The sequence below is a fragment of the Eleginops maclovinus genome, chromosome 11, assembly GCF_036324505.1.
Source record: "Eleginops maclovinus isolate JMC-PN-2008 ecotype Puerto Natales chromosome 11, JC_Emac_rtc_rv5, whole genome shotgun sequence".
NCBI classification, from domain to species: Eukaryota; Metazoa; Chordata; class Actinopteri; order Perciformes; family Eleginopidae; genus Eleginops; species Eleginops maclovinus.
The window spans coordinates 25,796,200-25,857,147 of record NC_086359.1 but is presented as its reverse complement, the minus strand read 5'-3'; the positions used below and the strand labels follow the sequence as shown (position 1 = coordinate 25,857,147).

The window sequence follows — 60,948 nt, the reverse complement described above, 5'->3', positions numbered from 1 at the left end:
AGCAGTTAGCTGTCTACCAGCAGCTTGGAGGAAAGGGCCTTGATCTTCTGTTAATATCACCCATTTCAACTCTGGTCCTTCCGGTCTCGTCTTCTCTCATTGGTTGGCGGCGGAGGCCAGATACTATTGGACCCTTATCGGCACATGGGTGTATCCCCGTCTCATCTTTAGTCTTCTTCCATTGGCTGACGTTGACGGAGGCGGGTCAAGGGCGCATTCTGCTTCGCCCTCTTATGACGCTTCAATTCTTCTGAGGTTTATTGGTTATTCAACACGTAATAGTATTATTTCAGCGTCAATGAGTGAGAGTTAGAGGCGGTGTGTTTAGTATGTAACTCCACGCGTCATTCTCCCTCTACTCATACAGTATATACAATATAATATCAGCTACATGCTAACTGAGGCTAAAAACAATAACATCCGGTGCGACCGGAAGAATAAAGTCCGGTCTGTCCGGAAACACTGAATTATGTCATTTAATGTTTTGTTTCAAGATATTGATTATTCTTACAGACAATAACAGGCTACAGATGCGACCAGGCTCCGGTATGATTTGGCTGAGGGTGGATATATTTTTCATAACATGAAATGAACGGATTTAACCATGGAATATCCTGTAGGCTTCCTAACAATGGGGCAAAAAAGTATTTAGTCAGCCACCAATTGTGCAAGTTCTCCCATATAAAAAGATGAAAGATGCCTGTAATTTTCATCATAGGTACACTTCAACTATGAGAGACAAAATGGGGGAAATAATCCAGGAAATCACATTGTAGGATTTTTAATGAATTAATTGGTAAATTCCTCGGTAAAATAAGTATTTGTTCACCTACAAACAAGCAAGATTTCTGGCTCTCACAGACCTGTAACTTCTTCTTTAAGAGGCTCCTCTGTCCTCCACTCGTTACCTGTATTAATGGCACCTTTTTGAACTTGTTATCAGTATAAAAGACACCTGTCCACAACCTCAAACAGTCATACTCTAAACTCCACTATGGCCAAGACCAAATGGCTGTCAAAGGAGACCAGAGACACAATTGTAGGCCTGCACCAGGCTGGGAAAACTGAATCTGCAATAGGTAAGCAGCTTAGTGTGAAGAAATCAACTGTGGGAGAAATTATTAGAAAATGGAAGACATACAAGACCACTGCTAATCTCCCTCGATCTGGGGCTCCACGCAAGATCTCACCCCGTGGGGTCAAAATGATCACAAGAACGGTGAGCAAAAATCCCAGAACCACACGGGGGGACCTAGTGAATGACCTGCAGAGAGCTGGGACCAATGTAACAGAGGCTACCATCAGTAACACACTACGCCGCCAGGGACTTCAATCCTGCAGTTCCAAACGTGTCCCCCTGCTTAAGCCAGTACATGTCCAGGCCCGTCTGAAGTTTGCTAGAGGGCATTTGGATGATCCAGAAGAGGATTGGGAGAATGTCATATGGTCAGATGAAACCAAAATAGAACTTTTTGGTAAAAACTCAACTCGTCGTGTTTGGAGGAGAAAGAATGCAAAGTTGCATCCAAAGAACACCATACCTACTGTGAAGCATGGGGGTGGAAACATCATGCTTTGGGGCTGTTTTTCTGCAAAGGGACCAGGACGACTGATCCGTGTAAAGGAAAGAATGAATGGGGCCATGTATCGTGAGATTTTGAGTGAAAACCTCCTTCCATCAGCAAGGGCACTGAAGATGAAGCGTGGCTGGGTCTTTCAGAATGACAATGATCCCAAATACACCGCCAGGGCAACGAAGGAGTGGCTTCGTAAGAAGCATTTCAAGGTCCTGGAGTGGCCTAGCCAGTCTCCAGATCTCAACCCCATAGAAAATCTTTGGAGGGAGTTGAAAGTCCGTGTTGCCAGCGACAGCCCCAAAACATCACTGCTTTAGAGGAGATCTGCATGGAGGAATGGGCCAAAATACCAGCAACAGTGTGTGAAAACCTTGTGAAGACTTACAGAAAACGTTTGACCTCTGTCATTGCCAACAAAGGGTATATAACAAAGTATTGAGATGAACTTTTGTTATTGACCAAATATTTATTTTCCACAATCATTGGAAAATAAATTTTTAAAAATCCTACAATGTGATTTTCTGGATTTCTTTTTCTCATTTTGTCTCATAGTTGAGGTATACCTATGATAAAAATTACAGGCCTCTCTCATCTTTTTAAATGGGAGAACGTGCACAATTGGTGGCTGACTAAATACTTTTTTGCCCAACTGTATATAAAGCGGGTAAAATAAATATTGAACATGTCACCATTTTTCTCAGTAAATATATTTCTAAAGGCGCTATTGACATGACATTTTCATCAAAGAAAATCAAACCATAGATGTCCATAAATTAAGTTATGTGTATTAAAATGGAATGACACAGGGAAAAAATATTGAACACGCTTACTGACATTTATTTAATTCTTCGTAAAAAAGCCTTTGTTGGTACTGACAACTTCAAGACGCGTCCTGTATGGAGAAACCAGTCTCATGCTCAGGTGTGATTTTGGCCCATTCTTCCACACAAACAGTCTTCAAGTCTTGAAGGTTCCGTGGGCCTCTTCTATGAACTCTGATCTTTAGTTCTTTCCATAGATTTTCTATTGGATTCAAGTCAGATAGGCTGGGCTATTCTAGCAACTTTTTTTTTTTTTTCTCTGAAACCAATTGAGAGTTTCCTTGGCTGTGTGTTTGGGACCATTGTCTTGCTGAAATCTTGTTTCATCTTCATCATCCTGGTAGATGGCAGCAGATTTTTTATCAATAATGTCTCTGTACATTTTTCCATTCATCCTTCCTTCAATTATATGAAGTTTGCCAGTGCCGTTTGCTGAGAAACAGCCCCACACCCTGATGTTCCCACCTCCAGACTTCACTGTTGGTATCGTGTTTCTGGGGTGATGTGCAGTGCCATTTGACCTCCAAACATGGTGTGTATTATGGCATCCAAAGAGTTCAATTTTGGAATCATCTGACTGAGAATCTATATTCTCCCAGTATTTCACAGGCTTGTATAAATGTTGTGCAGCAAACTTTCAACAAGCTTCAACATGCTTTTTCTTCAGCAATGGAGTCTTGCGTGGTGAGCGTGCATACAGGCCATAGCAGTTGAGTGCATTACTTATAGTTCTCTTTGAAACACATGTACCTGCTAATTCCAGGTCTTTCTGAAGGTCTCCACAAGTGGTCGTTGGCTCTTGGAAAACTCTTCTGATAATTATTTTCACTCCTCTGTCAGAAATCTTGCGAGGAGCACCTGGTCGTGGCTGGTTTATGGTGAAATTATGTTCTTTCCACTTCCGGATTAAGGCCCCAACAGTGCTCACTGGAACATTCAAAAGTTTAGAAATCCTTCTGTAACGCCATCCGTATGTTTTGCAACAATAAGGTTGCAAAGGTCTTGAGCGAGCTCTTTGCTTTTACCCATCATGAGATATTTCTTGTGTGACACCTTGGTAATGAGAGACCTTTTTATAGGCCATCAGTTGGGATGGACCAGCTGATATTAATTTGGATTGACAAGGGGCAGGATTGCTTTCTAATTACTGATAGATTTAAGCTGGTGTCTTGACTTTCCATCCCTTTTTGCACCTCTCTTTCTTCATGTGTTCAACACTTTTTCCCTGTGTCATTCCATTTTAATACACATAACTTAATTTATCGACATTTAAGGTTTGATTTCTTTGCATGAGTGGATTGCATGGGTTGTTACCGACATGTCAATAGCACCTTTAGAAATATATTTACTCAGAAACATTCTGACGTGGTCAATACTTATTTTTCCCGCTGTATATATATGCGATCTCAGGATCAAACAAGTATCAGAGCACCCTCATAATAATGTCACACTGTCAGAGAGTGGATATATTCCCTCTCCTCTGTCTGGTCGCTACAATGGAGAAATGCAATTACTGGCCAAAAGGTTTTATTTACAATTATTAAAAGGGGTAACCAGACCAACTGAGACCTGTCCTGTCTGTCCACTGCATCCACACACACACCCACACACACACACACACACACACACCTATGTGCATTTAGAGCAGGGGTGTCCAAACTATGGCCGGGGGCCAAATGCGGCCCGTTGTCCATTTCGAATCGGCCCTCAGCAATTTCCAAAAGTATAATGGAATATGGCCCAATCCTGGAGCTTGTGCTTTTCTTATATTGTATTTCTTAAATATATATGTTAACATATATTACACAGTATTCATGTGTTAATTATCCAACTTCTTCAATAAAGTATATCAATAAAGTTGAAACGTTATTTAACAAATCGGAGTAAATAAAGAAAATGTATTTAAAAAACCAGCCTGAATTATACCCTTCATATTTCCCCTTATTTTAAGCAATCTGAGGCTTTAGGGAATGAGCTGCAAACACTTAAAATAAATGTATAATTTATTAACTACATACACACATTTACCTACATTTGATGGATTTAGCTAAATTATAATTTAACTTACAAAGCAAAATACCTCTCCTCTAGTGAAGGGCCCAAGCCCTTTGTATGTTTTCCTGTATGTGGCCCTCAGTGAAAAAAGATTAGATAACCTTGGTTTAGAGAAATTAGATGTTCTTCAACATGTTGCGCTGAAATCGATTTCCAGGTCACTGCCGGAGGACAGAGGAGTCGATGAGGCGAACATTTAGGAACGGGAATGGCCTAATAACACAATCAGGCACGTCGGAAACTCAAGAAAGTAAGTGAAACTAAACATGACACAAGAAGGGAAAACATTTCAAAATAAAACAGGAAACTATTAACACAAAACAAGGATCAAGACAGGTGGGCTTTTATGCAGTGAATTATGACTGTTCAAATTAACAATTTGGTGTTGGAACAAGGCTCACATTTGTGAAAGCTGATGTTATCAAACCTTATAATAGAGAGGGTATCTTCCATATTAAGCACTAGAAAGCAGGTACTTGAGAATATATGGATGCCTTTTAGAAACCCAAAGCACAAACAATGTCAAAAGTCAGTAGGATTGTTTTGAATGCTTCACAATGAATACACTCCAGTGCACACACAATTACTATTTGTTATACAGCTGAAGCATGTTTGATTTTGTTTCTCTTTTTTTTAACCCTTTAACCCCCGTGGTCTATGTTTAGTTTTTGTGATTTAATACAGCAACCCTGTGTTGCCATATACAGCTCCGGTTGCCATTCCAGTGTCTGTTGAATTCCAACATAGAGAAATGTTGTCAGTAGTTTATAGAATACAATAAAAAAAATCATTTAACGCAAAGACATACGAATAAATAATAACACAACAGAAACTAATAATGCTGACGTGGTCTCTTAATTTTTTCCGGGGCTGTAAATATAAAATAAGAATCTAGTATGCTGTATTTTTAGGGTGTTGAAAATTCAAAAGGAAAATACTGTGGGAAAATGTTTTGGGACAATAAACCTACAATTGTTATCAGCATTGAAAATAATGTATTATTTGATAGCCATCTTAACTTACCAGAGCGAAAACATAATCCCAAAGGCCTGTAGTCAGAGCTACAGGCCTGTAGCTGAGAAGCTGTCACTGATGCAGGTGGATCACAGCTTGGTGGCCTGGATCACTGACCACCTCACTAGCAGACCTCAGTATGTCAGACTGCAGGGCAGCGTGTCTGATGCGCTGGTGAGCAACACTGGAGCCCCCCATGGAAATGTGCTGTCACCATTCCTGTTCACCCTCTATACCTCTGACTTCCTCTTCAACTCCGGCTCATGCCACCTACAGAAGTTCTCCGATTACGCCTCCATCGTCAGCTGCATCACAGATGACAACAAGGAGGAGTACAGGGCCCTGGTGGAGAACTTCGTAGGCTGGTGTGACTACAACCACCTCCAGCTCAACATCAGCAAGACTAAGGAGCTGGTGGTGGACTTCAGGCGGAGCACAAAGGGGTCTCTAACCCCCCATCACCATCAGGGGGGAGGAGGTGGAGGTGGTGAACAGCTACAAGTTCCTGGGAGTGCACTTGAACAAAAAACTGGACTGGAGTGACAACACTGATGCTCTCTTCAGGAAGGGACAGAGCAAGCAGTTCTTCCTGAGGAGGCTCAGCTCCTTCAACGTGTGCACGAGGCTGCTGCAGACGTTCTACCAGTCTTTGGGGGCCAGTGCGCTCTTCTTTGCCGTGGTGTGCTGAGGGGGAAACACCAACAAAAGGGATGCTGAAAGACTGAACAAGCTTGTGAGGAAGGCTAACTCTGTTGTTGGAGTTAAACTGGACAATCTGGAGGTGGCTGAGGGGGGGACGAGGAGGAAACTGGACAGTATCGGATAACCCCTCCCACCCCCTCCATGCAGAGCTAGTGAAGATGAGGAGTACGTTCAGCCACAGACTCATCCCACCTCGGCACAGCACTAAGCACCTGGGAAACTCCTTTGTGCCTGTAGCCATCAGGCTGCATAACAAGGGGTTAACCATGTGACTCACTGACAATAAACGGACTGCATATAAAGCCTGCATTCTTGCACATTTGCACAATAACTTTGACCTGTACTCTCTTTCTGCACACATACATGTGTATATTTTTAATAATAATCTCGTTACTTATCTGTACATTTTTTTCTTTAGTTTTTAGAATTTTTAATTTTTAATTTGTGTTTCACATGCTTGTGTGAACCTGTACTGTTTTTCTTCTCTGTGGCTGCTTAAACACTCAAATTTCCCCACAGAGATTAATAAAGGTACATCTTATCTTAATTGAAACTTAATAGAAAAAGAGTATATTGTGAGTGAATGTTTGAAAATTGTGGATCAATTAAACAAAATTTGTTTTGTTGATTTCTTTTCTGTTGTTTAACAAATTCATTAATCGGAGGATGAAACCCTCTTTATTAGTCACATACATGCACACAGCAGAGCACACACAGTGAAATTGGTCCTCTGCATTTAACCCATCCTAGTACTAGGAGCAGTGGGCAGCTATTGTGCAGCGCCCGGGGAGCAATGGGGAGGGGGGATTGGAGGTGTCCGGTGCCTTGCTCAAGGGCACCACAGCAGGGCCTAGGAGGTGAACTGGGACCTCTCCAAGTAGCAGTCCACCTTCCATATTTTCAAGTCTGTTCGGGGACTTGAACCGGCGACCTTACGATTCCCAGTCCAAGCCCCTACTGACTGAGCCACTGCTGGACACTGAGCCACTGCTGGACATCAGCTAATTATGCAATAGAAGAGATGACATGATTTCTTCCAATAATAAACTATACAGTGTTAGACCCTCCAGAAACACATATATCCATCAGCACTCCATTTCCAAACAAGTTCTTGGGCTAAGAGTAACAGTTAAGCTCAGTGCAGGTGATAATATCAAAAGATGGAATTTGTTGGTCATAATGGAATCTGTGCTAAAGCAGTGGCCTTGGTCCAACCTACAAAGACAGCACACAATGTCTTCCACACAGCTTTGGCTAAAACAGTATCTATGAATATTTAAATGTGATATTTATTATGTTTAAAAAAGGCTAAAGTCAAAGTAATACAAGAAAAAGAAGAACATGTATATGATACATCCATTTTCGTGGGAAAGAAAAAATCAGTTTGAGGTGAAACATACAAAATAAATAAAACATTCTTACAATATTGAATATTTCTTTTTAGAAAGTGGCAAAAGGCCCATGAGAAATAGTTTGCAGGCTATAGGATTGGCAGTGAATAACTTAAGTACAGAATAGAATATAAAAATAAGCCACCGGCGGAAAGCTGTAAGTGCACCTTATCGGACGTGGTAATAAAATGTGCAACTCAAGTGTACACTTCACTTTGCGGGATATAGAAAGTACTTCAAGACACACCTAATTTCTGAGATGAATATTGAACATGCATTCATACATCACAAACAAAACTGATCTCACTGAACAATATTATTGTTTTTTCAGTCACACACATCCATTTCACATAAATCAATTACATTGGGAAGCAGGAATGACTAATGTACCATTAACCATTTTTCAAACCATGCCGCTTTTTTCACTTTTTTAATGTAGCCTAATAATAGGGCCAATTACACAGCAGAAAGGTTTGCAATTGCATGGTAAAATCATTTCTAAATGCGGATGGAGATTGTAAATATCTATAGGGATCTGCAAATGTAGTTTATACATAAACAGGCATTTGTAAATGTGTAGACGAATCTGTAAATGTGTCAATAGATGAATGGTTGTTAAATGATAATGCTCCAAAAACTTGAAAGACAGAAAAGCCAAACTATGCGGAAGATAGTTAAGGAATAGTTAGTTAGTTATTATTAAAGAGTAGTCAACTGCAAGCTAGGATGATTAGTAAACTTCTTCTTCCTATAACCATTATTTGACAATTAAATCTCAAATTAGGCATATGCAACACAAATCTAAGTCTTTAGCGTCAGGTCTGAATTGAAAAATGTCTGGTAATGGGTCAGTTCTTTGTGCACTGCAGAAAAAACCGAAATCTCAAATGCAAAAGCTTGACTTTGAAAATGGCCAGCAATCATTTATAGTATGCATTATTAGTTAGTGTCTGAATATTTCAGGAAAAAACCCGGCATGATTCTTGAACAGTCACTTGAGACAAACCCTCCCCGCTTGTTGAGATTCCATACTTTTAGAATGTGTCAAATAGTATTTATGGCATAATGCATCGTCACACATTCAGGGGGTGATGGTAAAAGTAAGCCAGTCAAAAATAATATAGTTTCTCCTGAAAAACACCAACCACTACTAAACAGAGAAACTTGGACTTCCAGACATTGGCTTAACATGTTTACCAGTTGGCTTCATGTTAGAGGATTAATAAGTATAAAGAAATTCTATGTTTTTGGGAAGTGCAGCACTAAACATCTGTCAGCATACAGACTGTTTCCAGTGATTTTGCGACCATGATTTGAATTTTTGTAAGGTTATTATTTAGTTATTCACTTAGATTGTAGAGTAATGTGGTAACACAACTGTACCGTTACACTAACTGCACTATGTCAAATATAACAACTGAAGTGACTGTTGGTGTTGCGAAGGGGACTGCCACTTGTGCTCTTTGTGAGCATGCATGAATGTGTATGTGTGCATACACACACAAACAGTATATGCATTCACATACACACATAACATACACATAATTGTTATTGTGCAGTTCTTAATGTGTGTGTTTGAGTGTATCTGTCTAGGATCATCTAGCTAAAGATTGACAACCTCTGTTGACTTTTAGGAAAGTCAATTAAAGAGTAGGTTGGGATTTCCGAAGACAAATGTTTTGTAACTGGGTCCTTTAGCAGGTTCCTGGATACTGATGTCTGCTCTGTAGAGCAGAATGGTTTATTTAGGTCTGCCTTTAAACAACAGGTTTTATATTTATTATAAAGGATTCTATAAAGCCAACATTATTAGAAATTAGCCAAAAATATTAATATTGAGTAAAGCACAAAATCCTGTAATAAGGGACTGTAATAAGCACGTGTCTGAGAATTCTGCCTCGTGACCAATTTCATAAATACATTTCTTAAAATGTTGTCTAATGACTATAAAAGCAATCAATTATCTTAATCCATATTACAAATACAACAAATGTTCAAAAAATAGCAAAGTTGGCTTGGAAAATTAACCCTGGTTAATTTAACAAACCTTTGGTCTATCGGTCGGACCACCCGTCAGAGTAAGGAAGCATGGCCAGTATTTACACGATGTAAAGAAAAATAACCTCACCTCTCTCTGACACTCATGAGAATCAGTCCTTTAACTTTTGTACGCAAAGCACAGAAAAGGGTTATTTGGCTCCCCACCAACACATTTGTTTTAAATGAGGAAACATCATTTTAGTCTGTTTTATCTGAGATCCATGAGAACTGAAGGAACCTCCCCACAACCTGTGAGCGGAGTCTGTCTGACTGGAGGAGTTTTCAGTCAGTAACTAGTGAGCATGTGAAAAGGAAGGGACTGTAGGGACTTCCTCTTACAGCAGCTAACAGCTGGTGTGTAGATATGGTCCCACACTTCCCAAAATTGTGATAGTCAATATTTGGAAAGTTGAAGCTGAATATCATTAAGTGAAGTTGGTCAATCTTAGCCTGATTTGCAGTTGATTATGAGTCTTTCCTGTAAAGTTGAGATAAGTGATGCAAAAAAAACTTGTAAATGATCTAAAACAATGAGAAGATACAACTAAGCAATAATGTTGAATTTGAATCCCAATGTTTCCACTATTGACTCTGTATGTACAGTTTAAAGAGTCATACTATGCACACTCAGTGGCAGCTTTTTGGCAAGAAAAGCTTACAGTTACAGGGACAGCCCAGAGATTCAGAAACCTGCTGCCTGCTGAGGGCCATAGGGGGATAAGTGAGCGTCCTGTGTGCCAAATCATTACCCTGCAGCTCGCTGTACCTTCTGTGTCAACACCAGGGTCAAAGCTAAAAGAATTATCTGGTAAGGGCATGGTGGTGAATGGCTTCAGTTAACACCCAGGAGTGAATAAAGGTTATGGGAATGGTGAAAAAAAAGGGAATTACAAACATGGTTTAAGCAAAACGCAGAACCAACTGAGGCAGAAACAACTCTTTTGCCAGCCTTGACCTCCTTCAGACGAAGAGGGGGAGCAACAGCTATGGCAGCATTATGTTTGCCTCGGTTTCATTTTTTCTTTATAATCTCCTCATATTTGGGTGGAGGGTCGCTGTATGAAGGGGCTGTGGTCTCATCACCACTGCTTTCCTGGTGTCCTGTCACCTCCTCATAAGATGGAGGCGGTGTAGCACCAGACAGCCGGGACACCACTGACTGAGAGGAGTCCTGGACATAGAGGCCACACGTGTTCTGCTGGTGAAGGACATGGCAGTCTGACTGGGAACCTCCTCCCCTCTCAGCAACACTCACCACCACAGTGGGACGTGAACTGGATTCCTGGTGCAGGTTTTCGCAGGGCGCTTCCCGATGAACCAGAATTCGTGGAAGGCTGCGGGTGCTGCGATGGTTGGCCAAGTAGCGGTTCTGGGTGTAGGCGGGCCGTCGACGAGTGGCCTTCTGAAGCTGGCACCTCCAGAGTAGAAAAAGGCCGATGATGATGAGCAGGGCCACGCCCAGCAGAGGAACCACCATGTAGACTGTGTCCGCTCGCTCAGAGCGCCCCTCGCTGCTGCTCACTGTATAGACGCTGCGAGTTTTCCAAAACTCCATCTAGGAATCAAAAAGGAGATTACTTTGAGCGGCTTGCTCTATTCAAAGTCACGATAAACTAACTTTAAAGTCAGGGCAGGTGATAATTGTGATTACTGATCACGTATACATGAAATATACAATAAGATGGGTGTTAGAGAAAGGTTAGAGAAAGTCTGGGGCTGCCATATGACATCTACTACACATCTGTCTGTATTCTGGACGCTGGCGCACTTTGGCTGCCGCTCTGTTACTGTTGTTGAACAATCATATTACAGGATTAGCGTAGATTGGCAATCTTTACATACCACACATTTCAGCCTGCAACCTGCAGCCCGACCCTCCTCACCTGCTAGCATGACCTCACCTGCTAGCTTGACTCTCCAACGTCCTGCTACCGGTCTACCATTAGATTGAGCTGTCCTGCTACCGGTCTACCATCGGATTGAACACTCCTCTTCAGTAACATCACCAGCCACACTGAACCCAACTGAACAGATCCCGGTGTGGTCAGCTCTACCGGACCCCGTCTCCCAGGCTCCGTTTGGATTCCTCTGCTACCCACCACTGCAACAGGCGTCCCTCCATTCCTGGAGTCTAAGGTAAGGCTAACCCAGCCTGTAGCCTGTCAGTCTACCTCTGCTACTCGCTCGACTGTCTCTGTGTTTCCGTGGGCATGATGTGAATTAACACCTGGATACTCCTGGCGTGGACAACGCTTCTCCTTCACCGGACACTCTGCACTCGGTCACCTGCCGATACCAGCGCCGTGCTAACGCTACTCTACCTGACAATGCCGCCGCCGTACTCCGTGTCCAGTTCTTCCATTAGGCAAACCTCGGCAATTGCCTAGGGCCTCAACCAAATAGGGGCCCCCAAATCTGACCATCCCAGTCACAGTAAAGACACAAAAAACGAATGTTAATTTGTTACTTAAGTGAAGTAAAAAAACAAAACACATTTCTAATAAAAAAACAAGAAATATCAGCATAATACCGAATTAATGTCTAAATAATAATTGTCCAAGCACACATACCCCCCTCCATTACTGTGCATTGACTAGTCCATAATATGATGACGTAGCAATAATGACGTGCCTTCAAACCAAAGCAGCGGGAAGTAAACTGTATGCGACTCGGTAAAAATGAAGCGGAGCTACGAAAGTGGTTATTCTAAAAGAAAGAGAGCAAAAGAGAGCAAAAGAATTGCAGATACACTGCCAAAATTAACGTCCTTTGGCTTTTTTCCGCTGTAGTAGCTCCTGAACTTGCTAGTTCTACATGCTCAGCAGGTATTGATGAGGAACATGTTGAAGTGGAAGGAGAGGTGGCTATGGGTGCCGAAGGAGAAGAGGTGGCTATAGAAGCCGAAGCAGAGGAACAGGTGACTCTGGATGATGAAGACGAAGGTGATTTAGTGGTGAGTAGTGCTAGGCCATTTACCACCAGCAGTGGAGATAATTTAATAATAGGCGACGACCCTGCACATTGGCCAGAAAAGTTAACAGACAGAGAGCGTTGTTCAATAGTACAGAAAGGACCAGTGCAGATACGAGGAGATTTCCCCCAGAACACTCAGGGCAGACGATTCACAAACACGTACTACAACATGAACATGAAGAATGGCGAAAAAATCCAGAGGTCCTGGCTCGTGTACAGCATGATGAAAGACCGCGCTGTTTGCTTCTGTTGTCGGCTGTTTGGCAATTGCAACAAGCAGCGGTTCAGCTCCGATGGCACAAACGATTGGAAAAATTTAGCAGCCTTCTTAAAAGATCACGCGAGGTCTGCCGATCATCTTGATAATATGGCTGCTTGGCGAACACTTCATCAACGGCTTCAAACAGGTAAAGCCATAGATAATGTGAACCAAGAGCTGTTTGTAAATGAAGTTAACAAATGGAGAGAGATTCTGAAACGACTGATTGCCATTATTACACATCTGGCCGAGCGCAACTTAGCTTTTCGAGGCCATTCAGAGAAGCTGTATGAGCACGGCAATGGCAATTTCTTAGGCCAAGTTCAACTGATGGCTCAGTTTGACCCTGTACTGAGGGGCCACGTGAAGAGGGTAGCTGAGAAAGCAGTCTCTGAGAGTTACTTCAGTAAAGTAATTCAAAATGAATTGATTTGCTTGATCGGAAGCTGCGTGACGAAAACAATAGTGGAGAGGGTGAAGAAGTCCAAATACTTCAGTGTCATCATGGACTGCACCCCAGATGTCAGCCATGATGAGCAGCTGCCGTGGTGCTGAGGATTGTGGACTGTAAGCCTGGCGAAGGAGTGTCTATTCATGAGCACTTTGTTGGCTTTCTCGTGGCAGAGGACACAACTGGGAAAGGCCTACTCAAATTGTTTTTGGGACACCTGCAGACACTAAATTTGGATCTTGCTGATTGTCGTGGGCAATCCTACGACAACGGCAGTAACATGCAGGGGAAGAAACAGGGGGTCCAGAGCAGAATCCTGGAGCTTAACAACAAAGCACTCTGTGTCCCATGTGCCAGCCACACATTGAATCTGGTGGTTGGTGATGCTGCCAAGTCTTCTGTGACAGCTTTAAGTTTTTTTGGACTGTTACAGCGACTGTATGCTATTTTCAGTGCTTCAGTTCACCGCTGGACAATCCTTCAAAAACACGTGACGGATTTTACCATTAAATCACTCAGTGCAACAAGATGGGAGGCTAGGGTGGAGTCCGTGAAAGCTGTCCGATACCAGCTGCCTGAAATTTTGGATGCCCTAACCGCTCTGAGGGAGTATGCTGAGGGGAAGCAGGACTCTGAATGTGCCTCCAATGCCAACAGCATTCACAAAGAGATGAAGAAATGGCCTTTTCTGGTGAGTACAGTTGTATGGTACAATGTCCTATTTCACATAAACAAAGTCAGCAAGCTATTGCAGAGCCCCAAGGTGTCAGTGGAGGTCATGAGGAGAGAGGTCCTTGCAGTGATAGGATTTCTGAAAGATTATCGAGAGGATGGATTCAACTCTGCTAAAACAGATGCCAGGAGATAGCAGAGAAGATTGATTTGGAGATGGCCTGGCCAGAGATGCGCCAGAGAAAGAAGAAAAGGCAGTTTGAGTATGAGGGGAGAGAGGAGAGAGTGTGTACTGCAGAAGAGCATTTCAGAAGAGAGTTTTTCCTGCATATGGTGGACACAACCCTGGTCACAGTCAGGGAGAGATTTTCACACATGGAGGGTATTTTTGAGCTATACGGCTTTCTCTACTCCACTGACCAGATGCAAAATGTCATGCAGGGAAAGGAATTAGATGAATGTTGCCACAGGCTCGAGAAGAAAACGAATGATGTTGATGCAGAGGACCTAAAGCAGGAAATAATTAATGCAGTCAGAGCATTCCCCCCACACGTCTCTTCACCTTTCCAGATGCTGGATTATGTGTACAGGGAAAACATCCTTGACATTTACCCAAATTTGAGTATAGCTCTGAGACTACTGCTCAGTCTCCCTGTGACTGTGGCATCAGGGGAAAGAAGTTTCTCATCACTAAAACGACTCAAGACTTACCTGAGGTCCACCATGTCTCAAGACCGCCTGTCTGCCCTGGCTGTTTCTCTTGACATATCAAAAACACTGGACATGGACTCAGTGATCACAAGATTTGCAGAAGCCAAAGCTCGCAGGGTCAGACTGTAGAATGTATACAAGGCCTCTCAGCTATACACAGCTGATGTCAGATGATTCAACCTGAAATGAGAGAGGATGAGACTGTTGAAAAGAAAGTTCAGAAAGTTAAAAAAGTTAAAAGATCAAAAACAAGAGAAACTTGGCAAGGACAAGAACACGAAGAAGAGACTAGTAAGACAGGCACAAAGGAGAGAATGAGACCTGATAAAGGGCAGGAAAAGCACATGAAGAAGAGATGAGTGAGACAGGCGCAAAGGAGAACAGGCAAAACAGGGACACAGATGAAGAGTAACAGGGATACAGACAGAGAAAAGGAAGAGAGGGACAAAGAGAATGTAATCATTAAAAAACATTTATTTATATATATTCACAATTATTTATAATGCTCCATGATTGACCTGGTGTTGATTTTTGTCGTAGTGAGAAGACAACAGGGGAAAAGACAGATGAACAACATCACCTTCTATCAGTGAGCCCTGGCTGAACAAGGTATTTGATTTGACAAAGTACATTCCTGTTGTATAAGGATCCTTGCCAAATGAAACACAGTGTAGTGAGTGTTTTTGTTCTAATGCTGTGTTTGTCTGTTTTTCAGGTTGGGTTCCATACAGCTGCTCACCACTTTTCTATGATATGAAGACTTTTGAGAAGACGACAACAGTAGGACTTTACAAATGCTTTCTGTCTCGCTCACACACTCCTTTACACACACACACACACACACACACACACACACACACACACACACACACACACACACACACACACACACACACACACACACACACACACACACACACACACACACACACACCAGAGATGGGGGACTCGAGTCTAGTGACTTGACTCGAGTCAGACTTAAGTCGCCAGATTGAGGACTTGTGACTTGCTTGATCAACAGTGAGAAAAGACTCGACTTGACTTGGACTTGCTACTCATGACTTGAGACTTGACTTAGACGTGCATGCAATGACTCGACAAGTCATTGCTGTCTTGGTTAATTGGTGAATAATAATAATAAAAAATATTTTCGATTGGATGTTTCCTGTTGCATGTGGGCGAACCTGGCAACCAGTAATCTCTACTAGGTGATGCGCCCGCCATCTACAGTAGAGCGGTCGGGGTTTGGAAGATGGAAGGTGCTACCAGTTCTGCTGCTACTGCAGCCAGTGTTCCCAAAATCATAAAATTTGGATTTAAAGACTATTCAACTCAACAAAAGAAACGATTCGCCGTGTGCAAGGTGTGTAGCGCAAAGAAAAGTACTACACAAAGAAAAGTAAGTAATGTCTCTAGCTAATTTCACATTATTTTTAATCTAACGTTAGCTGGCAGCTAACATCCCATCTCCATCAGTCAAACGTGACAAGAGTTTACTGTTTGCATCACATTAAGTTTTAATCATGTTGACTTAGTTTCACATTGATCCCGCCTATCAAATAACAGACAATTTGACTGAAATACGGCAGCCTATCTGAAATTGCCAGATTGATTCACTTGGCAGATCAGGCCTAGCTAACGCTAGTTGCTAGTCCAAAGTCTACCACATCAATGTAGCTGTTAGCTTGTTAGCGCTAGCTGCTTTTTTTTTGTTAAATCATATATATAAAGTATAACAGCCAAACAACATGCACAAACCCTATTACTGTAAATGTATGTATAAGTATATGATATATGAGAGATGTATGACATAAATGAGAAATGGGCCACTTTCAAGAGTAAATCGTAGTATATAATTGTCTCCATTTCATTTCCGTATGGTATTTATTAATGGAATATTATGCAATGAAATCATGAGCTAAAAGTAGTTTTTTTGCACTTCTCCCCTCTGTCTAGATTTGAAGAGTACATCACTACTAAGGACACATTTGACACCAATAACAATGATATCGCAGTTTATGACTTCAAGAACTCCAAGCAATACCTACAGCTTTAATCATCCACAGCAGAGTGAGAGAGTGAGGCCTTTTTGAAGGAGTAGTGGACATAGAAGTTGTATTTGTTCAAGTTCATTCCTTCTTGCACTTCTTTGTCTTCTGTCTTTTGCAACACATTAAAAAAAAGGACTGTCTTTTGCAACATATTGAAAAAATGGTTGTAAATAAAAGGAAGTGGTTTGCTGCTGTTCCCAAGATAAACTACTGTGTTGAGTACTCTGTCTGGTAATTATTGTTTGGTACACCAGGCCCTGTAGTCGTTCCTAGTCATTCTGATCCTGCTGGTCCTAGTGAGTATTTATAATTATTCTTTAGCCTTATATCCCCTTCCTCTATTTGTTAGCCCTTTTTTGCAAATGAGGGCTACATAAAACTTAGGCTGCAGTCTCTTAAAGTTTTAAGATGGTTGTCTTCCAGCTTATTATATTTCTATGACTTGACTTGTGACTTGCTTGACCTAAGCTATGACTTGACTTGACTTGACTCGACTCTCACAAAAATGACTTGAGACTTGCTTGAGACTTGAAGGTTAAGACTTGAGACTTGCTTGAGACTTGCATATGTGTGACTTACTCCCATCTCTGACACACACACACACACACACACACACACACACACACACACACACACACAGCTTACTCATTCACTCACTCACATTCTCTCTCTCTCTCTCACTCTCTCTCTCACACACACACACACACACACACACACACACACACACACACACACACACACACACACACACACTGTTTTGCCACTCACTCACTCACTCACATGAAATGGTGAAGGCAACATGGAAAATGGACATTTGAAGATGACTTAACTACCTGCAAACCTAAACTCTCTCTCTCTCTCCCATTGTTTTTCCTGTTACTCACTCACTCACCCACCCATTCACTCACACACTCAACCACTGCTTTGCCTGTCTCTCTGAATAATAAACATATAATTTTGGCAAATGCTGGAGCAATCTGAAACTGATTTTACTGTGGAGAGTTAAGACCATTGTTAGTGACAGTGCACTATTGGTTTATTGCGATTCTTTAATCTCAATTTAAAGCAAGGGTATTGGAATGGTTATTTGGTTGATGTGTGTGTTTCAAGAATGAGGGCCCCATGTCTATATTTTGCCTAGGGCCCCAAAATGGCTAGATCCGCCCCTGTCCATGTCTGAACTCCACAACTTTAATCACCACCTGCCTCCGGATAACATCGACACACTGCTGGAAACGGGATTACTCCGGGGAACCCACCCACACACACACACAGAGGCTCTGGCCGAATCTTCACCTACAACTTCACTTCCCCAAACTCCATCCCGTCACTGTGGTCATCGCGTCGCACACCAACCTCCGTGTTACGCCATCACAATAAACAGCACTTCAGTCCGTCCAATCTCCGTCTCCTCCCTCAGTCCTCCCAATCAACCACAACGCAACGTCACCTGAAACTGTCCCTACTCAACACCCGTTCACTCAACAATAAAAGCCTCATACTGAACGAATTCATCACAGACAATAACCTGGACTTCTTCTGCTTCACTGAAACCTGGCACAGACCCCTGGACTATTATTCACTCAATCAGACTACACCCCCTGGCTTCACATACATCAAAAAACCTTGTCCTGAGGGGCGGGGAGCCGGTGTTGCAGCAGTTTACAGAAAGGACATACAAATAACCACAATTCCCATCCCCGCCACTGCTTCATTTGAACACATCATCTTTAAACTCTCAGGCTCCACTATCCTCTCTACCACCCTCCCAAGCCAAAGCCTTCGTTTCTCTCCGACTTCTCTGCTTTCCTTTCTCAACTATGTGCTTTTTCACCATCCGTTCTCCTCCTGGGGGACTTCAACATCCACATTGATGATAATAACAGCAAACCTGCCACAGAATTCCTGGAATTGCTACAATGCTTCAATTTCACCCAGCACATCAGATCCCCACCCACAGCCATGGACACATCCTGGATCTGGTCAGCTCAACTGGTCTTATAATTCACCAACTCTCCAGCCTCAACCTCAACATCTCTGATCATCTGGCCATCACTATGGAAATTGACATACCCGTTCCTGCCACCAAAGAAAAACGTCAAATACGCTTCAGAAACATGAAATCTCTCTCCCCCAATGCTGTCTCTGCTGCCATCTCTACAATATTATCCACCTTCCCCCCACTGATGTCTGATAATCCTTCTGATCTTGTGAACTTCTACAACAACACACTCTCCTCCTGTCTCGACCAGCTAGCTCCCATAAAAACCAAAACGGTCACATTCACTCACTACGCACCCTGGTACACTCCTGAACCACACACAATCAAATCCCAAAAACGCCAACTTGAAAGGCTCTGCAAGAAAACCGGATTAACAGTACATCACCAAATATGCACAGACTACCTGCAAGAATACAAAAATGCCCTCAACAATGGTCAGTCGGCCTACTCCCAACTCATCACTCCAGCTCCTCCAACCCAAAGGCTCTATTTTCCACCATTAACAAACTCCTGAAACCAAGTGACACCACCACAACATCCTTTACAACCGACAAGTGCAACTCCTTCCTCTCATTTTTTCAAACGAAAATCAACAACATCTACAGCAGGGGTCGGCAACCTTTAACACTCAAAGAGCCACTTGGACCCGGTTTTCACAGAAAAAAAAACACTGAGAGCCGCAAATACTTTTTGACATCTAAAATGAAGATAAGACTGTATATAGTTTGTTATTATTATTATAATTATTATTACTATTATTATTTTACCTTTCCGCTTTGTAAAGTATAGTGTGTTGCTTATGAAATCCATGAAGTGCCGCAGAGAAAAAATAATTTTATTCATGTAATGAACACATTTTGATTTCTTAAACACTAATAAAAAAACACAACAAGTTAAGGGTCTCTTTCAAATGAAATGAAAGGTTGAACTTAAATAATACAGCATATATGGCATTATATTATAACACAAACAAAAAATGCCGTGAGCCGTCATCATATCGCCATTGGGCTTTTGGGGCGTGTATCGGAGCCTTGACCTGAATTTAAAAAAATTGAAAAAAGAGCACTATTTCACTGAACAATGAAAAATAAATTTTTTCTAAATGTCTGCATAAATATTTATTTTACCTGGTTAATGGGACTTCTGCTCCTGAACCTCTGCGCACAGCGTCTCCAAATCAGCGCTGTAGGAAGTCACTTTCATCTTTACGCAGGACTGTAAGCTGTCATCAGTGAGGCGTGAGCGGTGTTTGTTTTTAACAAAGTTCATGGTGGAAAATAGCTGCTCACATACATATGTGGATCCGAAGACGGACAGGACTCCAAACGCATATTTCTTCATGTTTATGTAGGTGTCGGGGAGGCTATTCCATGTTTCAAACACAAGTTTGTCCGGTCTTGGAAGGTTCTCAATATCACTCCATTTGTGATTTTGAGCAAGAGTGGCCTTCTGACGGGAAACACCTTCGAGATCATCTGTCAAGCGTTTGAACTTGGACACCCATATATCTTTGTCGGCTATGTCAGCCAGCTCCAGCTCAATATCAGGTTGACTTACACCTGCAAATGCAGTCACATTTAACAGGGTTGGATCGACGGTCAGGGGAGTGACCGGGAAGGACAATGTGTTTTTTTCCTCTCTGAACTCACAGAATCGTTTCCCAAACGATGCTTGCATTGTGGTGATTGCAGACTGCAAATACTCAGAATTTATCACCTTGTGAGCTTGTCTGAACTCTCTTAAAGAGGGGAAGTGAAGCAGTGTGCCTCTCTGTAAATCTCTGGCAAACACTGTCAGCTTGCGCTCAAACGCCAACACCTCTTCCAGCATGTGTAGCGCTGTGCCTCCTCTCCCCTGAAGAGTTGTATTTAGCTTGTTCAGGTTAGCTGTCATGTCCACCATGAAGTGCAGCTTTTCCAGCCACTCTGGCTGTTCCAGTTCAGGAAAGGTGAGCCCTTTGCTGCTCATGAAAGTTTTCACCTCTCCCAGACATGCAGCAAAGCGTTTTAGCACCTCTCCTCTGGACAGCCATCGGACACTATTATGCAGCAGGAGATCAGAGTACGTGCTTTCCACCTCATCCAGTAATGATCGGAATTGACGGTGATTTAAACCTTTTGCCATTATTTTATTGACAATCTGAATGACAACATTCATGACCTCTGTGCATTCTGGAGGAAAGGTTTGGGCACACAATGCCTCTTGGTGCAGGATGCAGTGAAATGTCAGCAGCTTTCTGTCCAGTGACTTCTGCAGTAAGGCCACAAAGCCCCTGTGTGCTCCGGTCATACTCGGCGCGCCATCAGTAGCCGCTGACACCAGGTGGGTTGTTTTTATTTCTTTGGCTCTTAAACAGTCAAGCACAGCCTCACAGATGTCCTCCCCCCGTGTCTGGCCTTTTAGTGGTATCAACTCAACCATTTCTTCCTGTGGTCCATCGGTGTTCATATATCGACAGAACAGCGCTATTTGTTCAATGTCACTTTTGTCTTTGGACGCATCACAGGCGATTGAGTACGCTGCAGCTGAATTGATGTCTTTAATTTGCTGTTTTGTGATATTTTCTGCCATTTTTATGGTCCTGTCTTTGACAGTCTTCGCAGAGAGAGGCATCTCTCTGATGTTCTGCATAATTTGACTCTTGTTTCCAAAGTCCGCAAATAGGTGATCTGAAATCTTAATGAATGACTCTTTCATATATTCGCCATCTGTGAATGGCTTCCCACGCCTGACTATTTCCTGAGCGGCCACAAAACTTGCATAGGTAGTTGAATTTGTAGACTTCATCCATTTCTTGAATTGATTTTTCCTCAGATCAGCTTTCCGCTTCAGTTCCAAAACAGCTTGTTTTCTCTCTTCTCCCTCTGGATATTTTTCAGCAAAGGCAGTGTGTTTAATTTGGAAATGTCTTGCGACATTTGATCTTTTATTGTTGGCAAGTTTCTCACCACAAATTAGGCATACTGGTAAGCCACTCTCGTCTGAGGTAAATGCAAATGAATCTGCCCAGGCATCATTAAATATTCTATTTTCTTCAGATATTTTTCTCTTCTTAGATTTCTCCATAGCCTACCTGGGGTTGAAAGTCTCGATAGATGCACAGCGTTTGGGCGGGCTAATAGGCTTCCGACTTCCGTGCGTGACGCATATTTTGAGCGACGAAAACTAAAAATAATAATAATAATGTAGTGAATGTAATATACATAATTCACCTCCTTCTTAAGTGTGGTTCTACACACTGTTGTTTCATGCCTGTAAGTATGACCGTTGGTTTATGCTTGAAAGTACGACTGTAAAAAGGGATCGTGGTCCCTTTAATTAATCTGTGTTTACGATGACGTGGAGCCCCATGCTTGTTGGTTTACAGGACAGCGCCATCTTGTTTTTGTTCATTTTTACTGTGGGATTAAACGAGACACGCATTCGTGTGCTCTGTAATGAACGTCTCCTGCGTTTCAATACGATCTCCACAATAACATATTAATACAATAAAATAATTTTATTTTAATATTTCACGATCACAATAATGTTCAAATTTAGAACTACAATAAAAACGGACTAACAAAAATAAAATGCACTTCAAGCCGCACAGAGCCGCAGCATAAGGATGAAAGAGCAGCATGCGGCTCGGGAGCCGCGGGTTGCCGACCCCTGATCTACAGCAACCTGACCACCTCATCTGCACCTACCACCCCCCCCACACACACCACTCAGACTCTGTCTCAGTTCTCCCGTTTCCCCAACGGAGCTCTCCAATATCATGACTAGCATGAAAACCTCCACCTGCATCCTGGATCCCATCCCCTCCCATCTCGTAAAGAGCTGTCTCCTAGCCATTTCCCCACTCATTTCAGACATCATCAACTCTTCCCTCAGCTCTGGCTCTGTCCCCCCCTCCCTCAAACTGGCTGCTGTCACCCCCATCCTCAAAAAACCGGGACTCAACCCAGACATCATGTCCAACTTCCGGCCCATCTGCAATCTCCCCTTTCTGTCTAAAATACTCAAACTTGTAGTCTCCATCCAACTCAAAGCCCACCTCAACTTCAACGACCTGTTCCGATCACAACACAGCACAGAAACAGCACTACTCAAAATCACCAACGATCTCCTCCTCACCTCAGACTCTGGACAGCTCAACATCCTCATCCTCCTTGACCTCACTGAGCTTTCGACACCATCAACCACACCACTGTCCTCTCCCGGCTCAAAACCTCCCTCAACATCACTGGCACTGCACTCTCCTGGCTATAGTCTTACCTCACAAACAGACAGCAATTCATCAACATCAACAACTCCCCCAGGGTTCAGTGCTTGGTCCTCTCCTCTGCATCCTCTACCTCCTTCTCCTCGGCAATATCATACGCAGCCACGGCCTCCACTTCCACTGCTACGCTGATGATGTGCAACTTTACATCTCAACTTAATCCATCACCACTTCAACCATCTCAACTCTCACCAACTGCCTCACTGACTTCAAATCCTGGATGCAGAACAACTTCCTCAAACTTAACTGTGATAAATCTGACATGGTCAACATCGGTCCCAAATCCCTCACCAAAAACAAAAACAACCTATCCTTCTCCATCGACAATACCACGCTGACTGCCTCCACTCACATCCGAAACCTTGGAGTCATCTTCAACAGCAACCTCTCCTTTGAGAACCACATCAAGCACATCACCAAAACTGCCTTCTTCCACCTCAAAAATATATCCCGTCTCCGCCCATCACTCTCCTTCTCTGCTGTCGAAACCCTGATCCATGCCTTCATCTCATCCAGACTATCCTACTGCAATAGCATCCTCTATGGTACACCATCCAGACTCCTCAATAAACTTCAGTATATCCAGAACTCAGCCGCCCGTCTCCTCACCCACACCCGCTTCCCTGACCACATCACCCCTGTCCTGCAGAACCTCCCCTGGCTCCCCATCCCACAACGCATCCACTTCAAGATCCTTCTCCTCACCCACAAAGCCCTCCATCACCAGGCCCTCTCCTACATCACAGACCTGCTCCAGCACCACACTCCTTCCCGCAGCCTTCGCTCGTGAGACGCAAATCTCCTCTCACTTCCTCCCAGGACCAAACGCCGGACCTGGGGGAACAGAGCCTTTTCTGTCGCTGCCCCCTCCCTCTGGAACTTACTCCTGCCCCAACCTCCCAATGTCCCAATCAGCTTTTCAAAACTGCCTTTAAACTGTAAATGAATGTTGTGTTTTAAAAGAGTGTTGTTTGAATTATGTTTTAATGAACTGTATCTCTGTAAAGTGTCTTTGAGTTTTTAGAGAAGCGCTATATAAATAACATTTATTATTATTATTATTATTATCAGGGTTCGAAATAACGACACGCCCGCAAGCCCGGGTCTAGTAACTTTCTTACCGGGCTAGTAACTCTATGCACTTGCCTGCCCGTGTGTCTGGCAATTTTACAGCCCCTTTGCACGGAGCGTCTATTACAAGCATTACGGCCGTCATCGCGAACCTATTTTTGCTATTGTAAACCTCTCTTGCACAACATAAGATTGGTCTTATTTCGCACACGCTGCATTCGTGTCTTAATAATTTGTTTATTCAAATGTTTTTGTCCCTTCTGATAACCCGTAGGGTTCATGCTGTGTGTTGCCCACGATAACATGTAATAAAGTTAGCGTTCAATCTTATAGGTAAGCCACGTCATTTTACGGTGAACATAATCTTGGTTTTAGAAGTTAAGGTCACACAGGAGTATATTTGTAATGAGTTTGCCTGAATGCTAATCGTGTACACTGTTAAATGTTGGGTGATTTGTATAACTAGCACTTTTAAATCATTTGTAAAACATAAAAAATGGATGGAGATGTCAATGAGGAGATGTTAGATCTAGCAGTGACATACGGTGAGGTTCGTGGCTGGCGAGGCAGACACTTCCACTTTCAGTCAGATTTACGAGTAGGCCTATCTTAATCACTATAAAATCTGCCATTTTGACGAACAAGGTCATAAACGTCAAAGACATAACGTAGCCTCATAACGTAGCTCAGATCAACGGCAGAACAAGCATAACCCCGACTGGTGCGCTCTCGCACGTCCCCCTCATTGAGGCAGAGCTAGCTACTGTGTTTGCCTCCCTTCTGCGTTTTCACTGCAGTTGATCTAGTAATGGCCCTATTCACTTTTGATTTTATTTAAGGTTTGTCTTAGGGATTTCGCAGATTATTATACAAAAAAACTCCAAACTCCATACACCCACCATAATAATAATAATAGGCCTATAGAAAAAAAAATGACTATAACAAGTCAACAAGTTTAGTAGTCCAAGGGCTTGGCCCTATACCACATTTAGCTCTGCCTCCTCTGCCTCCCCTGACTGCAAGTCTGTGAGTAATAGTAGTAATATAATCAGAACTAGCATTAAATGTACTGTATAAAGAATGAATAAATACATGTTCACAATCAATCTTATAGATGCTGTGCAAGAGAGGTTGACAATAACAAAGCAAAATCATGCTCCGTCAGTGGTGTGGTCTCACGCCTAACCAACCACCTGAAAAGAAAAAGAAAATGGATTTAAAGGAAGTGAATAAGGCATACGATGCCACTAAAAGGAAACGAAGTGTAGTGCCTGCATGGAAAGCAGAATTTCCTTGGTTGATTGTGGACGAAAGTGAAACTTTATTCTGCCTGCCATGTCAAACTGTATACGGCCCCCATGCTGAAACCCGACAACAGAGGGATATCTTCAGAAAGCGAAGTCAAGGTTCCTTTGTCAAAGGGTGTCAAAACCTGAAGCATGACACTTTAGTCTGTCACCAACGATCTGACGGCCACAAGGAAGCCCAGGAGAAGTATGAGGCCAGGAATAAGAAGAAAGGTGAGAGCATAGCCGAGAAGACCATTGAGACTTTGAATACTAAAGTATTTCAGAAGCTCAAGATACTCTTCATAAATGCCCACGCCCTTGCCATGCACTGCAGACCAGTTTCTGATTTCAAATGGATGTGTGAGATGGATGAGAAGAAGGGCCTGGATCTCGGCAGCACCTACAGAAATGAAAAGAGCTGTAAGGAGTTTTTGGTTGCTATAGCCGAAATCACCCGTCTAGCAATTGAAGACAAGGTAAAGAGTGCTAAGTTTATCACAATAATGTCCGACGGATCAACAGATGTCTCTGCCACTGAACAAGAGATTGTTTACTTGCACTTTGCAGTGGATGGCAAGACTCACTGCAATTTCCTTGGACTTGTACAGTGTGACAAACCAGATGCCAATGGCATCTATGATGCTATAATGCAAGCTGTAAAGCTCCCGGGGATCCCAAAGGAAGAAATGATGAAGAAGATTGTGGGATTTGCTGGCGATGGGGCGGCTGTCAACACCGGGAAAAAGGCTGGGGTGATCGCTCTCATGCGGGAAAGAATCAGTGGAGACATACTGATGGTGCAGTGCATGGCCCATAGGGTGGAATTGGCCTTCAAAGAAGCCATGAAACAAGCCTCTTTGTTCATCAAAGTCTATGTCCTCCTGGATGCTCTGTACAAGCTTTACAGGATCCCTAAACAGGCCGCTGGTTTGAAGGCAGCTTTCAGTACCACCAACATCTCCAAGATCTGGCCTGTCCGAGTTGGAGGAACGCGCTGGGTTAGCCATACCCACACAGCACTGCAAAACATGTTGCGTGGTTACCGTGCAATTGTTCTTCATCTCAGTCAAGACATTTGATAATAATAACATGTTATTAACAGCCCGATGAATTTTCTGTTGCATGAATGATATCATCTGATATCCACTGTGGCAACATATTGAAATACATTTTTGTAAATTGAAATTAAAAAAAATATTAAATGAATTGCAGGTTGCCACCACCAGGACAGCTAGTGGTATGCAAGCAAAGGCAAAAGGTCTCCTGAAAACGCTGCGCTCCAAAGATGCCATGACTTTTGCCCACTTCCTAAGTGACATTCTGGCCGTTCTCTCCAAACTGTCGAAGACGCTGCAGCAGAGAGAAGTTTGTACCTATCATGTACATGAAGCACTGAAGGCCACAATGACCAGCATCAACAAATTCAAGGACCGGTAATATAGATACATTGCTCATTAAATCATGAAGTCATTTCCTGCTCTAATTAGTTGTTTAACCACTTGCTTATTTACGTAAATGCTCTTTGCTATTGCTGGTTCTTTTGTAAATCACAACTGTTTTATGCCTTTATTTTTGGTGGTGATGGTTTTGGTGCTGGTTTCACTATTTCAGGGCAGGACCTGAGCAGCGGAAACTCCAGCAGGGAGACTGTAACTCCTTTGAAGGTCAGACCCTAACAGGGGTAGACCACTCTTCAGGCCAGATTGAGAAGGTCGTTGAGGCATTGGTTGGTTCACTAGCCCGGAGATTCAGTGACATGGGAGGTGAAGTCCTCAAAGCTACAAAAATAGCGGACATGCAGTCATGGCCTCAGGAGCATGAAGATGATTTTGGGGATGACTTCATTGGAGTGATTATCGACCACTATAGGGAGCACTTCGACAATGTTGGAGTAGATGTAAGTGCAATCGAAGCAGAGTGGACCTCCCTCAAACAAGCATTGTACGAAAACCAGGGGAACAAGATTCACTCCATGTCCTGGCCATCTGTGTTTGAGCTTTACAAGAGCACGTTTCCAAATATCCTGCATGTAATTGATCTGGTCTTATCACTCCCTGCCGCCACCTCTGAGTGTGAGAGAGGATTCTCTCAAATGAAGATTACCAAGTCCCAGTACAGGAATAGACTGAAGGCTACCACCATGACAATGCTCATGACAATTCAGCTGCACTCAGAACCTACAAAGGATTTTGATCCATCATCTGCCATTCACCAGTGGAATCAAAACCACAATCGCAGACCCAACTTCATGGAGGGAAGAAAGAAAGGCAGAATGGCAGCTTTGGAGGGAGCCAAACAAGTGCAGGAAGAGATTGATGGAGTTGACGGAGTGGATGGTGCTCAAATGGTTGCTGAAGCTGCTGGGGGTGCAGTAGTTGAAGCTGAAACCAAGGAGATAAACTCTGATGACTCAGACTGGTTTACAGACATGGAGGATAATGTAGATTCTGACGATGGTGAGATGGAAGATAGAGGTCTTGTTGGTGAGGATGAGGAATGATTGTGGTAGTCTGTTGTAGACCAATTACTACTGCTATTACAGCAAGTATTACGGTTTGTATTACCATTTTGCCTAAATGAACTGATGTTGATCGTTTGATCCACTGCTAATATTGTTCATGTCCCTTGTTCTCAGTCTGTTGTTCTACTTTAATAAATTATTGTTTGTAATCTGCTGTGTTTTTTCTTTGAAGAAAATGTAAAGCGCTGTCACTTATCCCAGCCTAAAGTATACTGATAATACAATCATGCCAAAAATAGCTGAAAACACAAATACAAAATAACAATAATGTCCAATTTTATCTTTTCTGAGCTGAAAGTCCGCCAAATCGCTTTTATTATTATTATTATTATGAAAATTGTGGTGTATGATGTGAAAACGTGATGCGCGTGCCAACGACATACATTGATTTGCTTGGTCTAGTAACTTTACACCAGGGCTAGTAACTTTTGAAAGTTACTAGCCCTGTGGTCTAGCTCCTATTTTGGCCGAATTTCATACACTGTTATTATTATTATTATTATTATTATTATTATTATTATTATTAATAATAATAATAATAATAATACTGGTAAACTGTGACACCTCTGCGATGTAAATTTGACAGGTACTGCAAAAAGACACAGGTTCACAGTACTGGAGTAACATGGCAACCATCAAGGAGAAAAGGGTCTAGTCCGAAGGGAAAAGTTTCCATTGTTAAATTGTTTGACTTATAAAACTAAATTTCCTGAACATTAGCCAGATCCACTTAAAAATATAAAGAAATAATGGTTTAAACAGGGTGTTAAGAAATCCCAGAGATCTGATTTTCGTCAGAACAGATGCGCCCCACTCCCATAAAATGAGAGATAAATGCTTCTAGAGGTGTTTTTTGTAGTACACAGCACCAAATAATTCACTTCTGCTAGATCTGGTTTTGAGTGCTGCAATCTTCTGTAAATGTTTGTCATCCATGGAAAAGGTGGCGTCTTGCTGCTAATTAGCTTTAGCTAGGTTCCAAGTTTCCAGTAACTGAAGGTTAGGCATGTGCCAAAGTAAGAACAGTTGAGGGAAAGCTTTGAGTTTCATCTCTCCAGCAAAAGATTCCACTGTTGTTTTGATGTGATGACCAGAGCTATCTACAGCTGACTAAGGGTGTTTTCAAATTTGGTACGACTGACTCATACCATATACTACTATACGTGTGATAGCCCCCCCTCATCCTGCTTAGCTTTCACATTATCAAAATTGTTCAGTACGCTACAGTGTGGAAAATCATGCCAGTCCACTTTTGCATCATAACTGCTATTGTTAATATTTTTGAGACATGAATAAACCTACCATCTGCTTTCTTACTTAATCACCCATGGCTGTGCTTTCACAGGAAGCCTTTAGCGTAATTTTTTTTTATCTTAAAGTGCTTGCTGACCACTTGCATTAAATAGCAGCCCACTTTCACGTTTGGTACTGCTAGGTTTCGCACCTGATGCAGACTGTGGCCGTGTACACATGAACTATACTCAAGAGGAGGTTTTCAAAGGAACCCATGCACGGTGCAAATTGTTCTCATTAATCAAACAAACTGGACTTTGAACCCAGTTCTTCAAGCAGAGAAATGCAGATTTTGTTGCTTCTCTTTCAAACTAGGCAGAATCATTGTCAGAACAAAATGATATCACAAAGAGGCCTATATCGACATGATTGTATTTAGATCAATCGATCAGCCCTTTTGTCCATGTACATGTGACAATTTGGGACAATATGGTAATGTTGCAATTACACTGTCTCTACTACAGCATCACTGAACTAATATTGTTCAACCATAACTAATAGACGACTTGGTGAACACACTTGCTGTGTTTCATCAGCCTGTGCACTGGCTCACCGTTCTCTCCTTGTTCTCAAACACTTCATTTGCCTCTTCAAAGCTGCAGCTCTCTTCACCACACTCCCTCTCGATGTTCCCCTGTCTCAACTCCTCCAGGAAGCCGTTGGCCCGAGGGAAACGCTTCAGGACAGAGTGAGCATCCTTGCCTTCTAGGAATGCTGCAACCAGAAAATAGACGATATCAATAGTTGCAAAATCACAGGAAGAGGCAGCCTCCTGCAGGATAACAGCTCGCCAAGCAATAAATATACAAGAATTACTGACCTGAGCCTAAGAATGTGTGTGTTTTTTTGCTTACCAGCATCCATGCTTCTGCCCCGTTGCTTACTCTGACAGAGTGCAGACCTGTAGGGAGAACACAGCCCAACATTAAACAACTATATATTCCAAACAGCCAAACTGTGACATGTTTGCAGTGGTCCCTTGGATAGAATAATGATACAATTCCTGGCGTTTTATTAACCTAACCTTTTCCTTGGCATATTGGGTTATACTCATGTTCACGTGTAATATCTACATTCCTGTTGATCCAGACTAAAAATGTTTTGATAATGAAAAGGATATTAATGTAAACTAAAGGAATTTCCGGAGGATACTAAAAAGGCTTCAATATGCTTTACGAAGTTAATAGTCTGGCTATTAAATCAGCAATGAAAAGCATCTTGGTGAAGTGATTAGTATTTTTTTTTTTTGGGGGGGGGGGGGTGGTTCTAATCTGAATCTAGAGTTGAAACATAAAGGGTGTTTTACAGATCGTTAAACCACAATTGTAATATGTGATGTTGAGCTAAACAAATGTTTACAGAGAAAATTGCAAAATGTGTCATCTGCCCCATCCTTCAGGCGCTCTCAGCTGTATTTCAATCGTTCTACTTATTTTTGGACGATGACATGTCCCAGAAACTCTCCTTCAAACTGACAAGTCAATTGGCTTTTATTTACAGAAATTCCTGGAATGCATTCTTGTTCATTTTCATCATTGATAGGCTACTACTTGGGGTAAGTGATTGATCCCAAATGTTGTCTGATGGTCCAACATGTATCAAGTCTTAGTGTCAATATGTTCTTATCTATCAGCCAGCTCTGGGAAATATAGGTTCATATATATACTGATAGATATGGATGGGGGGTGTGGGGGGTCCATAGCAACGGAGACAGAGATGGGGAGGCTCTGAATGCAGACCAAATCAGTAATTAAGATACAGAAAAATCATTGTTTTAAACACCATCTTGTCCTGGAATAGCCTATATGGGCATTTGAGAGAAAGAAGCCGAATGACTTCTGCTCATCATAGCATCCTGTTTCTACAACTGTAAGCAGAAAGAGGCCTATAGCATGTAACTTTATATCCCAAACAGAAACACTTGGTTCTTCAAAGATGAATAGAAACAGGCTTTCTGTCGTTCTTGGTTCCTTTTCATGCGTCTCTAACAACATATGAAATATTCATCAAGACTCATGTTGATTTTTTTATATTTTTTTCCCCAACGACATGCTGATAATGTCACGTTTAACCACCTAAAGCTTTTGCATAATTATTCTACAATACCATGAAATATTTTTGTTTAGGATTACAAAATGTATCCTACCTTCATTCCGCTTTTCTCTACCATCCCCAACTCTGGGGAACTCCCACACGAGTCATGAAATAAGCACAACTGTAAGCCAATAAGAGAGGAGCAATACCTGTGACTAGCCAATCATAGCCCTGAAAGGTTTGGGCTGACGCGAAGGCAAGGGGCGGGCTGAACTTCTCCTGAGAAGAAAAGAAAAATGAGATCAGGCTCATTGAGCAGCTCGGTGTCGGCTGAGAGGAAAAGGATCACCGCGCGGCGACACAAGTGAGAGAGTCAAAATGTGTCCCGGGTTTCCCTCCTTTGTAAGGACTACACTGTTGCCTACATGTGGCTACCATAGAGACTGATAAAACTCCACACAGCCACACCTTGCTCATAAATACTCAGATTCCCAACATCCTCAGTGCCGGGCTGACGACTGGCTCACGTGGTCATTTCATAAAGTACAGCTCCGGAAAAAATCCACTCCAAAATGTTCTTAAATCTTTATCCCTACATGTATGGCAGCCATTCCAGTGTCTATTGAATTCCAACACAGAGAAATGTTGCCAATAGTTTATAGAATGCAATATAACTCAAAGACATATCTATCAATATTAAAACCAGATAAACTGATAATGCTGCAGTGGTCTCGGAGCTGTATATACACTGCTCAAAGTAGATCAACAAAAAGCATGTTATATAAATTGATTCTTACAATATTAATCTTAATATCTAGTTTTGGTTTATAACAGTTTATATTCTCTTTTGTAATTCCCTAAACCAACCCAGATGATGCACCATGACTCCCTGCCCTGCTGACACAAAATAGAGCTAGATAAAATATAGGATTAAGACAAAAACAAGTTCAATTAAATAAAGTGTGTATAGAATAAAACTCGGCACAAAGCACTAGCTAACTCCATCTGATACAAGGATCCAGACTGCAGTCTGGGCAAAGTGACCTAAATGTGATTCTACAAGTGGAATGGCTGGCTCACCCAGTTTGAGTCCTTTCTGTGTATGTTGTTACAGCGCCGGCTGCTGATGAGATATGGTAATGTCTCAGCTGGAGATCAAGACGGGAACAGTCAAATCATAGAACCATGGTGCTAACTGTTTCCGAAAGAATGGATGTATTTTTCCACAGAGCAACTCTAGGAGGTTTTTAAGTATGAATGTTTTTGTTTTTTGTTTTTTAGGTGCAGCCATGGTTGTTTCTGAAATTGAAACTGTTTGTATGTCCTTTTTTACTGAGTGTGAGCAGGTAATCCCACAGTTTCGATGTTTGGAACCTGCTTTTTAGTGGTGTGTTTTTATAATTGCTTTGTCAATGTCAATGCACAGGAACATATGGATGTTAACAACAAAGATAGATCCTGGTTTCAGAAGTTTGATTAAAATCATCTCGGAAAAGTAAGAGGAGAACAATGTTACTTTCATCCTTATGGAAAAACAGTACACACCTATCGTTTCTATTAAGCCCCCTGGTAGACCACCACACCAAAACTGATTATAAGCGCTGTTGGGTAATACATTGCTTGTTGCTATTATTGGTTGCCACTCCTCATTACTTTATATAATCACTTTTTTTTACGTGTCCACACTGTCCCTTTGCTGTTACGTTGTGGAAGTACCCGCTGTGGAAGGAATAAATACTGCTAGTGCTTCTTCTTCTGATTCTGACACTGAAGACCCCCTGGCTCTTATAAAACATTAACAACCTAGTACCGAAGTAATGGATTTAAAGAATTAGGATTGCCAGCCAAGAAGCTAAAAAAAAACAATTTCTCAGAAAACATTTGTCTGTTTTCAAACCATATTTCATGAGTATAAATCTAATCGGGTGTGTTTACAGCTTTTGAGAAATCCTCTCTAACTTTGGATAATTAAGTCAGTTAAGACTGATGCCTCACTGTGTGTTTTATCCCCTGAAAGTAATTTAGGTTTAGTACTGTGAATGCCCTCCAGAAGCACTGAATGGCGCCTGGGGAGTGGCTGGGGAACAATAGTCTTGCAAGTGTGGGGGAGAAAGGAGAAGAAGGGGGAAGAAGAAAAAAGAGAGAAAAAGGAGAAAGAAAGGAAGAAAAAAGAAAAAAATATTTTTTGGCTCCCAATTTCTGTTCTTTATCATTTAAAAATATTTGTATACAGTAGTATTTTTTAAAACAAAAAAAACGGATGTGTTTGATGATGCAGGATTGAATCTTAACATGAATTCATTCAAGATATTGACAAATAACGCTTGTGTTATGAAGCTCATTGTTTGTGTGCTGTGGATTTATTACAATTGTAATAAATAATAAAAATATAACCATTAAATCTAATATGAACTAAGAAGCTATTGGTGTTATAAGTATTTGTGTAAACAAAGAGAAAAACCTATAGAAATTCTAAACATAGCACTCCACAATTATCTGACAGTAACTAGGTACTTCCAAACCTTTATTTTAAATGAGTTCAACATAATAACATTTGAAACACCTCAAAGTAAAACATTGCAGTATAACAAAATAATTAAAATAATCAAAAAATAAAAATGATCATGTACTTATCACAACATATACATATCATATATATATATATATATATATATATATATATATAAATAAATATAAAATTATACATGAACTTTATAAATAATTAGTTGTCCAGATGGTAGGTTTATTCATGTCCGACAACCTTGACGAAGGGGCAGTAAACAACTCCCTTCTACCAGCTGTGTCCAATATTAGCCATCTCAAACCTCCCACACTTTTTGCACGTGTTGTGGAGTACTTTGCGGGTCGGTTTTGGGCTGGTTGGAGCATGACTAGAAGCAGGAAAAGCCCAGGAGAGGCTGGGATTCAGAGCCTGTGGAGCAGCGACCAGGAAAGGCATCTGTGAAGTCACTGGAGTAAATATAATTGAGTCCAAAAGTTAGGCAGGGAAGAGCGTCCTGCATCCTGACCTTCTACAGGTGCACCATAGAGAGCATCCTGACCTTCTACAGGTGCACCATAGAGAGCATCCTGACCTTCTACAGGTGCACCATAGAGAGCATGGCCTTCTACAGGTGCACCATAGAGAGCATGACCTTCTACAGGTGCACCATAGAGAGCATCCTGACCTTCTACAGGTCCACCATAGAGAGCATGACCTTCTACAGGTGCACCATAGAGAGCATCCTGACCTTCTACAAGTGCACCATAGAGAGCATCCTGACCTTCTACAGGTGCACCATAGAGAGCATCCTGACCTTCTACAGGTGCACCATAGAGAGCATCCTGACCTTCTACAGGTCCACCATAGAGAGCATGACCTTCTACAGGTGCACCATAAAGAGAATCCTGACGTTCTCCAGGTGCACCATAGAGAGCATCCTGACCCTCTACATGTGCACCATAGAGAGCATCCTGACATTCTACAGGTGCACCATAGAGAGCATCCTGACCTTCTACAGGTCCACCATAGAGAGTATGACCTTCTACAGGTGCACCATAAAGAGAATCCTGACCTTCTACAGGTGCACCATAGAGAGCATCCTGACCCTCAACATGTGCACTATAGAGAGCATCCTGACCTTCTACAGGTGCACCATAGAGAGCATCCTGACCCTCTACATGTGCACCATAGAGAGCATCCTGACATTCTACAGGTGCACCATAGAGAGCATCCTGACCTTCTACAGGCGCACCATAGAGAGCATCCTGACCTTCTACAGGTGCACCATAGAGAGCATCCTGACCCTCTACATGTGCACCATAGAGAGCATCCTGACCTTCTACAGGTGCACCATAGAGAGCATCCTGACCCTCTACATGTGCACCATAGAGAGCATCCTGACATTCTACAGGTGCACCATAGAGAGCATCCTGACCTTCTACAGGTGCACCATAGAGAGCATCCTGACCTTCTACAGGTGCACCATAGAGAGCATCCTGACCCTCTACATGTGCACCATAGAGAGCATCCTGACATTCTACAGGTGCACCATAGAAATCATCCTGACCCTCTACAGGTGCACCATAGAGAGCATCCTGATCTTCTACAGGTGCACTATAGAGAGCATCCTGACCTTCTACAGGTGCACCATAGAGAGCATCCTGACCTTCTACAGGTCCACCATAGAGAGCATCCTGACCGGCTGCATCACAGTCTGGTACGTGGTGAAAACTGCACAGTACATCACCAGGGCGGAGCTGCGATCCATGGAGGATCTACTCCCAGCGGCTCAGGAAGAAAGCCCACAGGATTATCAAAGACCCCCATCACCCCAGCAACAAACTGGTCATAAGACTATTAAACTCTTCAGCTCTGTCCCTTCACAAAGTCATGCCATTCATCTGTTTGCATGCCCACATATGTATCTATAATTACAATGAGCAGTTTTTTTTATTTCATTGTACAGTATTTAATTTAAAATTAACTCTCTATTTTTAGTTTATCTTATTTTGTTTGTGACGTATATATTTCATTTTTCGTGCATTACATTTGTTTTGCAACATTCTCTTCCACTATCTTATTTCTACTCTGTTTTTCTTCACTATTCTTATTATTTTTTATTTGCTATTTTGTTTTTATATATATACAGTATTATGTTGTATTGTTGGAGAAGCATGGGATTGTGATTGCCATACCAAAGCTCTCTACATCTCTTTATTGTAACTTCCTTATTTATGCTTTATGTTTGACGATCCACAAGTCACATGATAGGTTTGAAGTCAAAGCGCCTTACATTTGTAAACCATGAAACATTCTCAAAGGAATCCAAACCTTTAAAACTATGCTCTCTACAGCCATTCAGAAGCAATTTATTTACATTACAAGAATGTAAGGCAAGATAATGGTGATGGAAAACCTCCTTTCCACAACATGAGAAATCACATGAGGACCAACAATCTTCATTCACAAAATAGTTTACCAATGATTCCTTATGAGACCTGGGCATTATACAATGAGAATGATGCAGAAAAGAAAAACAAATAATAACATAAGTAGACGTACGTATGTTAAATTACAAGTCATGTACATTATAAGTTAAAAATATGTTTAGATGCTGAGGAGACTGAGGTCTTTTGGGGTGCAGGGGGCCCTCCTGCAGAGCTTCAATAACTGTGTGTGTGTGGCATCTCGGCTGCTGACAGGAAGAGACTGAACAGACTGGTTAAAAAGGCCAGCTCTGTCCTGGGGAGTCTTCTGGACAATGTGGAGATGGTTGGAGACAGGAGAATGGCAGCCACTAGTCCTCCCTGCTGGAAAATGTGTCCCACCCCCTCCAGGACACCCTGTTGCACTGTGCAGCTCCTTCAGTGACAGGCTGCTGCACCCTTGGGGTCTCACATGGGGTCTGTAGCGGTCAGAGTGTACTACCACCACAGCCCCTTGTAGACCCCCCACACACAACAACAAAGACTCAAACACCCCTGCTGTGCAGTACCACTTATGTGCGATATATATATATATAGTATACCGAAAATAACTGTGCAATATATACTTTTACCTTTAATACTTTAAACTGGCTGCTATATTTTCAAAACTGTTACTGGTGTTTTGTAAATTGTGTAATTTCTACTTGTATCTTTAATATTTGTATGTTGTTTCTGAATTAATTGTAATCTTTGGCTCTTTACTTTGCTGTAACAACTGTCAATTTCCCCTCTGTGGGAAAAATAAAGGTGTTCTGATTCTGATAGATAACATAATATATACACTTGCAACAACCAAAGCCTCAGATTGAAAATATCCCAATTTGGGAGAACACAACATATGGCTGTTTCCTATCACCATACACAACATTTTGTGGGAGATGAATGCATACCAATAAACCATTCTGTGCCAAATGCTACTATGTACTACAGCACATTGCAATAAAAAGGGACAGCATAGTCTGGATAATTCTACATATTAGTTTGAGTGACAGTGTCACCCTCCTCCTTAAATATTAAAATCTATCTTCGGTTTAATGCTGCTCATTATTGCAAATCGCTAGGTCAGCTACATAATATGAGGGCCTTAGTGGTCTCACCTGTTAGAGTGGTAGGAAGGCAGAACAGCCATTATGTCTTTTCTCTTGTGGTGACTTTCGTTATTTTTTTGTTAAAGGCTGATTGTATTGTAATCTGTTGTGCACCTTTTAATTTGCAGATTTAAACTAACCACCTGTTAATAAGAGTCATTGCAGGAAAATTGCTTTCTGCAGTCTTCCCTGCTATCACACAGAAAAAGAAGCTGCCTGTCAGTTTAAAGCACTCCTGAGAGTAACCATCCTCTTTCCATTCCTCCTCATCCTCATTTTCACTGTCAGACTCGTCATAAAAGGCGATGGTTGCCTGAATTGGGAAGTTCTTCAGCAAAGCCTCTCTGTCGCTGTACAGATAGTCAAATGGCATGGATTTGGGCCAGAAGAGCCTGTTTGAGAGCAAAAGAACAAGCTTCTGTTAACAATCAGGTCATTACCACAGACATATAAATATCAAATGCAATAGTCTCATATAGTCACCAGTACTGGTAATAATTTAGCAGTAGTATTTCAGAAGGGTTTCTTCCTCAAAGTACAAGGGTGAAATAAATAAAAAAATCCAGCAGTAAACAAAGCTAGGCTGATGAACTTATAAAACAAACATAACAGATGTTAAGTGCTTTAAAAAATATATAAGCGTCATATCTTTCGTGGCTAGGACACAGCCACGTTGCAGTGCTCCTGTGATGTAACATGATTGGGTTGGTCAGCAGGGTTCAATAGAAACAATGGAATAGACAGAGACACAGGAGCTACAGAAGATAACTTGTTTGCTCCTGGATGTAAAAAGTATTTTAAATGTTTAAAGCCGAGGGCCAAAACAGTCTACTTCCATAAATTGTTTCTAGAACGTGCAACAGTACTGCAGTGCTCTCCACATTCCCCTGTCCTTTACCTGTTACATTCAGATAACTCAGTAAAATATATTATAATATCATAATATAAAATGGGGCAGCAGTAGCTCAGTCAGTAGGAACTTGGCTTGGGAACCGAGGGCAAGCATCATGTTTTATAAAGCTGTTATTGAAACTATTATTTTTCCCATATCAACTGCCAGAATAACGACATTTAGGTCCAGTAGAACATTTTTATTAAATCATGACAAATATACCAAATCTACGAATATTTTCAAGACAAATTGTTTGACTATCGAGCCAGTCCAGTTGCTGTATGCTGTAACGTCCATCCAGCATGTTGGCCATTTAGCTAAATAAAAATTCTGAAAAGAAATGGGTCATCTGTCTTTTTGTCAGGGCCAAAAGATTCACTCTTTAATGCTTGACATATGCTATGTCCATATGTAAGAGCTGAGACAGTAAAAACACAGAGGGTAATGACCTGATGGGATGCTGGGAGGCCTGAGGTTTTCCATCTGACAACAAGCAGCCTGACCCTGTCTGTTTGGATTATGGCTGTGGGAGCAGACACAATTCACTAAAAGAAATGTTTTTTGGAAGAAGTGAGTATAATTTGACTTTTAAACAAAAATGTATCCAATGATACAGTAAAAGCAATGTGACAATGTAAAAGGGCTCACTGGTAATTGGCAGCCCGCCATTCAATGAGCCCCCTGGTTTCCTCAGATGTCCCTTGATTAATGATTAATTGATAAATACGTTAAAACACTGCTCAGTATGTATAGACAAAATAATAGCGGTACGAAAATTAAAAATATCTTACAATTGTGCGCCTGCTGTTCGTCTGCCATTGTACTTTTTATTCTGTGTGATAGTGGGGAAAGACGGGTCTGTTAGCCGGTCTGTGAGCGTGACTGGCCGGCTGGCAACCCAGCTACCTCCGCAAGCGTTTGTGGAGCTTCTCAACTCCGAAAACGTTTGAGCAGATTTTGAATTCGCCATTGATTTTCGTAAAACTGCTAATATTTGAAATCTAAACCCTTGATTTCTCGCCTCAAAGTGAATTTGTAGTGATGAAATAGCATACGAAAATAGTAAAAACGTACAGTTGTTCAATGGCGTCGAGTAATTTTCCGCTCCTCGCTTGAATGCCGAAATGAATGGTGGGATATATTCGCTGCCGAGTTAACACAAGTTAGCATCCGATGCATCCTTGGTAAAATGGGCGTGTCGAGAACATTTCCGGGAATGCATCCGGGAACTTTATCCTTTCTTGGTGAAAGCGAACTTGGGTTTGGGACAGTACTTGGGCAGCAAGAGATGACGTTTCACAAGAACACGAGCACATGAGTACAGACAAAGCCCGTCTACGGAAAGCCCCTTCACTCTCTATTCACCCCCATTGTACCGAATTTGGCTGCAGTTCACCTAGGGGGCGATCGCGGGCGAGTGCAGAATACATGGACCCCTATGGAGCTAGGCGGCTAACTACATCATTCTCCTAGCATATCGTCTACAAAATCCAAAATACTACTGTGGTTTCCGAGAGGTCGACAGGGATTTTTCGTCAAAAGTGGAATAATCTGGGGGTCATAGCCTTTTGTTTTCTTACAGGTTGGGCAGTTGCGACCCAGGTTCTGCTAGCATCTGGCTAATGAAAGCCGATTGGTCAATGAAGAACTCACGACTGGTTACGACCGAAGAATACGCTTTGTGGTACCTGTCCACAGAACATCAACAACGCTCTTAAGGTGCCAACCGCCGTTAAAAGAGAAGAAGAAGAAAGCTCTTAAGGAGGACTCTGAAAGGACATTACAATCGAACTTTTTTATTTGATTATGGTCAACTTTGGATGTACTGATCCTACCACACACATACATTGTATTGTAAAAATAAATTTGAAAGTTAACTGATTACGAGCATGTGTTTGTTTTCTTACCTTGAGCGTATGTTCGATATTGCTATATTGCTACCTTAAGGATAAATCCCGCTTTCTAGAACATTAAACATTAAACATTCCGTAAAAAAATCATCACTGTGAAGTGCTGCTGCTGGGCTCCACACTGCATGATCACAGTTACGCGTCTCCACAGGAGCACCCATTTCTGGAAGCCAAACGCTTCACTCCCAACGCGAATTTGATGAGGCCTTCAACCAGGTTCTTTAATGCGGTGAGGGATCTGGAGGAGGCATTTGGAAGAAACATCAATACATAGGCGCCGATTTATGTTTCTGCCGGTGGGTGCTCTAAAAAGTTTAAAGCCCGACCCTCGACAATCTCCGTGTGTGCGGTTAAATCTCCGTGGGTGCTCGGCAATCTCCGTGGGTGCTCGGGCCCCGAAGCACCCACGGTATCGGCGCCTATGCATCAATACCTTCTGGCCAAAGAGTGGGGTACGACAGAACCTTGAGAAGACACTGGAGGGAACAGAGGCCTTCAAAGAGTTCCACAGAGACCACCCGGAACATGCCCTTTTAATCGAGGAAATCTCGATTAAAAAATGTACAATGTGTAGGCTGGGGGCAGAGATCCGGATAAGAAACAGGGGCCTCTCTGCCATCAACGAGAAAAAGGTGGCAGAAAAAAAAGTATCTACATTTACAAGTTAATTAATACAGTATAAATAAATGAATGCAGGCTTGTTTTTGACTAGTCTGCAACAAACCATATCAACCTTTCTGTGTCTTTTCTCTTGAAGGTTTTTTTGTTTTAACTGCTTTGATAACAGTAGCTCGTCATGTCTATGACTGGTGTAAGTTACACAGAACTATGAGCATGTACATGAATGATATGTGAATGTGACAGAGATAAAATGATAAGGTCACATGGCGCCGGGAGCACGAAGATCTATGCATCTCGTCAAATATCGTTTAGCTTTAGCCTAGCTCCCATTTCTGATCTCACTTACAACTTTGGATGGATGACCCACGGAGCCAAATCAGCTGCGATCGTATGCAGCTGTTGCTGCGAGGGAAAGGAAAGGGAAGGAGAGACACAAGGTGCTGTAAAGCAATTTATCACGCATGACGTCATCCGATTTACAAAAACCTAATTTTAGTCAAAATCAAGCGAATATAAAATACTAGCTATGTGTCGTTTGTGAGGATTATCCATTCCATGTTTAAAAAACTATAGCAGTGATTTAAAAAAAAATTATATCCAAAGAAATGTAGGAATCTATGGGTGGGGCTCCATAGGACCACATTCATTCTGCACTGGCCCACCAGCGCCCCCCAGGTGCAGTACCATACCGGAACGGTTTTGAGAGTGAACGTTCTCGTCAATATTAAAAGTTCTCTGGTACAGACAAGAACGCATATTGAGAAAGGCCCTTTAAAGGAAAACCAAAGACAGGAAGTAAAACTACACATGACACAACGGAGGGAAAACATTTCAAAATAAAACAGAAAACAGACACAAAACAAGGATCATGACAGAAGGAGGCCACGGCGAGGGAATTACGGAGGTCGGAGACATGAGCGTAGATCACGGCAAGGTAACTCCGGAGGCCGGAGACAGGGGCAGAGACATGGGCGGAGGTAGGGGCGTAGACCGTGGCGAGGGGACTCTGGAGGACAGCCTGGGAGGCGGCAAGACCGCTGCCAGTGGCGATTCTAGAGTCTGTTGGGGCCCCAAGCAAAAATTCCCAGGGGGCCCTTCCGACCGGTGTCTTTTACAAATGCTGCTTACGGGCCTTGGCTTGTGCAAATGCTGACACTATGTCCTCCAGATCCACAGACCTTCGCACACTGTGCTCTATTGAAATAAGAGCCAGTCCTGAAAGTCTCTCTTGTGACATGGTTGGCCTGAGATAGGTTTTGATTCGTTTTAAAGCTGAGAAACTTCTCTCTCCAGAGGCAACAGTGACTGGAAGAGTTAATAGCAGACGGAAGGCAATGCTGAGATTTCAAAAAAGATCGGGAAGCTGTTCCTTTATGTAATCAAGCATCTATCTTGGGGAGGAAGATCCATGATCAGGAAAGGCATAGACAGCAGCCCTGATCTCCAGAACCAAATCCTCAGAATCAATGTCATGTAGTGTGTTTTCCAGTTTCTTGCAGCTGTCTTCAAGTTTGCCACCCTGAATATTTTTTGACATATTTTCTTTGGAGAGGATAAAACCATAAAGGGCATAAACATCCTCCATTTTTGAAAATCTTTCCTCCAAACGAGTGAGGGCTGTGTCCACTAGGGGCAGAAAAAACTCTCTGTTAAAGTGCTCATCTGGAGTGGACTGCGTTTCTTCTCTGCCCTCATACAGGAACTGCCTGGTTGTTTTCCGCTTTCTTTTTTCAGGAAACTTCATATCAATCTCTAGGTTTTCTGCTATCTCTCTAGCATCAGTCTGAGAGGCAGCAAGTCCATTGCCCCTGAAATTCTCCAGATACATTCTCACTGTGCTAGTTTCTCTTTTAAGTGTTTCAAGAGAAACAGTGGGACTCTGGAGAATCTTGCTGACGTGGTTGATCTGATACAATATGTTGTACCAGATTACAGTGCACATTACAAAGCTCCATGTCAGGAGTTCATCCTTAATGCTGGTTGCGTTGGACAATGTCTCTGAGTCCTTCTTCTGCACTGAAAGTTTTTGGAGAGCAGACAAAGCTTGTATGATCTCCGGCAGGTGGTAACGCACCACTTTCACACTGTCAATCCTGGCCTCCCATCTGGTCACTGACAAAGATTTTACTGTTAACTGTTTGACATGTTCCTGTAAAACTGCCCAGCGTTGCACAGAGGAGCTAAAAAGATTATACAGTCTCTGGAGAACACCAAAAAAGGAGATGGAGACTACTGAAGATTTTGCAGCATCTGCTACAACCAGATTAAGAGTGTGACTACTGCATGGGACACACAGTGCCTTCTCATTCATTTGCAATATTCTTGCTTGAACCCCTTGTTTATGTCCCATCATGTTGCTCCCATTATCGTAGGATTGTCCACGGCAATCTGCAATGCTCAAGCTGAACTGGTCCAGCTTCTCCAGGAATGTGTCACACAGACCTTTTGCCAGTGGTGTCTTGAACATCAACAAATCCTACGAAATGTTCAGAGATAGATGCGCCAACTGATGGCTCGAAGTTCACCACTCTCAAGACAGCTCGGTGTGGCTAATGTCAGGAGTACAGTCCATTATGACAGAAAAGTACTTTGCTTTTTTCACCTTTTTGACTATCTCATGAATTACTTTGTCTCCAATTAGTGCTATGATTTCATTTTGGATTTGACTGCTGAGGTAGTGCACCTTTGTTTCCTTGTTTTGGATCCTCCTCAAATGTTCATTCATGATTGGATCAAATTGTGCCATTAATTCCACCTGTGACAAGAAATTACCATTATGTGGGTCATATAGCACATTTGTATGCCCTCTCAAAGCGAGGTTCCTTTCAGCTAGGTGGCATATTATGGCAATCACTCTGCGTATGACACCTCTCCAGTGTTGCATCTCAAGATGCATCAAATCGTTGTTGATCTGATCAATGGCTGTTTTAGTTTTGAGCCTCATCTGGAGTTCATGCCAAGTTGTCATACAGGTAATGTGTGTTTTGGAATATTCATGTTCCTTTAGATGTCCAGCCAGATTCCTCCAATTTCTGAAACCTCCTTTTATAAGTGCATTGTCCTGTTTACCAAAAACTTTGCACGCAAAACAGAAGACAGAGTCTGTGCTAACTGAATAAAGAAGCCATGTTCGCTGTATCTTTTCCCCATTTCTCATTACCATTTCGTAGTTTTCCTTTGTGAATCTACGTGGATTTTTCTCAGAATTCTGTGGGAAAACCACATCTTTGATCTGCTTAGGCCTATTTGTGACTAATGCACACACTTCAGTATGGCTTAGAACACTTGACCATTCTGCAGGGTCTTCTGATGTGGTCAAAGCTGTTGTAGAAGCAGGTGACGTGTCATGATGAGGGGTAGGAGTTGCAGTCCTGCTGGAGGTGGACGTTGCCGGAACTGAATGACAAAAACAAAACAAGGTATACATTGTCATAAAGAATCTTTACAGGGCATGGTATATGTTATCAACTAAAGTAAAATGTATTGATTTATTAAACTCACAGTCATCTGTATCATAACCTGGGATGGGCACTCGATGTGCCTCTGGTGTCTCTTCCTGCTCATGACAACCACCAGGCGGAGTGTCCACTATCCCACTGGAGGTAGATGTTGCTAGAACTGATATGACAAAAAACAACAGGGTATATATTATCTTAAAGAATCTTTTCAGAGCATGTCACATGTTATCAATTGAAGTCAAATGTATTGAACTCACAGTCATCAGCATCATATCTTGGGATGGGCGCTCGATGTGCCTGTGGTGTCTCTTCCTGCTCATGACAACCACCAGGCGGAGTGTCCACTATCCCACTGGAGGTAGATGTTGCTGGAACTGATGTGACAAAAAACTAAATTGTGTAGTTCTATATTGTCATAAATAATCTTTACAATTAACAATTAAACAGTTACAGTCAACAGTTAACAATTAAAGTGGAACACTGGACTTACGGTTTTCATCGTCAGCATTTGGTAGGGGCACTTTATCTGTTTTTTTTGTGGTCATAAATTTAAGTAAAGATCCTGAGGAGAGATATGAAAGAGATTTGTAATTGTTCTCCTTGGGCATAGCTTTCATTATTCATTGCTATCATAGCATTCATAGTAGCTAGCTTAACACTAGCTGCTAGTCTGTCTCCCTGTTAGTTCAACAATAAATAACACTAGTCAGTAGTTCAATAACAGTAGTCATTTACTGTTGATGTTATGCTTAGATCATTATCTGCTCCACTTACCACTGTCTTTCTTTCTTTTTTCTTCATCATCTTTTTTTTTTTCTTCTTCTCACAACCAGATGGATAGCTCCTCTTCATTTTCCTCCAGCTTAGTTTCCAATTTAATGAACGATGGCATCACACGGGTTAACGTGAAGTGGGATAACCGACCTAGAGAAGTCACCCATTCACTTATGTTCATTTTCGAAACCGGGCGGGAAGTTGGGTTTCTGACTCGGCAAAGCCAATGTCAATCAACATTCCATCCAATCGGAATATGTATACGAAAAGACTCCCTTTATTTACGTGACGTTGCCTAGCAACGCTGCGCATGTGCAGTTGGAGAGTAGCACGTTTAAGTTCGCAGCCAAATAGTAATTAACGTAGTTTGTTACTATACAAGTTAAGCGTCTGTAACATCAGTGTTAAATGCGTATGTGCCGGTTGGTGTGCGTACCTTATGAAAGTAAGTGTTTATCGCCGTCGGCGATACGATGTTGGAATGAATGGTATGTGAGAGAAATGGAATGGAAGGAGGTTGTTTTGGTGCGATTGTGAAGAAGGATGGATGCAATGTGTGTCTGCTTGATTACGCATGCAAGATACGCCGTAAAACTCAGGAGGAACAGTGCCCATTATGAGGGGAGGAAAAATAATGTCTGGGGCATTTTGTAAGGACCACAAGAAGGGACCTAACTATGCTTCATAGCCACATGCGGAAAGAAACTTTTGAGGAAGACTTTATAAATGGAAGCTCCTTATTATCAATGGAAGAAGACATTCTGGTCTGTAATTTTGGAAAATGATGATGGAATGTTTATTTTGTTGTGGTTTTGAAAGGAAAATTGGGTACTCATTCTGAACAAAGAAAAAGACATTGTTTATTTCCGTAAAGATGTTTTGTTTTATTTTGTTGATTTTTGATTATGTTTTGTTTATTCCTTAATTTGTATGACAAGTTTGTTTTTTTGGTGGAGGATGAGTTATTATTTGTTATTGGAAATGTCTGAGAAGAATGAAAGGAACCATGCGGGAAATGAAAATACATATTGATATAAAAGATTGTGGAAAATAAAAAATGAAAGTAAAATTAAACAAAAAATTGTAAAAAATGTAAATAAAATGTAAATATGTAGCCTACTTTTTTTTAAAAGATTTTTTTTTTTAAATGAGTAACGATCATGTCTGAGATTTATATTTTCAGATTTACGGGTTCGAATCCCGTCGGTGGAGTTCGAATATTGTATATATATTTTCTATTTCTTGGCCAGCAGATTGTGTGTTGTTGTCTGTAGGTGATCTCCACATGCGCATTGAACATGAAGTGATGCTTACGTTTTTTGCCAAAGTTTTTTTTAATATTGTCTGGTCACACTTCAGATACACAAAGTAAATGCTGGGCATACACTGTGCGCTTATTATGGCCCGGATTGACACATTTACAACACCGTAAGCGGGAACCCTATTTTGGAACAACGGCACAAGAGTTTTGCACCTCATTAGTGCTGTGAATCGGTGATCAACCTGGGTACGTCCATTAGCCCTTTTCTCGAGACCAAGATTCATTATTGGATGAAACATGCAAACATAGCTTTGAAGATCTTCTGGTTCGCTTGAAAATCGTGAAGTCGCACAAGTTGAGGATTTCAACCGATTGCTCTGCGTCACACTAATGGCGAAACATAGGTTACGGGGAAATGACAACACCAAAAGTGAGATGAATAAATGTGGCAGCACAACCTAGTTAATGAGGGCAAGCAGAGGGTAGAGCTGTTAAGACTAGTTGGAGGCACACCCTGCGTTGAGTTGGCATCACGCAACACGAGCAGTAACATGTCAGGATAAGTTTGGAGGCAAATATGCGCCACAACCCAATTGCAGCTGACCTAGTAGTTGGTCGACAGCAATAAGCAATGGTGAGCTAATACAGCGTACAATAACTCTTTGGATTATTGGGATGCGGGTGGTGTGTGTGTGTGAGTACCAATCTTTTATAGGATTATATGACCCGAAAGTGCGAGATTGATGAGGCAGAAGTAAAATTGAGAATACGTCTATGAGGAATTTCATAGAGTGTAAATTGTACATTTAGATCATTCAGACAAATACAAGCAATAATTAAAAAGAGTGGCTGACCCGGACGCATGATTGAGTGAATTTCAAAATCAAAGATTGCGCATGAGGCTAAAAAACACTGACCCCCACTACAAACAGCAGTGGATAAAGCTGAGCATATGACTTTTTGTGGGTGGGTCCACATGTCGGACAGACTACAGAGTGCATCCTGAGGTGTTTTAAATAATCGTAAATCCGTACTCTGTAGTTGTATAGCATACAGACATTTGATACAACCAAGTGCTTCGAAAGAAAGATGATACGAAAAAAGTAGGCTTAGAAAACGTCTGTGAAGACATCCTTTCATCCGGTCATTATTTCGCTAGTGCAATTGTTAAGCGTATGTAAAACTAATGAAGATAGATTTCAGTTCAATTTGTTATTAATGACAATGGGTACTACATTTAGTAAGACTTTACCTTTATCCAAAAGGCTTCCCAGATCTGATTGTGGGTTGTAAACTGGTGCTCTCGGTCGTGGTGGCTCTGTGCTGCTAATCCGGCTCCTCATTCATTGGAACAAATACTTGCATTTCCCATGGCAGTGCTATGTCTAAATTAAGTTACTCCTGCTCACATTGTCTAGGTTTAGTGGTAATACAATGAGAAATTGGTATTTGACCTAAACAACACTGTTAAGATCTTAACTTGTGTGTAATCACTTTCCCTGTCTGCTTTCTGCACTGTTTCCTTCAGCCTGGGTCGGAGGACACAAGTATTACAGAGGAGGGAGAGGAAGACCAAACCACAGTTGACATTGACGCAGATGTCGAAGATGTCACTTTGAACATCAGTAGTCCACTGTCAGAGCCCACGGAAAACCCCAGTCCACCAGTCAAAGTGTCAAGTGGTCAGTCTAGCAAAAGACCTCGAGTCCAGAAATCCAACTCAAAATTTGATGAGCACAACCTTGAAATGGCCAAATTGTCCGTGCTTCAGCAGGTCCAGAAAACCTTATCTGGCTCCGATGCTGATTCAGAGGAACGGTTTGGCCAACAAGTAGCATCAGAGCTAAGAAACCTTACCAATCCCGCTGTACAAATAAGGGTAAGGAGGAACATTATGAACTTAATTTATGATGCTCAGGAGACAGCGATCAGCCAGCAGGGCAGCGTTCCTGGAAATCTGTATGGCAGCCAAGCACAATTTCCAGGTACACAGGTTAGGCCACCTTTATACCCCATGCTGCACCCCTATCAGGTCCAGTCAGCCCCCCAAAGCCACCAGGCCACAACCCAGCCAATGTCATTTTTGTCAATGCTGAACACTAGTCAAGACTAGTCCAACAATAACACCCTTCCTGTGTTCTTTCACTAAATTTACATGTTCTTTATAAGTCACTAATGTGAGTTACCAACTACCTCAATGTTGTTCTTTGTGTTACTGGAAATATTTTTGGATTTATTTATAATTGTTAATGAAGAAAATCATTTTGTTTATTTTCCCCACAGAGGTAGATTTATTTTTGTAATAATGAAGGGATGTGTTTAATGTTTCTGTACATAGTTTTTATACATGTTCAATAAACAAAGAGTAATGTTTCTTCAAATACAGAAGTGAACTGTCATTTTATAATAACACAAAAATAATGACTTGGTAACTTTTCTCAGACAATTTGGTTGTCTCATCTCCTACACCATGCCTTCTTGCCAAGACACACTCCCTGCAGGTGTCTGAAAGTAGCTGCAAAGGAGGTCCCGCTGCATTTTCGCTTCCACTGAAGGGTTTCTTGCTCGTCCCATCGCAACTGACTGAAGACCTCCCTCCCGTCTCCATGCTCCTTCAATGAGCCTGTGGTTGGCATCTTCTGTGTCTACATACCCAGGTGGTACATAGGCATCTGATCTGCGTTGCCGCAGGAAATTGTGAAGACACATGCAGGCAAAGACAATCTTCACAACCTTGTCAGGTTCCAGGCAGATTGTGGTTCTGAAAACTCTGAAGCGGTTTGACAGAATTCCGAATGCATTTTCTACCACACGTCGTGCTCTGGACAGGCGGTAGTTGTAGATGCGTTGGTTGGTGTTGAGGTTTCTGTGGGGGAATGGCTTCATGAGGTCAGGGCGGAGAGGATAAGCCTCATCACCAACCAGCACATATGGCATCACAGCGTCAGTGCCTGGCAGGGTTTCCACAGGGGGGAAGTTCAGGGTGCCTTTATCCATCGCCTCCCTCAGGTCCGAATGCGCAAACACTCCTGCGTCTGACACCCTTCCCTGTGTCCCTGCGGACGCGTAGACGAACTTGTAATTAGCATCCACTACAGCCATGAGAATGATGGAAAATCGTGACTTGTAGTTGTAGAACAGGCTTCCGCTCTTGGCAGGGGGTTGGATGAAAATGTGTTTGCCATCTATAGCCCCCAAGCATTGGGGGAAACTGCCACTTATGGTAAAAGTCGCTGGCAATGGCCTTCCATTCGGCATCAGTTGATGGTGTCTGAAGGAAGTACAAAGTAATACATGACATTAATCTGGTGAAATAATGTTTTCAAAAACACTTTGAGTTCTTTTTTTTTTAAATTTCACCTTTCATAAAGACAGTATAAATACACAAAGGACTCAGCTGATTTAGGTGAGAAATCATTGTGCAAGTCAACCTTTCAATAGTCTGACCATGGGTAATGTGATGTTCTGTATGATTTTAGATTATTATTCCCAGTTAAATTTACCTTCAAGTAATCTTCACGCAACACAGAGGTAAGGGCTGTGCATGTTTCCATGACGATCCTGCTCAGTGTGGTGCTTCCAATCCTATACTGGAAACTCAACGAGTTGAAGGTCTCGCCTATCAAAATGGAGAAAATGTCTATAGTGTTGTGTGGATTTAAATGTTAAAGGTGGACAATGAGATCTTGCCTGGTTTTTAGTAAATTTTCATTTTTGTCTAAAATCGTAAGCATCTCCCTATGATCAGCTTGCTGCCTGCTCCCAGAATACATTGTGAAAAAGTCCGGTCTTGGGAGACAACATGGGCAATGAGCAAAGTTGGGGGACAATAAGTAAAGTTAATTTAGTAGTGTGAAATTGAAAGTAACATTTTGTTTGGTGTTTACGTGGAATATCAACAGAAGTGACATCATGCAGGATCTCATAGTCCACCTTTTAATGTAAGGGAAGATGAACATCGACAGATTTTAGTATGGATTGAGAATAGAATCTAGTAGGTGGTAATAGTACCTACATGGATAGAAAGAGGTGTAGTTGGAGGTGCCAGCATAACTGATGTAGAAAGGTGAAAGTTGTATGATGTAGTGTGGTTGTATGCAGTTGCATGTGTGAACTTGATTTTTAATATGACAGATAGATGACCTTGCCTCACTTTCAACCTTTGAGTAATAGGGAGCATATGTCAACACACTTGCCTGTTGCCAAAAATCTAAGGGTAACAGAAAGCCTCTCCTTAGGGCTGATGGCCTTCCTGAGGTGAGTATCCTGCTTCACAATGTGAGGAGTAACCCTCTCCAGAAGAAAATAGAACTCCTCTACAGAAATTCTGAGGAGGTCCCGAAAACCCCTCATATCATTAACCTATAAAACAGAACACAGGCGCATTATAGATGTTAGATGTCGTTGTTAATTTAAGAGTCTGATCAAAACATTTAAATGTTGTATAATAAGACAAACTGTCAAAGTAAAACTGATGCCTCCATCACATCAATAAGATTGTTTGCATAGTTCCTCCCCCTAGACAGCTGCAGTCATTGGATAGACCATCACATTTCAACTGTATTGTATCTACTGTAGGCTACCCTAGGCTACTACAAACACAGAACAGTAGAAAGTCAGTTAAAGTTGACAGAACTATAACAAGTAGTCTACTTATGGATTTATTGACTGACCACGTTGGTGTACACGAGCTGAAAGGGTCTGATAGGCCTAATGTGCTATTATAACAATTTACTTACCTCCAGCTCTCGTTGAAGAATTGACAGGCCATACTGCCCACGTCTACCAAGCCATTTCCTCGTCCATACACGTCGCCGTCGTCTCTTTTTTTTGCTGTCTGCACACAGAATGGCACAAATTGCCAGAGCAACGCGCTTTTCTTTGGTGAGTAGCATCATCTCAGGAAAGCATCTGTGAGAATCCAAGCATCTCCCACTTCCGGCTTCTTCTTCTTGCAATTCCGGTCAGTCCGACCGAGTCCGACGTGTCGTGTAGTGTGAGCAGCCAGATCGCATCAGACCATCGGATCGTACAGTGTGAGAACGGGAATCGTGAGCTGCGACGTTTTAACCCTTGCGATTCACTCGTACAGTATGAGCAGCAGCTGAATACCGCGATTCCAAAAATCGCACAGTGTATGCCCAGCATAAGGTGAAAATGACGAACCTGGCAACCCCATATGATTTGGCTCGTACCGCGTCATATGACGCTCAAGGAGTCTGGAAAACGTAAACAAACGCCACCAGTTAAACCGGAATCCAGTTAAAGTGGAACAACGGCACAAAGGACAATACTCTGATGTCATCACCCTGGCACATTAGTCATGTGAATCGGTGATCGAACCTGTGTATCTGTCCCATGTTAGCCCCATTTTGCTGCTGTAATGTGACCAAGGGATTCATTTTTGTGAATGACAGTCGCTCTTTCGCAATACAGTAGGCCGTTCTGAACGATGCTTCTGTTTCTTGAAAATCGCGTGAAGTGGCATCAACTACTGCAGTGATTTTCAACCAGTGTGCTGCGGCACACTAATGTGCCGTGAGAAATTGCCAGGTGTGCCGTGGGAAATGATCTAATATCACCTCATTAACCATTGTCGGGCGTCTGTGTTGTAATAAAGTGTGGCAGCTAATGTAATACTCTTCTATTTCAGTGAGTGGCAGCAGAGGGCTAGAAATGCCTGTAAAGACAATAGAGTTAGTGAGGCGCGACACGTGACAGTGACAGTTTGGGATCACCGCAACACGAGCAAGTGACTGTCATGGATAAGTTTTTGAGAAAGGAAAATGCAAAAGCCGAACAGAGCCCTGGACAAAATTCTGACCCAGATGAAGGCCCTAGTATGAGTGGTCGACAAAAGAAAAAAGACAAGACGGTGAGCTCGAGGCAATACAGCGAAAGCTATCTTTCATTTGGATTTACTTTAACCGGGGATGCAACGGCACCGACTCCGGTGTGTGGTGAGAAGCTATCCAATAGCTGGGTTTCAGTCACGTGATTATGATGACCCGCGAAGGTGGCGAGATTTCAGATGGAGGGCAGGAAGTAAAAATTGAGAATACGTCTATGGAGGAAACTGTTGCAGAGAGTCCGTATTGTACAAATTTAGATCCAGTTTCAAGACAAAGATACAAGCAATTAATTAACAAATATGTTGGCCGTGACCCGTATCTCATGAAGATGAGTGAGTTTTCCACAAAAATCTAAAGATTTGCCGACAATCGAGGCTGTTGATATCACAAACTATCTGGTGCTTCACACATCCTACTACACCAACCAGCAGATGAAAGCCTATAAAAGTCTGGAGGCATATCACTTTTTTGTCAGCGGGTGGGTCCACAGCCTCGGTACAAAACGGCTCCACAATGATTATCGTTTGGTCTTCACCAGGGTGAGTGTTTGTTGGAAGATATCCGCCGTGACGTCTGTCAGTTCGTGCATAGCAACAGGACATTTATGGAGACAGGGACAGTGTTGGATGAAGGGAAGAGTGGACGACCGAGAACATCTGAGGAAAACGTCCATCGTGTAAGACAATCCTTTGATCGTTCTCTCTCATCCTTCCGTACTAGTGCAATTGTACGCGTACTCGTGTGAAAACCTAATTTGAGGTTTGCATAGATTTTCTGACTATCACATTTGTAATATTTAATAATAATGCTGGTTACACATCTTAGTACAGTACTTTACCGTGATCATTTAATGTCCCATTCCCACTGATGCCCTGATTGTGGGTTGTCAGCTGGCTGCTTCGGTTCGGAGCTCTCGGCTGTCTGCTTCATATCCGGGCTCTCAGCTGTCAGTTGGAGATCCAAAATAGCCTCTGCACATTCCGACTGTCTTTGTTGGTCTTCCTTGAGCTTCATCCTCTGCTCTCATTGAAGAGATGCCTCTGATTTGGGCTTAGTTTTTTGGTAACCGAGGTTGACCGTCGGAGCCCAGTCTACCGACTCAACGTCACTCAAAGCGCTAGGGCAGGCTAAAAAGTCCCAATGAAGTCCATATTAGACTACCGGCAACTTAATGATCATTACTAGATAAATGAGCATTTAACAACAACCTAATACTATATAAACACAGCCACAAAAACCAAGTTAGCTAGCTAACATACCTCTGACGAAGTGGTCGCTGCAGACACGGGCATTATCAGACTCTGCTCCTCCCGACCACAGACGTAGGTTTAAAAGCAACTTTTTACGGCATAGTTCTGAGAGCTTTTTACATTTATCACCTTTGTGAATGACAATCTTTGGTAAACCCCTTTTCCTTTTCTCGGTTAGAACGATTGGAGCAGCCGTAAACTACACAAAACATGGGCATTTTTTCGGACGGCAGATCCTCAGAAGCTACTTCACCTCCTGCCCTCCATCTGAATTTCGCGCTCTCGCGATGCAGCAATGTGACGTCACGTGAAACCAACCTTATAAACGCCATCTCCAAACCAAACACCCTTCCGTTCAAAACAAGCCGATGGACTATTTTGTACGTTTACGTACAAACAACTAGAAACAGGCAACTTTTTTGAGAAAAACTACAAAGGTAAACGAGAGAGCCCTCAAAGCTAGCTACCACGTTGCTGAACTCGTAGCCAAATCAAAAGAGTCCCACACTGTGGCAGAAACATTAATACTGCCAGCTTGTAAAGCCATTGTAAATTAGATGCTCGGCCCTGACGCGACCAAAGAGATAGCTAAAGTGCCTCTCTCAGATAACACAATTGCCAGACGTATTGATGACATGTCTGCGGACATCGAAACTGTTGTTTTGGAAAAGATGCGCATCAGTAAGAAATTTGCCTTGCAACTTGATGAGACGACGGATATTAGTGGACATTGTCAGCTCTTGGCCAACGTGCGTTTTGTGGATGGAGAAGCCATTAGAGAAAACTTCCTATTTTGCAAGGCACTGCCCGAAGAATCAACAGGAGAGGAAATATTTCGGGTCACGTCAGAATATCTTGACCAAAGCGGGCTTACGTGGAAAAACTGCACAGGTGTCTGCACTGATGGAGCCGCAGCCATGGTCGGGCTCAAGTGGGGTCAAAGAAAGAAACCCAGATGTTATTGCTACGCACTGTTTTTTGCACCGTGAGGCCCTCATTGCAAAGACCTTACCAGCATATCTAGCTCCTGTGTTGAATGATGTTGTGCACATAGTGAACTTTGTGAAAACACAACCTTTGAAATGTCGCTTATTTGCATCTTTGTGTGAGGAAATGGGAGCGGAACATAAAGTCTTATTGCTCCACACGGAGGTCCGGTGGCTGTCGCGCGGCAAAGTGCTGGCCCGTGTGTATGAGCTGCAAGAGGAACTTAAAGTATTTCTGACAAACGAGAGGTCCGATTACTCAAAGCTGCTTGCAAGTGATGAGTGGTGTGCAAAGCTGGCATACTTGGCTGATATATTTCATCATCTGAATGAACTGAACACACGGATGCAAGGCCGAAATGAAAACCTGCTTACAAGCACTGATAAAATGAACGGATTCCGTTTAAAAGTGCAGCTCTGGCAACAACATGTGCAGCGTGGCAACCTTGAGATGTTCCCACTCACTAAGAAACTGCATGATGGCAAGACTGCTGCAATGTGCGAGGTGATTGGCACACATTTGAAAACTCTTGAGGAGAAGTTGTCATTTTATTTCTCTTCAGCCTACACAGAATGCTTTGACTGGGTTAGGGACCCATACAGCTCAGCATCCGTTTCTTGAAAGGACATGACTTTAAAGGAGCAAGAGGAACTCATTGAACTGAAACAAGATAGTAGTTTAAAGCTAAACTTTGCTGATCTTCCTTTGGACAGTTTTTGGTTATCTGTTGCCAAGGAGTTTCCCATTCTGGCCAACAAAGCTATGTTGACATTGCTCCAGTTTTCAACCACATATCTGTGTGAGCTGAGCTTCTCAAGCTTGACTGCGATAAAAACTAAAAACAGAGAGAGACTGAGAGCTGTTGAGGAAGAGCTTTGTGTGTGTCTTTCTACCATTCCTGCCAGGATATCCATTTTGAGTTCATCGAAACAGGCCCAGGTTTCACACTACGAGTATGAATAAATTTAGAAACTACAGTGGGGCAAAAAAGTATTTAGTCAGCCACCAATTGTGCAAGTTCTCCCATTTAAAAAGATGAGAGAGGCCTGTAATTTTCATCATAGGTACACCTCAACTATGAGAGACAGAATGAGAAAAAAAATCCAGGAAATCACATTGTAGGATTTTTAATGAATGAATTGGTAAATTCCTCGGTAAAATAAGTATTTGTTCACCTACAAACAAGCATGATTTCTGGCTCTCACAGACCTGTAACTTCTTCTTTAAGAGGCTCCTCTGTCCTCCACTCGTTACCTGTATTAATGGCACCTTTTTGAACTTGTTATCAGTATAAAAGACACCTGTCCACAACCTCAAACAGTCATACTCCAAACTCCACTATGGCCAAGACCAAACAGCTGTCAAAGGAGACCAGAGACACAATTGTAGACCTGCAGCAGGCTGGGAAAACTGAATCTGCAATAGGTAAGCAGCTTGGTGTGAAGAAATCAACTGTGGGAGCAATTATTAGAAAATGGAAGACATACAAGACCACTGCTAATCTCCCTCGATCTGGGACTCCACGCAAGATCTCAACCCGTGGGGTCAAAATGATCACAAAAACGGTGAGCAAAAATCCCAGAACCACACGGGGGGACCTAGTGAATGACCTGCAGAGAGCTGGGACCAAAGTAACAGAGGCTACCATCAGTAACACACTACGCCGCCAGGGACTTAAATCCTGCAGTTCCAGACGTGTCCCCCTGCTTAAGCCAGTACATGTCCAGGCCCGTCTGAAGTTTGCTAGAGGGCATTTGGATGATCCAGAAGAGGATTGGGAGAATGTCATATGGTCAGATGAAACCAAAATAGAACTTTTTGCTAAAAACTCAACTCATCGTGTTTGGAGGAGAAAGAATGCAGAGTTGCATCCAAAGAACACCATACCTACTGTGAAGCATGGGGGTGGAAACATCATGCTTGTTTCAGGCTGTTTTTTCTGCAAAGGGACCAGGACGACTGATCCGTGTAAAGGAAAGAATGAATGGGGCCATGTATCGTGAGATTTTGAGTGAAAACCTCCTTCCATCAGCAAGGGCACTGAAGATGAAGCGTGGCTGGGTCTTTCAGCATGACAATGATCCCAAACACACCGCCAGGGCAACGAAGGAGTGGCTTCGTAAGAAGCATTTCAAGGTCCTGGAGTGGCCTAGCCAGTCTCCAGATCTCAACCCCATAGAAAATCTTTGGAGGGAGTTGAAAGTCCGTGTTGCCCAGCGACAGCCCCAAAACATCACTGCTTTAGTGGAGATCTGCAACGAGGAATGGGCCAAAATACCAGCAACAGTGTGTGAAAACCTTGTGAAGACTTACAGAAAACGTTTGACCTCTGTCATTGCCAACAAAGGGTATATAACAAAGTATTGAGATGAACTTTTGTTATTGACCAAATACTTATTTTCCACAATAATTTGAAAATAAATTCTTTAAAAATCAGTGAGTGATCAATGTGAGTTTCTGGATTTTTTTTTCTCATTTTGTCTCTCATAGTTGAGGTGTACCTATGATAAAAATTACAGGCCTGTTTCATCTTTTTAAATGGGAGAACTTGCACAATGGGTGGCTGACTAAATACTTTTTTGCCCACTGTATATGTGGCAGCCGGGTGTGGTTAGAGCGCCGGCTGCTGGGGTGAGGGGAGTGGCTCGGCCTGAGACCAGACAGCTGATTGGAATCAGGTAATCAGTCAGTTAATATAAAGCATGTTGGTAACCTGGTTCTGGGCTGTCTTGCAGTAGGCTGGGTCCTGGGAAGCCGACACACCCCGTCCTGGCCTTGCCCGTCCTGGAAGTGCCGGGGAGCTGTCTTTTGTTTGCACGTTTCTTACGAAATAAACGCTATTATTTTTGCCCAACCCCGAACCCTTCCGTCTCTTGCCTTCAACCTGAGCGATCCTGCTCACATATATTTTATACTATATGTATTATATGTACTGTTTTAGATGTCATTTTGGTTGGTGGTGTGCCCCAGGATTTTGTAAATGTAAAAAATGTGCCGCGGCTCAAAAAAGGTTGAAAATCACTGAACTACTGTTAATGTTTGTGAGTATGTCTCTTTTTCTCTTTTCTGCAATTTCTTCAGCCTGACTGTGTGCAGCACTGTCTCTGTGTCTGTAGATTTTACCACACATCGGTTTCACCAGGTCAGAATTTACAGTTGCATTAATCCACTCAGTAGACAGATGCACTCCCCTCTCAGCTCCAAGCAGGTGCTTTGCCTCACAGAACAGCCAACATGCCCTTCTCGACAATAAATCCAAGGATATCGCTCCAGCCACTCTTTGAATTGGTTGACTATCCATACTTTAGGAATGTCTGGGGTTGGTTCAGAATTCTGCACTTCACCACAGCAGGGTTCACAGACAGGATTTTGATCACGTTGAATCATGGTAGCCTGCGCCTCAGCTAACTCTGCTCTGACTGTTAGCGGAGCTAGCAGAGCAGACAACTAGCGGCTAGCACCCACTGACAGCACTAACCTGTCAATCAAAGCGACCACGCCCTTAATTATGCATAACGTGTAACATAACTTACTATAGAAACCAAAAGTAATTTTTGTACTACGCTGTAAACATGTTTATTTCTGCTGTAAAATTGGCATTTTAACATGGGGGGTCTATGTAAATTGCTCTGTTTTGGAGCCAGGCCACGCGGCCATTCGATGAACTGCAGTTTTTGGCACTTCCGTATGTGTTTCCCTGCTCAGCCCCGGAGGTTGCCCCTTGGGTAAAACCAAACATGGTCAAGTCTATATGTCTATTAGTTGACATTTTAATATAAGCTATTAATTAATTTCTGTAACCAAATAATAAATACATTCTACATACCTTTCTACTTTTAACTACATTTTCACTGCTAGTTCGCTCACCCATAACACTTGCATAACTCATAATGTCGCATTGCATGAGGAGCCAGGAGAGGGAGATCGGACAGTAGGCTAGTCTGCGGAGCAGTGCCCCTGCAGTTTGGGGGGGAAATAGCAGCCAACGAGAGGGAAACGTATGCTATCATAGTTACTGGTAGGCTATATAGGCAGACAATGAATTAATTGAGTGAAGCCCTTTTTGTCGGAATGGTGTGAAAGTGTCGCAGTTCTTCCACAGAATCAAGCCTGGAAAAGGGATGGCTTGAAATACCTTGGTATCTTTTGGGGAAATGAGGCAATGGTCTGAAAGAACGGTGACAATGTCAGTGAAAAAATAGAAGGGAAATTGGCAAAGTGGAAATTAATGCTTCCTCATATGTCCTACAGAGGTAGAGTACTAAATAACCTTGTAGCCTCTTTTACTGTGGCACTGCTTGGCATGTGTGGACCCTGCCTTGTGTTTATAAGCCCAGATCCAATCTAAAATTGTTAACTTTTTTGGGATGGTTTACACTGGGTACCACAGGTTGTTTTGTTTTTATCCAGAGACAAGGTTTCCCCTCTCTGGCCAGCAGAACAGCCACCTTCAGAATACAGTTTATCCAGAGGTTCCTGACAGGTCTGTCAGATGTGGAAACAAGTTGATAGTTGTGTTCTTTGACGGGCTAATAACCTGCAGCTGAATGCTGCTCCTTTTTTAACTAATTCTAGAAATTTTAAAGTGAAGTGGGCTGCCTCAATTTGTTCAGGGTGCTTTTAATCCCGGGTTATATTTTACTGCAAAACAAGTGACCAAGCTAGCTCTATGGCTATTAGAGGAGCTGATACATTTTTGTAATTTACATGAAACCATTTTCCATGCTGCTGAATATAAGACACTCACAGAATAGCAGCACTTAACCAGGTATGTGTGCTGTCTGTTACCATATTCTGTTAAAAGACAAATAGAAAAACCATCAGATAAACAAACCAAGCCAAAAGTATATCCTCCTTGGGAAAGATAATCATTTTTGTTCCTTTATTTTATTTTAATAGTACATATATTGCAAAACAGAAAATAGAGTAAAATGTTGATAACATAAACAGATGAGAATACACAACTAAAGAATAAGCCTCAAGCTGCCTTCACATGGTAGGAAATGTTTTCAATGGTCACAGGGGGATGGCAGGTGCAGAGCCTTGCAGTGACGGCATGTTTGGTTTCTTTGGTTACCTCCTCTGCTTGTATGTGCAGCTCCTGGACATGTCAAATACAGCTGTTGTCTCCTTAGTTTCACATGGAGGTAAGCAGCAATAAAGTATGAAGTTTAAAATCATGTGAAAGTGAAACACTTTGTGCCAATTTCAATGGGTGCCAAGGGCAGCTTTTTCCTGCCCGTTCTTACAATAGGGAAAAACAACAACAAAGCGGTTTTAGCGCTGATCATGTGAAGTAAAATACAATGAAGTGCAGAAATAGCATCAACCCTAGATGTAGTATGCAGGGGTTGAGTACAACAAATAGGGGTTGAGTTTACGTTCTGCTGAAGCAAAGCTGTTGTTCTCATGGGCCTGACGGCGGTAGTACCTTCGGAGGGCAGGACTGCCGGGGTGGCACTGTCTCACATGATGGAAGTACTCATCAGGGCGGCTAGAGGTGAAACCACAATCCTCACACACAAAGATCTTGGAGCGTCTCTGGCGGTAGGCATACTGTTGGTGAACGGCGTGAATCTTCCTCATATGGGACTCCAGAGAGCAACGCTGTGTGAAGGCTTTCTCACATAGTTCACACTTGTAGGGACGGATACCTAGAGCAGGGGGGCAGAGAGGGTTATTTCTGCATTAGTGCATATTTATGAATATTAATTTAAACCTTCAGATTGGCATCAGTGTCATGTGACAAATCTTGCATGCAAACATACTGAGCCATTGCCTGACTAAATTACCTTAAAGCCCAAAATAAAAAACTGAAATATTGTTGTAAATGTTTATACATGTACTCAGTAGTTTAAATTGTATACAAAGACAGTGAGCATGCACACTAAATATCCTTAAAGCTCTTGCTTCATGTATCCTTATTGTCTGCTACACACCTTTATTCATGCATATGTAGGCCCGTAAAGACCACGGACACACTCAATAACATATTAATAAATTCTTTTTGGAATAAACATGCTGCTTTGTTAAATACTGTACAAAAGTGACAACTGCCAACCTCAACTATACAATAATTTCTAAAGTTATTATTTATTACAAAATTGTTGGTCTTTTGCTTTTCCTTAATTCAAAGGTGGTGCTGCTAGAGTTGATGATGATTTGCTTATAATTCTACTAATAACAATTATAATTAACATATGTTAATACTTCCTCACCAGAATCACAACGTCAAGCAGCAATTAATTAGTCATATTTAAACTTTATTTATTTATCTTTCTGAGAAAAGATGTGAAAAGTAGCAAGAAAAGCTACATAAAAAAAAAAAGGTAGAACAAGCTGTGATGTGTCGAGAGGTTACAAAGCTTTGTGTGTGGCGGCCCTATTCGGGATTGTGTGTGTGTGTGTGTGTGTGTGTGTGTGTGTGTGTGTGTGTGTGTGTGTGTGTGTGTGTGTGTGTGTGTGTGTGTGTGTGTGTGTGTGTGTGTGTGTGTGTGTGTGTGTGTGTGTGTGTCAAGCAAAGTTCAATCTGACCTGTGTGTGTTCGCATATGCCTCTTGAGGTCGAAGGTGTCGTTGAATCCTTTCCCACAGAATCTACATGGATGTCTCTTCACCAGGCTGTGGCACTTCAGGTGACGGGTCAACATGCGCTGCAGGGGGAATGTCTTGT

The 60,948-nt window shown here is 42.2% G+C and overlaps 2 protein-coding genes and 1 long non-coding RNA gene across 8 annotated transcripts in view; all 3 read right to left on the bottom strand.

Moving 5' to 3' along the window:
• Positions 1-4,440: 4,440 nt before the first annotated feature.
• LOC134872510 (transmembrane gamma-carboxyglutamic acid protein 3) lies at positions 4,441-31,430 on the bottom strand. Of its 4 annotated transcripts, XR_010166808.1 has the most exons (6): positions 31,307-31,352; positions 30,015-30,061; positions 29,714-29,874; positions 10,856-11,155; positions 5,477-6,151; positions 4,441-5,181 (listed from the first exon to the last, which is right to left on the bottom strand). XR_010166808.1 is itself a non-coding variant. In XM_063895853.1 (5 exons), exons 2-5 carry the CDS (start codon positions 30,022-30,024, stop codon positions 6,107-6,109), a joined length of 516 nt encoding a protein of 171 aa, XP_063751923.1. In that variant the 5' UTR covers positions 30,025-30,061; positions 31,307-31,352; the 3' UTR covers positions 4,441-6,106. The 4 variants fall into 4 exon arrangements, 3 of the variants coding, with proteins under 3 accessions (XP_063751923.1, XP_063751922.1, XP_063751921.1); XM_063895853.1 differs by having other exon boundaries at positions 4,441-6,151; XM_063895852.1 differs by lacking the exons at positions 4,441-5,181; positions 5,477-6,151; positions 31,307-31,352 and adding an exon at positions 31,404-31,430 and having other exon boundaries at positions 7,437-11,155.
• Positions 31,431-49,390: 17,960 nt separating this feature from the next.
• LOC134871557 (uncharacterized) lies at positions 49,391-51,331 on the bottom strand. 2 transcript variants are annotated; one of them, XR_010166709.1, is made up of 4 exons: positions 50,927-51,331; positions 50,384-50,549; positions 49,691-49,806; positions 49,391-49,458 (listed from the first exon to the last, which is right to left on the bottom strand). It is a non-coding gene; the product is annotated as an uncharacterized LOC134871557 (long non-coding RNA). The 2 variants fall into 2 exon arrangements; XR_010166708.1 differs by having other exon boundaries at positions 50,384-51,331.
• Positions 51,332-59,162: 7,831 nt separating this feature from the next.
• The window catches only part of zgc:171929 (uncharacterized protein LOC100124596 homolog), a 4,287-nt gene continuing 2,501 nt past the window's right edge, over positions 59,163-60,948 (bottom strand). Inside the window, exons 3-5 of one of the 2 annotated variants that reach the window (XM_063895947.1) lie at positions 60,811-60,948; positions 59,708-59,930; positions 59,163-59,406 (exon numbers count right to left, since the gene is read on the bottom strand). The exon at positions 60,811-60,948 is cut by the window's right edge and continues 52 nt beyond it. In XM_063895947.1, coding sequence (XP_063752017.1) covers positions 59,286-59,406; positions 59,708-59,930; positions 60,811-60,948 — 482 coding nt within the window. In that variant the 3' untranslated portion in view covers positions 59,163-59,285. Of the gene's footprint in view, positions 59,931-60,810 lie in introns of both variants that reach the window. The other variant, XM_063895948.1, reaches the window with a different exon arrangement.

Bases quoted from the DNA above. Each gene is read 5' to 3' on its own strand.
- LOC134872510 (XM_063895852.1), bottom strand. The intron at 11,156-29,713 runs GTGAGCCAGTGC...TTTGATTCCTAG, and splicing joins TTGAGAACAAGGAGAGAACG to ATGGAGTTTTGGAAAACTCG.